General features: G+C 35.9%; 9 protein-coding genes and 1 long non-coding RNA gene across 14 annotated transcripts; 6 read left to right on the top strand and 4 right to left on the bottom strand.

Moving 5' to 3' along the window:
* Positions 1 to 710: 710 nt before the first annotated feature.
* Positions 711 to 3,067, bottom strand: LOC110788637 (uncharacterized). Its single transcript, XM_021993274.2, has 2 exons — positions 2,831 to 3,067; positions 711 to 1,050 (listed from the first exon to the last, which is right to left on the bottom strand). Exons 1-2 carry the CDS (start codon positions 2,942 to 2,944, stop codon positions 937 to 939), a joined length of 228 nt encoding a protein of 75 aa, XP_021848966.1. The 5' UTR covers positions 2,945 to 3,067; the 3' UTR covers positions 711 to 936.
* A 3,921-nt stretch (positions 3,068 to 6,988) lies between these two features.
* Positions 6,989 to 10,542, top strand: LOC130467143 (uncharacterized). The gene is made up of 4 exons (XR_008927302.1): positions 6,989 to 7,141; positions 9,770 to 9,847; positions 9,941 to 10,098; positions 10,390 to 10,542. It is a non-coding gene; the product is annotated as an uncharacterized lncRNA (long non-coding RNA).
* Positions 10,543 to 11,173: 631 nt separating this feature from the next.
* LOC130467142 (histone deacetylase complex subunit SAP18-like) lies at positions 11,174 to 12,877 on the top strand. The gene is made up of 4 exons (XM_056835588.1): positions 11,174 to 11,430; positions 11,814 to 11,926; positions 12,039 to 12,134; positions 12,644 to 12,877. Exons 2-4 carry the CDS (start codon positions 11,894 to 11,896, stop codon positions 12,743 to 12,745), a joined length of 231 nt encoding a protein of 76 aa, XP_056691566.1. The 5' UTR covers positions 11,174 to 11,430; positions 11,814 to 11,893; the 3' UTR covers positions 12,746 to 12,877.
* Positions 12,878 to 15,087: 2,210 nt separating this feature from the next.
* Positions 15,088 to 18,385, top strand: LOC110780002 (uncharacterized). Its single transcript, XM_021984440.2, has 3 exons — positions 15,088 to 15,518; positions 17,474 to 17,528; positions 17,670 to 18,385. Exons 1-3 carry the CDS (start codon positions 15,279 to 15,281, stop codon positions 17,993 to 17,995), a joined length of 621 nt encoding a protein of 206 aa, XP_021840132.1. The 5' UTR covers positions 15,088 to 15,278; the 3' UTR covers positions 17,996 to 18,385.
* A 2,428-nt stretch (positions 18,386 to 20,813) lies between these two features.
* On the top strand, positions 20,814 to 25,046 carry LOC110789403 (uncharacterized). 2 transcript variants are annotated; one of them, XM_056837584.1, is made up of 5 exons: positions 20,814 to 22,599; positions 23,636 to 23,722; positions 24,177 to 24,215; positions 24,358 to 24,396; positions 24,489 to 25,046. In XM_056837584.1, exons 1-5 carry the CDS (start codon positions 22,574 to 22,576, stop codon positions 24,871 to 24,873), a joined length of 576 nt encoding a protein of 191 aa, XP_056693562.1. In that variant the 5' UTR covers positions 20,814 to 22,573; the 3' UTR covers positions 24,874 to 25,046. The 2 variants fall into 2 exon arrangements, with proteins under 2 accessions (XP_056693562.1, XP_056693561.1); XM_056837583.1 differs by having other exon boundaries at positions 20,820 to 22,163.
* An 8-nt stretch (positions 25,047 to 25,054) lies between these two features.
* Positions 25,055 to 35,265, bottom strand: LOC110789384 (serine/threonine-protein kinase BSK3). Of its 3 annotated transcripts, XM_021994049.2 has the most exons (13): positions 34,976 to 35,265; positions 34,704 to 34,824; positions 34,520 to 34,587; positions 34,025 to 34,158; positions 33,702 to 33,919; positions 32,583 to 32,718; positions 31,520 to 31,653; positions 31,324 to 31,429; positions 28,741 to 28,826; positions 28,293 to 28,481; positions 27,884 to 28,036; positions 26,542 to 26,655; positions 25,055 to 25,751 (listed from the first exon to the last, which is right to left on the bottom strand). In XM_021994049.2, exons 4-13 carry the CDS (start codon positions 34,104 to 34,106, stop codon positions 25,503 to 25,505), a joined length of 1,467 nt encoding a protein of 488 aa, XP_021849741.2. In that variant the 5' UTR covers positions 34,107 to 34,158; positions 34,520 to 34,587; positions 34,704 to 34,824; positions 34,976 to 35,265; the 3' UTR covers positions 25,055 to 25,502. The 3 variants fall into 3 exon arrangements, with proteins under 3 accessions (XP_021849741.2, XP_021849736.2, XP_021849745.2); XM_021994044.2 differs by having other exon boundaries at positions 34,704 to 35,265; XM_021994053.2 differs by lacking the exon at positions 34,704 to 34,824.
* A 1,530-nt stretch (positions 35,266 to 36,795) lies between these two features.
* On the top strand, positions 36,796 to 41,289 carry LOC110789418 (uncharacterized). The gene is made up of 4 exons (XM_056837582.1): positions 36,796 to 37,030; positions 37,743 to 40,703; positions 40,809 to 40,870; positions 40,970 to 41,289. Exons 2-4 carry the CDS (start codon positions 40,646 to 40,648, stop codon positions 41,096 to 41,098), a joined length of 249 nt encoding a protein of 82 aa, XP_056693560.1. The 5' UTR covers positions 36,796 to 37,030; positions 37,743 to 40,645; the 3' UTR covers positions 41,099 to 41,289.
* Positions 41,290 to 42,046: 757 nt separating this feature from the next.
* LOC110788632 (uncharacterized) lies at positions 42,047 to 43,145 on the bottom strand. Its single transcript, XM_021993265.2, has one exon. It carries the CDS (start codon positions 43,143 to 43,145, stop codon positions 42,399 to 42,401), a length of 747 nt encoding a protein of 248 aa, XP_021848957.1. The 3' UTR covers positions 42,047 to 42,398.
* A 7,326-nt stretch (positions 43,146 to 50,471) lies between these two features.
* Positions 50,472 to 54,869, top strand: LOC110789366 (AT-hook motif nuclear-localized protein 9). Of its 2 annotated transcripts, none has more exons than XM_021994028.2 (6): positions 50,472 to 50,878; positions 51,995 to 52,677; positions 53,069 to 53,136; positions 53,307 to 53,438; positions 54,225 to 54,386; positions 54,475 to 54,869. In XM_021994028.2, the coding sequence occupies exons 2-6, from the start codon at positions 52,278 to 52,280 to the stop codon at positions 54,700 to 54,702; spliced, it is 990 nt and encodes a 329-aa protein (XP_021849720.2). In that variant the 5' UTR covers positions 50,472 to 50,878; positions 51,995 to 52,277; the 3' UTR covers positions 54,703 to 54,869. The 2 variants fall into 2 exon arrangements, with proteins under 2 accessions (XP_021849720.2, XP_056693559.1); XM_056837581.1 differs by having other exon boundaries at positions 51,974 to 52,677.
* Positions 54,870 to 54,922: 53 nt separating this feature from the next.
* On the bottom strand, positions 54,923 to 55,753 carry LOC110789375 (putative ripening-related protein 1). Its single transcript, XM_021994035.2, has one exon. The coding sequence runs from the start codon at positions 55,610 to 55,612 to the stop codon at positions 54,998 to 55,000; it is 615 nt and encodes a 204-aa protein (XP_021849727.1). The 5' UTR covers positions 55,613 to 55,753; the 3' UTR covers positions 54,923 to 54,997.
* Between the last annotated feature and the right edge of the window lie 3,280 nt (positions 55,754 to 59,033).

Here is a 59,033-nt window from a genome sequence, read left to right as displayed (position 1 = left end):
TACAAAAAAAAAAAAAAGATAAGTAAAATGAGACGGAGGAGGAGAGTTGTGAAATGCAGGCTGCAATCAGCCCTCATTGGCGAGCTTAAGGCCATTCTCATGGGGCTACAATTATTTGAGGACAAGGGTTGGTCAAATACGATTGTGTGCTTGGACTCCCAACAAGCTAGCAGTGACCGCTTGTTGCAGCCTTATAGGTGTGCAAGACGATAACTATTTGATTGTCAAACAATGCAGGGACCTCGTGAAGAGAGTTGGTGAGGCTTAAGTTGGAGTTTGAGGGCGTGGTGGAAACAAAGTAGCGGATATATGTCCTAGATATTGTAGGACTTCTGATTTTGTAACAAACACACAGTATATTTTTATATTTTTCAGTACAGTCTGTAGTTCTTGGACGTTTCAGTGATTTCTTGTTCAAAGCTGACTTGATGATCGTCTTCCCCTTAAATTGGTTGAGACTAGTCACACACCAAAGAACACCGGCCTCTCAAGCAATTGTCTTGAGCAATTTTGATTATATCGAAAAAGAAAAAGAAAAAGAAAAAACAGAAAGAAACAAAGAGACAATGATGATAATTAACACGGAGTAGTAGACATCTCTTCAAGTCTGATGTAACTTGACAAATAAGATCAGCAAAACTGATGCTCCAAAAGAACTCTGCATCAGGTTCTAAACTTGTAGGGAAATACCATGAGTCTAGGCACCAACGTTGTCTAAATTTGGTATTGAAAATGAGCCTTTAACAACATAAAACAAAGTGAATACATTATACATGAAAGACTAACTGATGTAATTACCGAGCCTCTATCAGTTGATTACACGAGTTTCCTAGTTCCAACGAGTCTGAACCCTATATCGTAATTAATTAACCATACGCTAAAACAGAAAACATAAACGGTATCCTAACACAATAACATTTGTACACACTAAAGACTTCACTTGTTACTGCTTGAGTCCGTTTTACCAGCATCACTTTCCTTTGGTCTCTTTCTTGTTCCAAATATGAACTCCTTTGCTGAACGTTCTGCTGATTGTATTCTTTTCTTGATCTGCCACAAGTATAATCACTCAACATTGTAAGAAAAAAAAACATTCAAAATATAAAACGAAACAATGAGCCTAATGAACACAAGACTAGACAGCGGAAGGTCTTATACACTCAAAAGAAGTGACTAGAAGCACAACAGTAGCATGTAATGGGGAGCACATATCAGAGCTATGTTTTGCAGCACTCAAAATCTATGAAATAATACAAGTGTGGAAAAGCTTTGCGGCAAAAAATTGTGTCATAAAGTTAATATTGGACAAAATCAGTTCTTTCCAAATATTACTCACAAACCTTACTTCCAGATGTTTAATCATGTTCTGTTTCTTCTCAGGGTAACTTCTTTCAGAGTTGCAGAACAGCGTTATAAGAAAATTAATGTCGTATAGAAGACTCTACTATATTGGAAACAACCTCTCTGCAATTGCAGGGGTAAGGTTGCGTACAACCGACCCCCACTTACCCTGCTTCTTGCGGGAGCCTTTTTTGAGGCAATGGGGTAATGATAATGATAATGATAATGATGAAGAAGACTCTACTATATAGAGCCCTAGAAACCTTTTATTGCATAAATACAGAAGTTTCCTGAAAAACTATGGGATCTTCAGCTTTGTCTTCCGGTGCAGAAAACTTGCTTTACTACATAGTGTTGTTTAACCTAAATAACTCAAGTTTTAGTATCTCAGTCAAGACTAAATAAGCAATAAAATTAACTTAGAGAAAGTGACTAGAATGAAAATCTAAAATAAACCAAAGCATCAGCAAAATGCTCATTTTGATATTTGGGTACTAGTGTTACATCTTGTTTGACCTATTCCCAAGTTAAAATATATCCCACTCAAACCAACAAAAATTGACTTCAGGAAAGAGGCTAGAAGAAAAAAACACAAACGCGACCAAAGCATCAGCAAAAGGCTCATTTTCATCATTGGATCATAGTGCAGGTTTTGATTGCTTCTTTCTCCTCCATCAGTTAGAGGGTTTGAGTTGCCAAAGCTGGAGACTATCAGGACCTTGTCTTCAAAAGATAAAGTGACATAAATCATTGAAGAACAGAACAAATTGACAAGATTAAGGGAAACAATATGGTATTCCAATATTCCAACTATCCAACAAAGTTGCCTATAATATACCCCGTAATGAATATTATTGTTCCTTTCTGAAACAGAACATTCAGTTTCATCATGGTATCACCAACTATAACATGTCTATAGGATGCATGATGTCATATAGATCAGTAAGACCACCTTATATTTCAAATTAGACCAGATAACTCCATAACTTAGCTCAGTTCGGCCACCGAATCCACAACTTTAACCAATCCTTACCCTCAAAGTCACATAATTGGATCAACACAGGCGAGTATTACAAAACAGGAAACCCATTGACAGTAAACAACCCAATTCAATAATCAATATGTTATTACAAATTTACAATTCCAATCACAAAGATCAAAATGGAGCTAAATTGATTGTCATTTGTCAAGCAAAACTAGAACCAAATACAGATACGGTGTAGTATTAAAACCCATTTTCAACAAACCCCAAAAGATCAAGGTTTTTGACCAATTGTTCCCTTAAACCCCAAAAACAAAACTCCAGCAAATTCACCGAAAATCATGGAAGTGATCAAGAAACGAGAACATACAGCAACTAATTATTATCAATAAAGATCAGAAATTTGCATCTGGGTATCAAGTATTTCGCAATTTCATGTCCCCGGTTTTTAATTTTCCAGCAAAAACAGAAAAGATAGAAGAAAATGGGAAAGAAGAAGAAGCTTACAGGGTCAAGAACATTGGGTTGAGGACCATAATCAGCGGTTAATAGAAAGTAAGCAGCAACAGCAGTTCCAATCATGGTTGTGCGTCTGATTAGCTTGTCTGTGTTTGGATTCATCTTCTCTTCTCTCTCCTACGATTTCTTCTACTCCGTATTTGCTGAGTTCCTTTCGAAGCCAGACTAGAAGATTGTGGAAGACCAACTCTAAACAATAGCAAGGGACCAATTAAGTTTTGTTATTTTTCAAATAACACTTAATTAAGGATAACTAGAGCTTAGCCGGGCGTGAATGAACATTTAATTATTCAAAAGGTCTTGCGCGCACAAGGTGTATAATAATTTTATTGTACACCAAGATAACTTTTACCCATTTTTTTTTGTAACTTTAACTTAATTTTGATTAACTTTAATATTAGTAAAAAAAAATTGATAGATAAACATTTTAAAGGGTTAAATAATTATTTTTATACATTATTAGTGATTTTGAAGAAATAAGTTTTATTAAAATAAAAAAATTTATCACTAACAAAATAGATAACTTTTATATATATAAGCTTAACTTTTAAACGTTTTGAGTTAACTTTTACTTCGGTGTACAATATTTATTGTACACCACTTGTAAATAAGAATTTGTGCTAACTATTTAATAGGTCTTGATTTAAATTAAAGTAGTCTGATCATGTATACAATAAAACAAATAGGAAAAAATAAGCATGATACTCCTAATTACTATGGAACTACAACATTGTAGTATTGTACTTCCTCCGTCTTTTAATACTCGCAACGTTTGGACTTTTGCCACTATTTATATAATCTACTTTGACTATTCTTAGTGCTTTTTATATAAGATAAAACATAGTCATGTGGGATCTTGTTAGATTCGTCTCAATGTGTATTTTCAAAATATCAACTTTTTATAATTTTTGCATAAAGAGAATTTAAGATATAAATGATCAAAGTTGTGCATTGGCATGCGTGAAACTAACAAACGTTGCGAATATTAAAAGACGGGGTAAGTACTAACCAAACCAAGTCCAATACTCACCTACAAAAAATACACTCATATGTAAAATAAAAAAAAAATAAAAAAAAGCTAAATACTAAATACTACTCCCTCCGTCCCTTAATACTCGCACCGTTTTCCTTTCGGGCCGTCCCTTAATACTTGCACCGCTTCTATAAATGGAAATTTATACCAATATTATATTATTTCTCACACTTACTTACTAACCCCACCTACACTCCTATTCTCTACAAAAAAATCATTTAAAAATTCACACCCCCACTCACCACTCTCGACCTCTTACCATTTCCCACTAACTATATTAAAAGAATACCCCACTATCAACTAACACCCATTAAATTAATAAGTCAATTTAAATGTCTTAAATTCCGCATCGGTCAAACCGGTGCGAGGTATTAAAGGACGGAGGGAGTATACACTAGTCGCACAATAATCATCACAATCTATACAACGTTAACTACAAACCCAATCAAATTAATTCCTACGTCATAAACAAAATTGTTACTATTGTTAGTGTAAAATGAATATTGAATTTGGGTTCTCAGAGATTGATACCTTTATTGATGTGGTCTAGAAAATCCCGTAGAAAGAATTATATTTTGTATGTAAGATGAAGGGTTATATCGGGCCGGAACCCTGTAAGGATTAACTCGACTCGAGTTAACGGGCTAGATAATTTTAGAGTGGGGGAATAGTAAGGGAACTCTCCCTTAAATGGAAGGCGCAATCCTTTCCACTAGTTTAATGCATTGTTTGGTCCGTATAAAGAACATGTTAATAGATGTATTACTAGTCTTGGTCGATTGATGAAGCAGAACTGGAAATCAATATATGAGTTATGGAGAAAACACTGAGAAAGAAAGTTGTCTAAATTTCCGACCACCAAAATAATTCACCAGAATGAAGTGTTTCTAAGCTCGTTTGTCCTTTTTTTTGTTATCATTCAAGTTTTGTTTGATTATATACGACGTTTGAAATATATTATGGTTTTATTCTACTCCCTTCCATTTTAAACAAATCCTTTTGATTTTTTCCCATCTAAAACAAATGAGTTTGATTTTATTCCATTTAAAACAAATATATCTACTTGATTTTCAAATAGTTTGGTGTTTTTTAGATATGGGAATTTTATTAGAAATTTTGGAATTGACAAAATTAAGTGGTTTGGAAGATAAAGAATTTACAATTTGAAATTCGGCCAAATTCTTAATTGTCGTAAAAGGTCCCATATTTATGTAATTTGAAATGACTCATGAAATGATGTCAATTCAAATTCTAAATGCTACAACTGTGTACCTTTCTTTCCTCCTAAACTCATTTTCTCTATCCTAAACAAATGTGTCCTTTCTTTTAAACTCACTATTTCTCCTCCTGTCCCAAACCCACCATGGCTCCATTTCTCTACAGTCAGAAGCTTGTCGTTTCTTCTCCTCTTCCTCCATAGCTGAAGCCAAAATTGTAGGTCGTAATAATTGTTTGAGAAACTTTCAATTGATAAGATTTATAAATTTGAGAAAATTGGAAGAAAATTTGAGATTGAAGGTTCAACAATGGAAGACAAGTGGAAGGAACGAGTAATCATTTGTAATTTGATTTTTTGGTTTTGGAGATTTTTAGGCGTTGAATTGATTGATTGAAGGCTTGAAATAGCAAAAGAAAATTAATTAATTTCAGAAAATTAGAGTGGATAAGTTATTTTAATTTGAATAGGTAGACATAATTTTGGAGTAAGCTATGAATTTCTCATCGAATTCGGGTTAGCCCAACCATTGCATATGTGCATGAAATTACTTTAGTTTGTTGATAATTGATTGTTGATTGTATGGTTCATAAATTACAAAACTTACATTTGGTGGGTTTTTTCCCCTTCTATTAGACATTAATTAGATAATTCAACTTTAGAGAACTTCAAATCCATAATTAAATGTCCAGTTCACCTTGAAACATATGTAGAATTTGAAATTTTGAAAATGAATTTTTTTTCTTGTTTTCCAAATAGATAATTTGAAAGTTGGAATTTGAATTTCCAAATTTGAAATATCGTAAATGATTTTCAAATAAATCCAAGTGAAATTTCTAAAATATCCTTCGTCCAACAAGCCTCTGAACTTTCAATCAATCTTGACTCGTTGTTAGTGATCCGTGAGCTCGTATTTAAGAATTAAACCAATTGATAATCATATCTTCCAATGATTGAACTGCTAATTGTGGAGACACTTTTTGGTGTCTACAAACATTTTAATAGAATTTAAAAGGACTTAGTTATTGGAATGTTGATCTCATAATTAAAGGGTATAACATGTGTGACAGCATGGTTAAACTTTCTTTACTGCAACGTTAAGCCTTTATCACTTTGAGACATTTATTTGAGCCATTTTGACATCTTCTTCATCTATCACGTCTCTTCGAAAACGTCATACACGTAAGTACACCCAAGTTGTTAAATTATACGTAATTGTCTTATCTATATTTTCAGAGTGATAGATTTTACAGTTAATTCAGTTAATCTAGTGCAAGTCGATGCTACTCACATCCATATAATGACTAATATTATTTCCTTGCCTAGTTTATTCAAAAAGCAATGCTTTCAATATACTCCGTATCTCATATTTCAGAATCGAGCAACCTTTTTGAATCTTCTTCATGACATCTCTTCAAATATGTCATGCACGTAGTACATCCAAATTGTCCAATTATACATTACAAAGTATTATCTTATTGGTATTGACAGATTGATAGATTTCACAATTATTTCGATTAATATAGTGGTCGATAGTCGATACTATTAACTTTCATATAATAACTACTTCAACCTATGAATTGGAAGGTGATTTTTGCTATGGCTATGTGGCACCTTTCATTAGTAGAAAAAACCCCTGTTGCAACCCCCTTGTTGCAGCGTACATGTATTAATACGTTTCAACAACCAGTCGGTCAACGCGGGTCAAACCATTTAAATGGTTGTTGCAGCGTACAATTTAATTGTTCCCTGCAAAAGTGTTTGTTACAGCGTACATTTTAAAAGCCCCCTGCAATAACCCGGATTAAAAAAAAAAAAAAAAAAAGCTGCAATGTTGGTTGAATACTACGGAGTAATTCAAAACAATTAAGCATCTCAAAATTTCAGCTCTCGCGCTCAACTCCCTTTTTCTTCCCTTAGCTTTCCCTGCGTCGCCCCCTCAAAAAAAAAACCATTCCTGCGTCATCAATCGAGCTTCCTCATAGAGTCGTCGTTGGTTCTGGCCTCCTCGCCAGTCGCCGGTGGGTCTCTTTTCTCGCCTCCTCTCCAGGTGCCGTTTTGTTTAATTCGTTTTTTTGAGTTTTGTGCTTCGTTTTAGGTTTTGTTCAATTTGTTTGTTCAATTCGTTTTAGGGTTTGTTGTATTCGTTTGTTCAATTCGTTTTTAGGATTCAATTCGTTTGTTCAATTCGTTTTTAGGGTTTGTTCAATTCGTTTGTTCAATTCGGTTTTAGGGTTTGTTCATAGATAAAGATGGGGTGGTGTTGGAATTAGAAAATGGTGGTGGTGGTGGTGGCGGTCGTGGTGGGGTGGAGCAGGGGAGGTGGGTTGACTGTTGTTAATTGCATTGTACTATTGAAATGTGATTTTTGAAGGGCTACTTTGAGAGAAGTTGTGGTCTTTGAGGAAATATGTCCTTCATGATTCCTTTTTCTCCTAAAAAAATGTTTTTATGTATGCATCATCAAATGTTTTCATCCAGGTTTGATAATACGTGCATGAATTTCATTGATATTGTCTAAAAATAATATAGGGAAGATATTAAAGAGCTTCTTCAAACTAAAGTATGTCATCCTATTATGGTGATTTTCTTCTGTCCTTGTTGATTCGGTGTTATTCGTTTGATTTTCTGCTTTTGTGATTTTGAGGTTTAGGTTTTATGTTGTAGATTGTCAAACTTGTGTTATGACTAGGCTTTCATTGATTTTCGATTTTTTCTTTACTATTTTGATTTGCAACTTACGGCTCATGATTCTGCTTTGTTAGTGTTTGTTGAATTTTCTCCTTAATTTTGCAAATTTGTAAGTATTTTAACACATACGTTGAATTAAGCAGATTTTCATAATTGGATAACCTGATAGAGATTGACATAATCAGATTATATTATTGTTGGTGTTCTTTGTTTGGCAATTTGGGTACTGTTTTTAATTTTTTATACATTTTAGCTATTACAATGCCAATTTTACTAGGAGTTGACTTCCTTGAATTGGCTGCAATTTGCAATTTGTAGTTGGGTTAAAATGGGCGTTTGTGTAGTTTGGAACTGGTGCTGGGACTTGTCCTTTTTTATGTACAGCACCATATAAGCTATTTCTATCAGTTTTCCGTGCTTCTCTATTTGTTGTCCGGAAATTGCTACTTTGATCTGGGTTAAACTATGTTACTTTGTGAAATGACCATTTGGGTTCAGTAAAAATACGCAAAGACCAATCCGATTGTCAAGTTCAGTCATTGAGGATTGTGTACCATGTACAGTACCAAATTCATCTTTCTATGTTCTGACATTTTTTAAGCATATACACTAAATCGGCCACTTTGTTTATGTGATGCTATTTGTACCATTAAGTTATAATTAATGCATAATGCTTAGTGGGCCATTCACAAATAGGATTTATAGTTGAAAAACTCTCATTAGCCTTAGTCTTCACACTAACTACTTTACTAGGTTATCACTTGAAAGTGTGAACCAATTTACTATGGTCATTTTTTAATAACAGATAAGTTGACATCCTTTGATCATTGTTTTACATTTGTTCTGTTCAGACTTCAGAGTGTTCCTTAATTAGTTTTCTTGAGATAAAAAGTGAATGAGGAGGTTGCTTGAGTTTGACCTTGGTCATTTAGACTGTAATTTTGTTTAGAAAATTTCAGGTGAGTGCTGCTTTATTAAGAGTGTAATTTTGTTTAGAAAATTTAGCTAGTGGTCTTTTCTTTCAACTTACTTAGCCGTATTGTCAAGAATTTAGCTTGCATTTATGAGTCAAATGAAGATTTGGAAGCTCATCATTGATTCTGCTTGGTCTTTTTTTTGGTATCAATGCTGATTTTGTTTTGCTGGAAACTAATTTCACATTTTTGGGAACTCTACAATTGAAATTGGGAAAAAACTGAACTGAAACTTACAGTGAGATTCAGCAGGCTCTTGAATTGTTTCAGTTTTGAGTTGAAAATGGATCTAACTCAGAGTTCAGCCTCCAAAAGATGATGGCCATATTTGATTCTTCATTCTTGATCTCTTTTTTTCTTTTCTGGTTGAATTCTTGATCTTTTTATTGTACCAGTGTTGTTGATATTGGTGCTTGATATTACTTCGTAGATAGCCTTAGTTATAGGCTTAAGAAATATAAATATGAAGCATTAGGTCACGTGTAATTTAGTTGAGAGTCCTAGTGGTGGATATTTTCCAGAGGATATCTCCACAAGAAAAGTTGTTTGTTTGATTCTCTTATTGAGCTTTATTTAGACTTTCTAGCTCGCTTCTTTAATTGTACTTTTCTGATTTAGTGTCTTAGGAGGGTTCACTATCCCTTTTCTGTATTCAGTCTGTGAAAATTTGATTTGGATTTTAACAGATATTTGTCTGTCTAAACCTGGTTCGTTGGCTGATCACTGACCTGCTCCCTGTTCCCAAAATGCAACACTCTGTCTCACTGTTGGTCTGGATGCCTGGTATTGATTTCTTGGCTCCTTTCTTGCCTTGGCCTGCAAGAAAAAACATATTTTTGAGGAAATAGATAAAATACAGATCTAGCTGCTACTCTTGCAATTGACTGAATTTTGTTAGTTTTTGTTTCTTCGTTGATAAATGTGGTTGGTGAATTTAATTTAGTGATGGGTTTTACTTGAAATTGCAAATAAAAATCAAGGTAAAAGTCTTAGGAACTATTGTGTTTATGCAGGTCGTCATAGCAGATGAGTCGCATTATTTGAAGAATGCTCAAGCAAAGAGGACATTTGCCTCTCTTCCGGTTATAGAGGTCCTCTCTATCTCTCTGAGCTGCATCTTTTCTCCCTGGGTGTGTTCTCTTTCTACAGTTTTTGACCTATAAAACTTCTCCGTGCAATTTCAGAAAGCGCAGTATGCAATTGAGATTCGTATTAACATGAATCTGGCGCAAAGCGTATGAAGATAATTGGAGTGATGGGCCTGAAGACTTGACAGGTCATTCTCGGTTTGGAGTCAGCTTGATCACCTCTTGCTGCTTGCAGTATAGTACAACTTTGATTGGTATGCTTTCTACTATAATCGGCTTTAAAGTACGAGTAGACTGCTTTTGAAGTTTGCTAAAGATTAACTGTAGAACTTTGTTATTAAATCATTGTATTGGCTACAAAATCTCCAAAAAGAAATACACTCTGAAGAAGCAGGTTTGTATATCCCATAGCAGTTGAATGTGATTCTATGGAATAAATATAAGAGAACCTGATTAATTGTGAGTGTCTGCCTTGTCATTCTCAGTGTGTTCATTAGAAAAATATTAAGCAACTTTGAGCATTGCATTTCTCCTCCTTTTCACAGATAAAGAAGTTGAAGTGCTCATACGTCTTGTAGTAGGAGAGTTGAGAGATCTCCAGAACTTTGGTTGACTTACTGGTGTTGAGGTATACTCATGGTCTCTTGTTTTTTTTTCCTGAAAGCTCTTGTTTTTTTGGTGTCTCTCTTGCTGTAGCTCCTCTGTTGTCGATTCTGCCATGTTTTTCGATTCTTCTATCCTCTTTACTTCTTCTAGCTCCAGTTCTCCAATTTTTCTCTCCACTAGTGCAGTTTTTATGTTGATCTCTCTCTCACTGGCCTTTAATGCTTCTACCCATGCATGAGCTGCTGACACTTTCTTGTCAGCAATCTCTCGAGCTCCGGCCGCACATCCAGTTAAATAATCATACTCCAATTTTGATTTCGCCTTTTCCTCAGATGCCCTGGCAACTTCCAACTTGTCTTTCTCTCTAAGAAGTTTTGAGTTCAGCTTCTTTACAAATTTCCAGTTTCTGCTTCCATTTTCTCAATTTTGCTCCTCTCCTTTGACATGTTACTCAGCTCAATTCTTATTATATCCATACTACCCATAACTTGAAACCCTTATGCTTTGATAGCCTCTAATTCTTTCCTTGCTGCCTCTAAATCTTCCGTGACGGACTGCAAAGCAGAGTTATTCAAGCTTTCACTTCTATGAAAATTACTGTCCATTTCCTTAATCAAATTCAACTCATTTTGCAATACATCAACCTCTGAATTGGTAAGTTGTAATATATTTTTAAAATTCAAGATATTTCATTTTCTACAACAACTGCACCTCCCTCAACTTCATCATCATCTTCTTCATCATCAATAACCAAACTCTGTCTTCTTGAATTCCCCCAGCTCCTTCCAAACATCACAACATCAGTACCATGCAGCTACAAACAAAATGAATTGGTAACAAAATTTTTATTTCAGGATTAGATGTAGGAAGAGTTGCAGGATTAGGTGGATTAACTACCTGAGGCCTGACCTTAAGCATAAAGATTTTACAGAACAAGAAGAGCATCTCATTATTCAGTACCATGCAGCTATAGGCAGCAGGTGCTTTTTCACATCTTTTCTGTTTCTTTTTTAGCATCCATCAGACAAGAAGCATTCTGTTACTGATTCTTTTTTAGCTCAAGATGTTTTTGAGAAAGCACATTTGCTGAATAACTTATGGTTAGCCTGTGAGCATTTTAGCTCTTTAGATTGCCATGATTCTCATAAGGTTCCTATCCGTTTGCGCGCTAGCAGATCAAACTACAGTCTTTTCACTTATTTAGTGACCATTTCTTTAATGCTTTAAAATATGTTGGTGCTGTCATTATGAGATGATAATGGCTTTGTAATGATTCTGTATCTAGTATGCATTTCCTGGTTTGTCAAACAGGTTTATTTTGCAGATTGGCTGAATTTAAATTTAATTTCCTCATCTTCTTTAGATTGGAGGTCACCATACCCAAGAAGATTTTTCAGTGAGAGGCAAGGAGAACCCAAGGACAAGGTTCAAATTTATACCTGGATGGATGCTACACTTAGAGAGATGACTGATCTCGTATGTTTGCAAACCTGAACTCCGCATTATTATTCATCATTTTTATCTCCTGTCTTCCCTCACTCGTATCCACAGGTTTCATGTGTGTGATATTGGTTGTTATTACCTTCAGGTGAAAGAAGTATCTCCAGCTGCCAGAAGACGAGATGCAAAATTGTCATTTGCAGTTGTATATCCTGATAAAAATGGGCGTATGCAAGTAAAGAAGGTATATTCTAAATACCCTAAGCCAGATCATCATAATAGTCTGTCTTTGCTTCCAGACTTCCCATTTCTCAATTTAGATCAGTCAGCACAAAGTGGGACTGTCGTTATTTTTTCATAATCACAAACAAAGCAGCATGAATCTCAATGCTGACTGTTAGATTCTCATACTCAGCAAAGATCCCCTACCATAAACATATCATTATCACACCAAAAACAAAAAATAGTTAAATGAGGGAGAAAACAATCAGCACTTACTGTGCATGCTATTCTAGGATAATTTTTTCATTCATTATACCTGAAGATTGAGGTCTTCATACAGAGATTTCAGAACACCAACATTTGCTGGATCTGTTTTCCCGTAGTACCAACATTTGCTAAAATGACATTTTCCTTACTTTTGATTCGTATTCTAGACTGTTAGGACATTGTCATTAGTTGTTTGAATGTAAAAATGTGACATTTAATTTGCATTTAATCTAATGCTTAATTTTTATTTTTATTTTTGTAAAGGTATATACTCCGAGGAATGCGCCTTATGCTAGTGAGGAAATTGATGTGGTTCGTGAGCAATGGGCTAAGTTTTTTACCAGCAAGTATTTGTTATTGGCATGAGCGCTTGATCGAGTTGGTTTAGATGTTATAGAACAATCTTTTATATTAAAATGTATGCGTTCGTTGAAATTGGAACATACATATATTTAATTGTATGTGGTACGTACACTTTGGTTTTGGGATATATACAAAACTCCAGTTGTTGTTTTTATATTTGTTATACAGGTTGCGTTATTCTATTATTGTTTTGACAGGTTTCTATATTTGGTGCAAGGCACTCTAGGTATCCCTAAACAAAATTAGAATTTTCCCGCCAAAAGTGCTTTGTTACAGCGTACATATATATTGTACGCTGCAACAAGGGAAAAAATTTTCGCTAAATTCCAGACTTGTTGCAGCGTACAAATAAATGTACGCTGCAAAAAGTTGAGTCTTTTACAGCGTACATATATATGTACGCTGCAACAAGTCCAAATTTTTGCCAATTTTTTGGCACTTGTTGCAGCGTACATACATATGTACGCTGCAAAAAACCACTTTTAGCAGCGAACATTGTACGCTGCAACAAGTTCAGACTTGTTGCAGGCCCCCCAGTCGCAGCATACGATGTACGCTGCAACAGGGGTCTAAAAGCCTGCTGCAATAAGGGTTTTTTCTACTAGTGTTTGGCTTTCAAGGAATCGAGCAGTTTTGAAAAAAAAAATGATTAAACCTTTTTCTATTTACTCATCTTTTTATGTGGATTACATAACTACTAACACTGTATTGCAGGGTAAAGGCAAGGAACCTTTGATTATCAATGAGACTTCATGGAGCCCTTCAGCAGCTGGTTATTTGAAACTGAATGTTGATGGAAGCTGGAAGACTCTCAATGAAGCAGGAGGTGGGGTTTTTTTTTCGGGGGGCAACAGGGAATTGGTATATGGCCTTTGCAAGCAATTTTAGTGCCATTACCCCTTTGGTTGCGGAGCTATATGCTATTCGAGAAGGGTTGATGATGGTTGTGGATTATGATATTAAGCAGTTGGAACTTGAGACTTATGCAAAGTCTCTGGTTACAATGCTTAATTCAGTGGATCACAGTTATCATCATGAACTTTCTCCAGTGATCAAGGATGTTATTTGTCTAGTGAACATGGTTCCTTCTCTGGTGGTTAATCATACCTCAAGGAGCAATAATAAGGTGGCTCACAATCTTGCGAGTTATTCTACAAGCATAGCGGTGGGTTATAAATTGTTTCTTAATCCTCCACCATTGTTGAGAAAGTGTATCAGGCAGATCTTCAATGTGCTTAGAATCCAGAAAGAGAGGTTGTTAATTTTTCCAATTCCTAGAGGCAGCAGGTGATAGATCTTGAAGCAGTCCCTCCTCCCGAAGGTTCTGCAGATGAAGTAATCACAACTAGTATAATGTTTGGCACCATCCCACCACGGTTACTACTTCAATTACTAATTTGGTCAGGAGGCATCAAAGGGGTGAAGGTGGTGAGGCTGGTGATGATGGCGTTGCAGAAGTGTAGATGTCTTTTGTTTTTCTTTTGGCCTAACCTGAATGACCAATCCAATGCGGCAGATTAGAGTTAGATACCTTTTGGGAGATGTTTACAACTGGTTTAGTGGTTTTAATTGTAATGTCAGGTGGTTGTATAACCTCTTTTGGGCAGTTAGTTTTTGGTTTGGCCCTTTTTGTAAAAAACTCTAATTACCTTAGCTTAATATAATTCCTCTTTTATGCGTTAAAAAAAAAAACTACTTCCTATTTCCTTTTCTACTCTTTTCAAAATCAATGCTTTTAATATATCTGATATTGAATCGAGCGACCTTTCAACATCTTTTTCATAACATCTCATCAAACACTCCATGTATGTATTGCATCCAAATTGTTCAATTTTACATTATCATCCTATTGATATTAACAAAGTGGTAGATTATGTAGTTAATTCGGTTAATCTAGTACAAGCTGATGTTGTTAACATCCTTATTATAACTATTCAACATTTCCTTTCCTGTTTTATTCCAAAGCAATGCTTTCACTACATCTGATGGGTTGAGCGACCTTTTTGACATCTTCATCACGCCACTCTGAACAAGTCATTAACACGTCACCAAATATAGTCACAAGTCGATGTTATTAACAACCCTATAATAACTATTTCATACTCCAATGTTGTCAGTACGGAGTTCTGATTATATCACATCAACAAATATCTAATTTCAACACCTAACTTAACCTTATAAGACCGAAGTTATTAGACAACGACGAACTCATAGCTCTCTAGATTAGAACTATTACAATTCTTAGAACCAAATCGAATACTAACCTAATTTTTACCTAATAAAAAACAGAATAAGTAAAATAAAAATTATAAGGTTCAAAGTTTGGCCAAACACGCTCTAAATTGTATTTTGGATCTGGGGGGAGAGAGAGATAAAGGACTGAGAATTCAAAGAGACCAAATAGAAAAACCAAAGAAAACGCAAAAGACTTCAAAAGACCCATTTTGAAGAAAAACCCCAAGAACATAGAGAGAGAAAATCTACCGAAATCGAAGGAGAAGGGAAGAAAAGCGAAGCGAGGAGAGAGAAAATAAAAATGGCGTCTTCAACTGTACAACCCACAGTACCTCTCTCAACTGCTACTCCATTAACAACAACAACAAATCAAAATCAAATTCCAGAAGTACCAAATCTCCCGCCACAACCTTATTCTTCTTCAATTTCAAATAACAACAATCCGAAGAAGAGACCTCTTGACCATGTTTACCTTCTTCAGAGCTCTCCTTACTTTAAGATTCGTTCCTTTCTCAAAGACCTTCGTCCCCTTTTTATTCAGGTTTGCTCCTTTTCTCTGCTATTTAATTTTTGGTTTTTTTTTTTCTGGGTTTCGTTTAATTTCCCTGTTTTGATGTTGTTGATCCTTTTCTGTGTGTCTATACTTGATTTTATCTTGTTGCTTGAATTTTAAAACTTGATTACTTTACCTTCCTGCTGTTAAGTTTTGTTGATCTTTTGCTTCTTCTGGGTAATTAATTGTGTTTTTATAAATGTATGAATATTTAGGGTTTAGAAACCGTTTGCGCAATTGGGTGTTAGTGGATTCCAGCTTTACGTGAAACAGTGTTGATTTTGAGGGATTTTTTAGGGGTGACATTTTGATTTTTTTTTTTTTAATTTAATTTTATTGGGTTCTTTGTAATTGAATGGTTGATTGAGTCAAAGACTTGTTTATCTTCCCATTGGGCAACTGTGCATGGCGTTTTTTCTTATTAATTTGAGTGGTAATTGGCGATTCTAAGATGATCTGATCTCGGGTTTCTCATTGTTGAACTTTATGTTAGTTACAATTTTTGGAATCTGGGTAAGACCGTGGAGATGCGTGTGGAATCGTGGAATCAATAGTCTAAGTCTAATTACAAAATGTCTATTTGATTCTATAAGTACTTCATATGGGTACTTTGTAATGAAATGAACGGTCCGTGGACTATATCTTGTATTGTTTATTGGAAATCTGATTCTGAACTGAAACTGTATGTACAACATGCAATAATGAATCATCCTTCGGAGGATATGGTGTTTAGTTGCTTTAACAATCTAATTGGAAATATGGAATTTTGAGGTTTGATTGAATAATCTGAGTAACATAGCCCGCCTTTAGTACTACACTACTACCGTCTTGCTCATGCCCGAATGATCCTTAATTTAGCCAACCAGCGACCTATGCCGTAGGATCTGAGCCTCTTCCCTTTACCAGATAGTCTGTGCTTCTAGTTTGCACAAGTATTTCATATTTTAATGTCTGGGAGATACTAACCTCCACTCAGAAAGTCTTAATTAAATACGTCATATAAGGAACATTTGTAGGAACGCATCACCTGCATATAGTTTGCTTTCCCGAGTTGTTCACCAATTAATTATTTGGACTTGAAGTTACCACAAAGCAAGGAAAGGAGCAGCAGAATTGAAATCATAACTGGGTTTTGATCTGTATATATAAATAGAAGTGGACGGTCATGGCCTCATGGGTGCAGTTGTAACCTTTTACTGAACCTTTAGTTGATATCTATCACTACTCTTTTATCCAGTTTGTTGCTCACGCTCATTTTCGCATTTCCTTATCTGAAATTTACCCATTGCTACTCTTTTATCCAGATTTATTGCCCATGCTCATTTTCGCATTTCCTTATCTGAAATTTAGCGTTACAGCTTGTGAGTAATTATATTTCCAAATTTATGCCCTATATCATGGAAAACCTGGCTTCAGTCAGAAAGAATGCTGATCAACCACTATATAGCTGTTTTCTCTCCTTTTTCTTTTCTTTGGTGGAATGAATATTTCGAGAATTCTTTGGTTTATGTATATGGATGTGTGCTGTCTTCCTTAACAGAGTTCTTTTCTCTCTGTTTGGTGGCTTAGTAGAATAAGTCCTGCAGCATATGTTGTACTCTATTAGGTTTGTTGCATCCGTATTCTTAATGCTTCTCTTGGTGAGAACATGCACCTGTTTAACCTTGTTCTTCCATGTACTACCAAAGAGATATGAAGTAATGAATATTTGAATTGGTTGTAACTTGTAAGTTTTTCTTTTTCCGTTTGGTATTCTAAGTTGAACTCTTTGACACAAGAACTAGACATCTGAAAAGTGGTAAGATCCTTGAGATGAGGTTTAACCAGTTTGCCTCAAATATTTAATTAGCGCCTGTTTCTTATTGTTATAGACTCAAAAGTCAAAAATGCTCCTAACTATGATCATAACAAGGCGTTGATGCTTGTTCTTCTCTATGTTACAGGTTCTCCGTACCCCTGAATTTCAGAATTGTGAAGCTGCTCGCAAGATCCAAGAAAGTATGATTTATTTCTCTTCATCTTTAGCTCAGATGTATAAAATGTAGCCTAATTGAAGTAACTATTTTCGTGCTGTGTGCTTAATGTGCAATCTTGTATGCTCTTTGTATCTCTTGCTATTCATCGATTCAAACCTTGCAGAAACGAAGCTTATGATGGAATTGTGTGGGCAAAAGACAGCAGAGAATAATGTACCACTAGTAAAGTGCAACAGCGTAGCAGGAAATCCAGATTTAACTACTAGCGAGAAACAGGGCGGGTATGGGCAGAAACCTGCAGATCAGGCATCTCAAGAAAAGCGTTTCCCAATTGGAAATAATCTTGAAAAGCCGACACATGGGAGTCATCGAATCCCAGGAACATACATTGTTGGTGGTTCAGCATTTGGGTGGAATTTCGTCACATTCCATGGAACCAAACCAGAGTATTATGGCAGAACCAAGGACTCATTCCGGGCAGGTAAATGAGTTTCTTGCTCAACTGTTTGCAAAATGTATGGTCTTTTATATGATGATCTAGTACACTATTGATCTAGCCAGCATCGGTACTCGACTTTGCTTCTATTTTCCTTTTCAACAGCTAATTTTAGTTCTTCCATCATATTTTTTGGCCCGGGGGCGGATTTTTGAAGGCTAGCTCCCCCTTTTTTTTTATCTCCCACTAGCTCCCATTGGCTATTGCTACTACCTTCATCTCTTGTATATTGGGCTGTCAATTTGTGGAGTTAATGTGTGACTTTCTACCGCAAATCATTTTGCAATTTACTCGTCGTAGGACTTAAATTTGGCTACTTCTGTATCAGAATAATCCGGTTTTTGTTAATTAGTTTGGTGAGATTGATTGCAATTTAGCTTAAACTACACATTTTCTCCCAACGTTATTAATCCCAAGTTACAAAAGATGGAGCATTTACATTTAACTCATACTCTCATCGGAGTAGCACGTTATCCCTAAAGGTTATTTTACAAATTTGTAGTTATTTTGTAGCGTTATGGTAGCCCATAGATCCAAGAATCCAGCATTGGTGTCTCTTTTACTATCTCTTTCAAAGCAGTGTAGACTAATTTCTCCAATTTTTAACTGCTATGGTTAATATAGTTGTTCGGTAAGATTTTTTGTTTTGTTAATAATAAACTGCAATAAGCAAAATTCTTTCACTTATTCTTAAATGGACTTGGTGCACACTAAATTTATTGTGGATCATGTCTAAAAGAAAAAGTTAACAACTTGATTATAATTTATTTTGACGTGTTTATTCGAATTATTATGAAAAAATATTAAATTGGTGTCGTCAGACAAGGGGTGCAAATGAGCCGATAGTTCGCGAACTACTCGCGAACGAGTTCGGTCAAAGCTCGGTTAAAACTCGTTTGATAAATAATAAACAAACTTGAACAAAATACTTGAGCTCGTTAAGTAAACGAGTCCAGCTCAAACAACTTCATGTTCAGCTCGATAATTTTCGTGAACAACTCGTTTAAATTCTTTTGTATGTGTGATGATGTTCAAGTATAACTCGTTAAAAACTCGTCCAGTCTCAAAAAACATATGAAGTATGACATTTCATAACTATGAAAGGCAAACAAACTTGTTCATGAACAAAGTTCGAACAAACCCATATTCTTTACAAGCAAAGCTCGAACAAATATTTTTCAAATCTCGTTCAAGTTTGAGTTAGCTCGGACCCTAGTAATCCTTATCAAGCTCAACTCGAATAGATTAAAACTCGGCTCGATTCGAATCATTTGCAGCCTTACATCGTTAGTGCATGTAAGCATCTAAATTTACTTTTTTACATAATTTTTCTTCTTATGATTGTTTTAATAGTTTGGTAACAGGCGATAGTTCGGTAATGTGATTGTTTTAATAACTAGGTTAGCTCCCGTGCATTGCACGGTTAAGATAATTTTCTTGTGTACATTTGTTTTTGAATTATAAAAATTTATATACTCTTTATAGTTTATATTGAAATCTGAGTCGAATAGCTACAATAATACTACGAAGTATTTTGATTTCTTCTTTAAGTGAGAATCAATACTTCATATAATTGAATAAAGTACTTCGTATTTCCTTTCACTAATAAAATAGGACATAATTACTCCCTCTGTCCCTTAATACTCGCACCATTTTGACTTTTTGCACTATTCACATAATTCACTTTGACCCAATTTTATTTCTAGTATATGAAAACAAATGTTAGTATATAATATATTGTTGCATTCATCTTAATATATATTTTCAAAATATTAATATTTTATAAGTTTTTATAATATGTAGTTAAAGATATTAGTGGTCAAAGTTTTGCATTGGCAAGCGTGTCTAGTTGAAACGGTGCGAGTATTAAGGGACGGAGGGAGTATTTCATTAGGATGGCGTATTCTTAAAAGTAGTCGATCCAATACAGTACTTGGTTTGTTGGTAGCTCCATTGACATCAACGGCATGGTGAAAGAAAGAAAAAGAACATTTACTTGGAAAGAATTGCATTGAGAATAAATCAAATGACTAAGAAAAATAATGGAATCTTAATGGGTTTAGTGGAAGGAATACACTTAAGAATACACTATAAATTAGTACAGGAGAGAGGAAGTGGGAAAATTAAAAATTGTGAAGCTTAATTTGACATTTTGTTAAACGTGAACAATAGTCATTAATAGGGAGTAGCTGTTGGAAATTGGTTTAATCGCAACCGTTGTTTTTTGGAAAGTGTATAAACAGAACACATAACAACTATGGTTAAAGTGTAAACAAAAAAAAAACAAAAAAATAGAGGATGAGTTTAGGAGGGAAAATTTTGCATAAAGTAATAATGATGTCAGCGGTTATTACTTTAGTAATAGTTATAGATAGATATAGATATAAATAGATATAGATAGATAGATAGATTCGATTAAAGGTGGTAATCCGATAGATGGAATTCAATATGCACAACGATGATTTGAGGTTGAGCCTACCACTACACTTTCTATCCTTTTGTCATCTGGATCTACGTATTATATGATTCTCTATTCTCTAATCTTGGGTTTGCTTTTAAATTCAACTTATACTGTACTAGATTTTGGCTCGTGTGATTCACAGATTCTATTAAATACTCTCTCCGGACCTAAATGTTATTCCCGTTTGTCATCTTACGCGGTTATTAAGGAAAAGGAAACATTATAAGATCAACTATTATTAATGTAGTTTTATGGGGAATTGTTGCTTTTTGATTCCATTTTCACAAGAAAACGAAATAGTTGAACCAATAGAATTTAAGGAATAAAAATGTTTCTAATTTATTTTTGAATTAAAAAAATCGAGTGTTACGTAGATAATTAATTAGGTGCCATATAGATATTTTAATTAATTAATTATTCATATATACAACTCCATCCAAAATCAAAACTCTAATAATTTAAAAAATAAATCTAAAATAAACCTATTTTGATAGTTCTTCTACTTAATATGATTGTTAAAAATAAATTCATACAAATCATACCTGAAAAAAGTTCAATTAAAACAAATATATACAAAATCAAAACAAAAATGACATAAATAAAATTATAAAAAGTATAATAAAACCGAAAAGAATAAAATAACTTAATTAAAAATAAAAATAAAAATAAAAATAAAAATACGATGAAGGGATGAAGTGAAGAAGACGCGGTTGCGGTGTGCCTCAACATTGGTCAAGAAAACAAATGCGCACAAAACAAATTTGTTTTCAAATTATAAGAAAGAGATAAATAAGAGCATTTGACGAGGAAAGCTTTCCTGTGTTCAATGAATGTGCTACTTGCAAGCTTTTTATGTACAGGGGAGCCACAAAGACAAAGGGCAATGATATTGATGTCGACTAAATCCGATCACCGTCCAAGATTTTAACCAACTAAACTTACGTTATAATCCATTGCTTGCAAATTGAAGTTCAACAAAAAATGCCAATTGCCAATTGCCAATTGCCAATATCAATCAATGAAAATAGCAAAAATCCCAAAATTGATCGACCAACAGCACCAAATTAACAGCAACATTCCAAATAACCTAATTGTCAGTAACACCTAGCAAGACCAAGACGCTCCAGAACTCGCTGCTGAGGTTGGGTAATATTGGAAGCTTTAACATCATAGAGCAACCACCTTCAAATCCAAGCTCTCACACTCTTCAAACGGCTTCAATTTTGGAAGTCCGGAACAGCTAAAAGCCCCGACCAACAACCCGTTTAACGTTGGAGACCAGCAGAACAGAGAGTGAGATGCCATTGACACCTTCCATTGATTTTAGTGTCAGCTCATCATCTTCGAATTGACGGCGGTGATGTTGATGATGAATTGATGATTATGGGAAGTATGTGGAGGTTTGCATAATCGCACACTTGATTGAATTGAGTTAGGGTCAAATCTCAAGTTTGGGATTGAAATTGGAGGTTGGCGGTGGTGGGAATTCAAGTTAACGGTTAAGTTTTTTTTTTTTTTTCTTCTTCTGGGTGATGGTTATTCTCAGTGACGGAAGAAGGAGGCGGTGGAAGGTCTAGGGTTTTCATGAGTTGATAACGACAAAGAGAATAATTTCAGCGATGAGGGTATCATAATTTCATGAGTTGGTGGGGAACTCACTTTGTGACTCAAGTTCGAGCCCCATCATCTGCGAAATGCTTGTGAGTGGCTCTTCTAGGTGCTAGGTGCTGGTTCAGTTAGGGTCTATTCTTCTTACCTATTAAAAAAAAAAAAAATGTTTGTATATTATTTTAATAAAAATATTGAATTTATATAAATTGATAAATCAGTATTTTATTTTTCTTAAAACTTTATCTATTTTTATCTTAAAATATTATAAAGTGAATTTTATCTTTTTATCATATTTATCTATTTACTATATTAAAATATTCAATTTTTATGACTGGATTTTTCTACGTGGACACTCTCAAAAATCCCCTTTATATATATACAAGATTTTTATCTTTTTCTCCAAGCAAGGTCGTGTTTATTTGTTCATTCATATACGATTATACTCCGTATTATAATTTACACTAAATTTTTTTCTCTACAAACATCAAACAAGATAACAATGGCTACCCCACCTAAACAAAATTGGTACGTTTTCAATCTCCATGATACACCCAAAGTTATTTTAAAGCATGTACGTGTCCTTAGATCAAGCTATCCATGCATAAGGGCAAAGAAATAATCATGGTTATACCATGTTCATGCTCATAATGAATCATGGTACAAATTAAGGATTGTACTTGCAACATTGTGCCGGTACTTTTGTTACATGTTTGTAGAATTTGTTACTTTAATTAATTACATGTTACGTCGTACTAATTATTTAGGGTTGTTTCTTTTACTAAATTGTTAGGGTATACGCTATTAATTTTTGGGTAAGTTTAATTTTATTTTGGATAATTGAGTCTGGAGTAGTACACAATAGTTAAGATCGAACAACCTCAACTTTTACTAGTTAAAAAGTTAAAAAGTTTGCATTTTTTTTGTATAAATTACGATAATCAAATATCACAGGATCAATTCATACCTAGCAGTGCCAGTAGCACCTGCTCAGCGTCAGCCCCGGCCCTGAGGGGTGAAACGAGGGGCGGCCGCCCTGGGCCCCCTGTTGGGGAGGCCCCAAAATTACCAGTTTGTGTTAATATAATTACAATAAAAATTACAATAGTAATTAAAAGTAGCAGTGGCTCAGTTGGTTAAGTGGGTGAAGATTGTAGTGTGGATGAAGTGGGGGGAATCCAGGTTCGAATCTTGCCGATTGAAATTTTAACCTATTTTTAACATGTTTTTCAATTAATTTACATGCCTTATTTCTATAATTCTATGTTTTATTGAATTTTTGTAACAGTATTTTATATTCCGGATACAAACAACCTAGAAAAAATAATTATGGAGTATTGTTTTAGTTTGGTTGTCTGTGTTTCTCTTTGTTAACCACTTCCTCTTTCTTTTAATGATTTTTTTGCGTATTATTTAGAAAGGAAAAATAATATTATTCAAGGCCCAACCACCCAAATGTTATACAATCTATTTTTTAAAGTATAAAAAATCTTTATACATTAAAAGTTTACTGTACATAAGGGGCTCTTTACTTATGTTTCGCCCTGGGCCCCCAAATTGTCAGGACCGGGCCTGCTCAGCGTTGCGCTAAGCCTGGCGGCTTCCTTTATACAGCTCTACCTTTGGCTGTCGCAGTATTTGGCTACTTTTGGTATGCAATTTTTTACTCCCTATTTATTGTTTCATCCTCGTCAATCAGTACATACTCCCTCCACTCCGAAAATAATGGTCACCTTTAAAAGCAACTACGAGCTATTACTACTAAAAATAACTGACTATTTTTTTTTCTGAATCTATAATAAATACTCCATATATTGTGGCTATTATTTCCGGACAAGGTGAGTAATTATTATTTCTTTTAACTCGAATGTACTTCTAATTGAACACGCTTGTGATAATCCGCTCTATGATACCAAAATAAGCTGGTGGTGTTGGTGGGAACTCACCTTGTGACTTGGAGGTTACATGGTCGAGCCCCATCAGCTTGGGAGTGACTCAAGCGAACACCTGCGTAACTAGACTAGTTAACATGTGCTAGGTGCTGGTTCAGTAGAGTGCTCTATGATCATACTGATTAGTATTCTGTAATTTGCATAATTGCACAGGTTGGACAAGAAGATAACAGAAAGGGAAAAGTTGGAAAGGTTTGAACGGTCATTTTTTCACTTGAATTTGCGACCCTCCTTCCCCATATCCCATTTTTTAAAATTTGCAATTAAAATAAGTCCAATGGACTAGCTACAAATGGTTTGTATAGCTTGATGGTTTGTATTTTTGGTTACACAGGGAGGAGATGAGGACAGAGATAAGACAGGAGTTTGAAGGGTCAGTAAACCCTTTTGGAATAATGATCACATTTACACAACCTAGTTACTTGAATGATCACATTAAAACTAACTCTGCTATTTTTGTGTTAGGGAACTTGAAACAGAAGTACTAAAAGAAAAGATAAAAGAAGTTGGCATGAAGGTCCAAAGAGAAATGATCAAAGAAGCTAGCTCGAATTTCGAAAACGAAATGATCACAAGCCAATTGATGCTGGAGCATCACCAGAAAAAAGTAATTGAAGCAGAGGTCTGGAGACAGATGATGCTGCATAAAAAACAAATTGAAGCAGAGGTCAAAAGAGAAATAACAATGTTGAAGCAAAAGCAACAAACAGAAGTTGTAGCAGAGGTTCGAAAGCAGATGATGCTGCAGCAAAACCAACAGAAGACATTGATCATACATGGAGCTGATAAAGCACCCACAGGAGTAACATGGTGGAAGGCTTTTACCAGATCACTTCTCCTCGACTATTAAGTAACTTGTTGGTAGTAGCAGTTAATCAGTTATAGTTAGTTAGATCATTGGTAATTTAAGTATACGACTGATTAACTGAATCTTTGAACAATTTGCTCAACAAAGTTCTAGGACATCTTGTTCCCTGTTAGTTTCAGAATAATTAGGCAAATACAGTGTTTCAGTTGAGAATCAATGAATATGATGACAATAATTGAAACTTTCTTTAGATATATATGTTAAAGGAAGGGATTGCTTACACAATTGTTAATAAGACGTGACAGAGGAAACGGAAGCCATAATTTTCTTCCGTAATATGACTTTAAAACTTAGTTCTTAGTTCAAAACACCACCCAAACCACATTTAGACTGTACACAAATTACAAGTTTATAGGATTTTGATGCCTTGCACTTGCAAATTCTCCAAGGAGAAAATGGCAAACAAGATAATCAACCTGTTAATAATATTCGGCAGCTGAAATTTTTCGGCTGAGATGCTGCCAAGTTGATGAAGGCAAAATACTTGGGACAAAATAAGCACTGCAGAGCCTTCTCCTTTCAAAATTCACATGTTAAAGATCAATTCCGGGTAGGGCGTCATTCAATCAGTATCAACTATCAAGTGATAGCTGCTGCACAAAAGTTTCTGATTATTTTGCATTGGTAGCATCCCTTTTGGCTTCCACGATAGTGCCCTCTTTAAGAGCCTCTTGTGCCTCGTTTTCCATTCCAAGGGCATAAAGGGCAGAAGCTTGAAGATATGAAGCAATGTGCCATACAGGTGAAATCACTTGAGCTTGCATTGCATCTTCCAAAGCTTCCTGTGGCATGTCACTCATTAGATGTGACAGACTACGCCGTGCTAGGACTGTTGGAGAAACCATTCCACCATCTACGAACTGCACATTATGAAAAGGGGCTCAATTGTTAATTGCAACAGAAAACAAAACAAAAACAAAAATAAAAATTAGCAGCAGGAGTATGTGGTCTTTAGTCATACTATGGTCAGATAAATTTAGCTTCATCACACATTAAGAAAACAATTGGAGGTTGTGCCAAAAGTGATTAAATTTGGTAAAATGTAAGCGGATAAAAAGAGAACCCCGAGGGGTGATAGGGCAGTTACCTTTAGCCCCAAAATCAAAAGGCGTTGGACTTGTCAAACAAATCATAAGCTTCAAAACCAAATAACAAAAAGAGTGTAGCTTTTGTAACAGAAAACGATTAACAGGATCCTATTTCAGAGGGGTGATCATTTTTTTCCAAAGCAGGTACGTTAGATACAAATTCGGGACATCCCAAAAAAGCAGTAGAAGACAGATATAGGACGAAGGAGTATAACTAAAACTTCCCAGTTCTTGGATGATACTGTACCCATCCAACTCTTAATCAGTGAGACTTGACTCTTCCATAGAAATATTCCTCAATCAATAAAACTGTTCAAAAAACAAATCTTCTTGGGTATAAATCCCAAGCTACCAAGTTTGACAGAGGAAAAAAATGAACTTCTCAAACTTCTATTTTAACACCGACAATAAGTGTAGCAACAGAACACATATGAGACAAACAATTGATAACATAGTCACGGTTTCATACCAAAATTCTTAGCTGATCCACCAAAAAAAATTGACATTAACCATGCAAAACATGTACTAGAACTCATCAAACATGCTCGAAGGAAAAACCCACCTGTGTGTATCGTTCTATTGCAGACTTAAAATCCTTCTGCTTAAAGTTACTATCACCTTTCTTCTTTGATTCCAGAGATTGCTGCATTTGGTCAGTCCACATCTGAAAGGAGAGCTGAAGCATATGGAAGTCTATGATAAGCAACTCATCAAGTAGATTTAATTTTCAAATACAGTCCTTTTCTCTGTCCAGAAAAGGATAGTAAAATAAAACAAACTCTAGCCAAATCATAACACCAAACAGAGTCTTCCTCAATACATGCACTAAAAAGTGTTTTGAAGTATACAGAAAGTAGAATTCTAGAAGTTTTATACTCAAGAAATTTGAACTAATTAGTTTGCCAGGATATGGAAGGCATACTTTGAATGAACATGAGATCAACCTCTCAACGTGGCTTTAATCACAGTTATACCCATCACTTGAATAAAAATAATTCGCAATCAAAGCAAAAAACATGAGCAAAGCATCCCCGATTTATTTCAATTAACAAATTAAACATGTGGAAGTGTGGATCGGAAGTTCGGAACATAATCTTTCTCTGCCTTATTGTACTAATGCATGCATATAATACGAGCCCTAAGTGATCAGACAAGCCAAATAACTAAATGAGTTCATAGCCATTGACCTGGTTCGGAATTTAATCAGATGGCGTAAAAAAAGGAGAAAAGCAAGAAATTTTCAGAAAGCTGTCATCTGTCTACTGTAGCTGCAAGACCTGCAACAGCCTATGCAGTTAGAAAAGCAAGGAACGAAGCTATTAGGAACCACCATGTTCCTACAAACAAACAGTAAAGATGATTCTAGCCACTGTGAAAGAGAGAATAAAGTGTATTGTGCTTAAGAAGTTGTTAGTGACAGACTTTGGTGGAGTGAGCTAATTCATGTATAGTCTCATGACTGTTGGCATGCTTGTTTTGGCCCGTCTTCTCTTTAGCAGTCCTTCCTAGAAGGTTTGCTAAAGAGATGGAGAAAGCTTTTAGGTTGTAAAGTTGTGCTGCTCTTATTATGTAATCTTACTCTGATTTATCAAAAAAGAAAAAAAAAAGCAGTTATGCATTGTTTTGGCTAGTAGAAGATGCATACATCATGAGTCATGGCTCCCAAAACTAACCATTATAACTTCTAATACTACAACAAAATTTGATTCACAGCTGATATTTCCAGATTTTTCGATCTGCCTTCAATAGACTATGTATAGCAATACATTGAATTTACCCAAAGAACATATCAGTTCCAAGCAAGGCATTTTGCCCACAACTACGCAAAGTCTGAGAGTACAGAGTAATCAAATCAAATACCTACAAAAATAAATCGCAATATTTAACAGAAAACTTTTACGAACCTCGTTCGCCACTCCTTCGTCATCTTTATACCCGATTGATTCCAAGATTTCATGAATGGCAGTCAAGTCTCTTCTAACACATGCCTCACCCAGAGCAGATAAAGGCACGGACGAGGCACTGTTAGGGATACCCATTAACACATGAGAAGGTACCTGCATAAAAATAGATGGAAATTTAATACTATAACATGGAACTAGCAAAAGGAAGTGGATACATGTAATTGTAAATACCAGTAGAATATATAGAGGGGTAGCTTAATTTTGTGTCCCCGCATTAAAATCTTTCCCATCAATAAAAATGAACAAATCAAGGCATTTGGCATTTCAAAGGACAGAAACAAAAAAAACATAACACTTGCCAAATCAAGTTATTCCCAACTAAGGCCATGAGCATTGAATGAGAACTGACCTCAGTTTCCTTCTGAAGAGGGGTCAGAGATGCAATCAGCGATCTAGTGTTTGGTCGCTCTTGTGGCTCATAATGTAAACATCGGGAAGCAAGCCGCACCAACTCAGTACCATCATCGTTGGAGAATTGTCCTTCCAAGCAGGAATCAGTCAGCATCTGAAGATTCCGATCCCTTATCAAGTCTAGGGCCTATAAATATGCATAATGTGTAAGTTTCAATCAACCATAATTTTTGAAGATATTTCGTAACATCCTTTTTCACTTATCAGTAATACACAATGTTTTAGCCAAAAGCAAAATGTTTTTTCTAACTCATACTTATGCAGACATGACTATTACATTCCTGCCACCAGATTTCAAAGAAAGGAGATAGACAAAATATCATTCCACTTAATCATATATATCAAATAACTTGACAGGAATGAAGAGGAAAGAGCTGAATACTTACATGACTTGGTGGAATATGCTTTCCGCTAATAAGATCAAGCAACAGAGTACCAAAACTATATATGACACTCTCTGGTGTTATTCTCCCTACAGCAATAAGATAATACACAAAAATAATTCGATTAGTACCCTCCAAGTAGATTGCCTTCTCTTATCACATTTCTACTGTTAATCACAATAACTCCAATATCCATGTGCAGGACAAAAGATGGACTGGGAATACAAGGAAAATATTTCTACCCTCTCCGCCTAAAAACTCTATTACAAATAACAAGGACTAAGTATACAATTAGCAGGGTTAAAGAAGCATGAAAGATAGCAAAATTACTCCCAGGGTTTTATATATCAGATGCAGTTGCAAATACAATAATGGTCAAGGTACCACTTTTACGAGCAATGAGGATGGTCTGAAGATGTCATGATCAAATACCACGGCCACAATGCTGGCCAAGATTTAGTATTTATAACAAAAACTACAAGAGAAGTGGTTTCCCAAGACGTAACCGCTCCACATTAGGAATGGGATTATGGGACATATTGAGAAAGGCTGGGTTGTAGGGTGGAAATAAAGTAGGCAATGACGGACTTCCCCTCCCCAAAACAAGAAGAAAAGGGAAAGGAGGGAAGTCTTAACATGATGTACCGGTTTAAAGTTCAGACCACAGTCGTTTACGTTGTAAATTTGTAGCAACTCCAGTCACAAACACAGAACAACATTCCTATGGGTAATTCAGTTCAATAAAGAAGAATCTGTCATTAATACAATTTGTATAGGACCTAGTGATTTTAGTTTTAAAAAGCGCGCTTTTTTGCGCTTAAAGCCCTGGAAGCTCGGAAGCTCACAGCAAAACGCTTCTGCCAGCCGAAGCCTAGCGACATACAGGAAGCGCGCGCTTCCTAGCGCTTTTGCGCTTCTTGTAGTCTGGGCACTACCCTTCTTTTTTTAAAAAAAATAAAGCCACGTGACTCTAATCTTCTTTTTTAAAGTATCACGCGGTTTCTTTTTTTTAAAAGCGAATAACTGGGAAGTTTTTGAAAACCCTAGTGCAATTTTCTCCTGTAGCCGGATTTCTCTAGCCTACTTGCCGGATTACTCCCTTCGGATTCTTAATTTTTCTTTTATCGTTTTGATTTCTCTATTTTTTTTCATCTTTTCTTTCCATATTTTCTCCATATTTTCTGAACTTTTGAAATTTTATTATTTCTTTCCGGGTGCGCTTCGCCTACGAAAAGCGTGCGCTTTCGCTTTGCGCTTAAGCTCCAGGGCCCTTTTGTGCTTCAGTGCGCTTCGCACTTTTTAAAACTAAGGTAGTGATACATTATATTAAAATGAAGAAACTACAAAGTTATTATCTCACAAGAAAAAGCTCAATCAGATTAAAGAAAACACTCCTTTCTGTACAAAAAGCGGGGCAGGAGGAACCAATAAAAAAGGCATACTTTTATCCTCCATCCTGATATATGATAGAGTTCATATGACCAGGATTATTTCCTTTTATCTAACCCTCAGATCATAAATAATGATGAGTATCGACTTTTTTGCGTCTAGACTTTGTAGATGTAAATCATCAAGAAAAGGTTATGTTCACACTTCCTTAAATCTACTATTATAGGACTAGGTGAAGATGTTTATTAGTTAGAGAGTGCCATGTTGAATAACAAACTAACAAAGAGATGTTGTAGAACCACAAATCTATACAGGGTACTTGATATGCAGTCAGGGAAGGAAGGGGCCAAAGGGGGTGGGAGATTTAAATAAGCAAAGTTCAATGTGTTAGCCATTCTTCTTATATAAAAACATCTGCAGTTCAATTATTTTCCCCTTCTAATTACGTTATTCACTTGGGAGTACTTCGTATAATTTATGATGGAAGTAGAAGAAAAAAACATATCATAGATAATTAGGATGACAGTGTCTAGTTATTTTCACCAAAATCTAAACTAGTCCAATTGGAAAGAAAACCAGATAATTTCCCCCGCCGCTGTAATGGCGAATGAGTCTTTAGCAAATACATTTTGTCGTATTTATCTCAATAAAATTCTCCTTCAACCTACATCTAACATTATCCTAAGCGATTCATTGCATCAGATTCAAGTGCACCTGCACCTGCACCTTTCACTCTATGCAGTCTGCATCGAAGACTCATTTCCAGGAGTACACAATTGGATCCAAAAATGAACCATAATTGCAGAAGGTATATTCTGTCCTAGTTTATGAAATGTGTTTTGAAATTTAAAGTAATTAAAGTTGACCCCACTTTCTATCCCCGGTTTTAATTAATATCCCAAACAACAATATAGCGCCAGAATCAATATACTCAATGTACCTATTAAAAGCAAGCTCCTAAATCACCTTTATTTCAACCTTCACTCCCACTCTTTCATTGCATCTCTTCTCAAGTTTAACAAGTTATTAAGAAGGTTACCAAAAAAGTTAAAGCATGAAGCCATGAACTCATACAGATATTGAAAGACTGCTCCTCAGTCCACAATATGAACTCCCACTTGGAAAAGGGACGTGACTTGAGTTTCCTATTATGTTAGAAGCTAAGCTAATGGGGGGAGGGAAAAGATCAAGATTTACCAGTTCTCAAATACTCTGGAGGAGTAAATGCCAGATTCGTACTATAACTTTTCCCATCTCTACTATTTTTCATCAAGCCAAAGCAAGAAAGTCTGGGATTACAATCCTGCAAGTTTTCCACAGTTTAGAGGAATATCAAAAGAATATCCAGAGTATTCATAAAAAAATGCCGAAATATCAAACAATGATTTTTTACCCCATCAAACAGAATTCTGTAAGCATTAAGGTCATGATAGAGAGACCGGCCTCTACTCGTACAATATTCCAAAGCTTGAGCAAGATGTAGGACAACTCTCAGCCGCATTGCCCACTTCATTGGCTGTGCATCCCCTGGCAAATTGAGAAACAATGAACATTTCATCAGATAAAAGAAGAATCTTCAACCTTAAAATTCACGTTGAAAAGAGTCTTGAAGGTGGCATTACATAAAATGGGTCTTGATTTAGTCTGGAATGTGGAGACGCGTAATGATACTCTAAAATCTAAATTATGTCAATAATGTAAATGAGAAATAGTTTTAACATAGCACAGCCTTGATTTGAGAAAGACATACATTCTTGTAGGGTAAGTTTCATCTAATCTCCTACATCCATAACGCTAAATACATATGAAACATCTAACCACTTTATAGAGTTCTTATGAAATAGCAAGCATATAATTAGTAAGCATTTATGAAGTTGACATAGCTAAACCATCCATTAGGGGAAGTGGGGAAATGTTAATAGTACAAGCCATATGAGCTTAAACCAGTAAGTTGCATGGCACTGTTATCAAGAATATAGAAGCTTCACCATTCAAAAAAAAAAAAGCATTCACAAAATTCACTAAGGCTTTATTTGGTTGGGAGGAATTGGAAGGAAAAGAAAAGAAAGGGAAGGAAAAATAACGTTTCTTATATTTGGTTCAAAAAATTATATGGGAAGTGAAAGGAAATGAAGGGAATTGGAAGGAAAGCTCACTGTATAAAAGTTTCACTTTCCTTTCCTCCCAAAATTGGAGGAATTTGGAAGGAAAGATAAAATTAAATCTGTCAAACAAAATATTAAAGCTTAAACGCACGTTTTTTCTTTCCTTTCCTTCTTTTCCTTTACTAATGTTGTACCAAACATGGGATTCCTATCATTTTCTTTCATCGTACCAAACATGGGAAAATATATTTTATTTCCTTTCCTTTCTCTTCCCTTCCTTTCTCTTCTCTTCCCTTCCTTTACTAATATTGAACCAAATAGGGCCTAAAGCAACACAGGCTAAATACTTACAATGGAAAAGATGTTTTGCAAGGGTACTGTTGGGCATGTACTCTGACACAAGCAGCCTTTCGTCATTTTCACAGCAACAACCAAGCAGATTTGCCAACTTCTGGTTGCGAAGCTGACCAACAGACCGAGCTTCATCCTAAATTAGATAACGAAGGACCAGGAGCATTGATTCAGCAGGGCAATAAATGCTTATAAAAGTTCTCTAGTTCGGAAACTTAAGATACTATTATATGAAACATAATAATAATAATCCGAAATGTGCAGAAATACAATCACAATACAATAACTCAGAATGAGATTCTTAAGTGTACTAGGAAAATCACACCAGAGAGATGAGCAATTGAGAACAGTAGCCGAATATAAGAAGCCAACACAAAGTAAACTAAGCTAACACAGAGGAGATTATATACACACTGAAACTTCCACCATGTTTATGTAAAATATCATCTAAATTGCTTATTGCAGATAAGGCACGGACAAGAATCTTGGACATATGATTCAAGCTGACGGCAAAAAAATGTGATACTAACAGTGAACCCGAACTCATCATTTTGCATCATGTATCCATATTCTATGCTCCACACTCCGACTTGGATATGGACGGTTGACGCCTCATTTTGGAATTTCATAATGGAAAATTTTCATACAATAGCAAGTGTGGCAGTGTCCAACACTTATATTTGAGTCCAAGTAACATTGCGTATATAACCATAGTTGATTAGGCGTTTAGGCCTCAAATGTGACTTTTGCAATAGATTGACTCAGGACACAACACTCTTTTCAAAAGAACCAAAAAAAAAGAACATTGTATGTACATAAGCAACCAATTCTAAGATGACAGAGTGCGTCAGTATAGTCACAAGCAATTCAATAAATCTTCTCTGTCAAGAAATGAAGGAACTCTAGTATCTGGAAGAAGATAAGAGATTAAGCAGGATATAAGACATGTTGGTCATCCATGACAATCATGGGAAGGCCAAACAAACAATAAAGCCTACTTAACAGAATATTCATAAATTAGGTTTTCAAATATGATAGCCTACTAAAGCATGACAAACCTAGAAATACTTTAGCATGGTAGGACATTTGAAGTGAAGGGCGATAAAAGAGCATCCTTACCAAAAATTGACGAGCATCAGGCCACGCACTTCTATTAAAACGCTTAACAACAATTCTTGTCTGGTTCTCTAGTTTCCCTTTATAAACCACATTTGGAGCCTTTTCACCATGCTCAGACACAATGTTCTCGACTGCAAAACCTGATGTGGCATTTTTAAGTTGATCATATGTGAACTCGCGAAATGCAAGTAACCCAAGTCCATTATCATCCTCATTACCTGCCATAAAACATGATCACCAATCATCATGAAAATTCTCCCCAAAAACACACTAACAAAAATCAAAATGAGTATGATTAAAACTTAAGAAACTGGTTCACCCACCAACATCAGGAGCCTCAAGTACTGCTGCCTTATTAGGCGAACCCAAGCAACACGTTCCGAGTTTGGATCCTTGGGATCCCATTTCACTACACAATAAGTTGAAGCACAAACAGCAAATTCACTTCTCTAAATTCCTGCATTAAAAAGATAATTCTAACATGAAGGGGATATTCAAAAAAAAATCAAAACAATATCACAGTTAAATTCTCACCTAAAAGGCTTCTCATAAAGATAACTCATAATATTAAAAAGTAAACTAAAGCATAGTAAAATTCTTCTTTTTTTATTCTCTTTTTCTAGTTTTGTCCCATCAAAAAGGCTTTCCAACCATCACCAAACCGATACAAGCAACAAAATCATATGATCTAAACAAGTAAAATTAAATAGATTAAACAAAGTAAGCAATAAATCTATCAACTTCACCCATTTTCTAGTAAAATCCAAATTACAAACAAACAAATTGCATTTATAAAATAAAATCGAGAAATTGCTCACCTTTTCACACACAATCAACTTCCCACTCTGAATTCAGCCCACTGATTTGCTTCCACAACTCCAGAACCCTAAAAATCATGAAAAATAATCAACAAATGATCAAACCCAGATCCAAATTTCTCAAATCCACAAAAATCTAATCACATTTAAACCCAAAATCCAGTTCCCAAAAAAAATTTAGTACCTTAGAATCGAACAAACCCCACTTAATAAATCAACTTAAATAAACCAAACTGGATCAGATCAAGCAACTGGGTCATCAAATTAATGAGTGGGGCATTGAAGATATGCCCAAAACACACAATCTACAGAAAATCAAAGGGTTTTCAGAAGATGAAATCCGGGAATTTTGACAAGAAAATTGGAAGTATTGTCTACATACATGTAATTTGAAGAGAGAAAAAAAATGGGGGGTCAATCAATCAATCAATAAAACAGAGTAATTTATCAACTTACTCTATAAACTACTCCGTACTAAAGTCTCACTCCATTATTAAGAGGATAAATTGGGTGTTTTAAACAATTGAAATTGAAGCAACAAACAGTGATAGGAATACTGAGAAAGTGGCTGTAATAATTTTCGGCGTTGATTTTACAGAACGGCGCCAGACAATAATTGAGACTGGAAATTGGTCAATTTTGGAGAAAAAATTATGAAAAAAAATAAAGGAAAAAGATATGAAATTTTTAATGGAGTTGCACGTGGGTTGTACTCGAATTTGAGATTCGGATCTTTAAACCATTTCAGCTTTATTTTAGGGTCCTTTTTGCATTTTGTAATTATAGTACCTTTTCTCTAGGCAACTGGCAAAAGGCTAATTGGGAGTTTAGGAGTTGTCAAAAGATTTTATAGATGTAAGTATGTAACCTACTACTATACTCTATAGCCTATTTGTAGGCTACTCTCTTTATTTTCTAGGGTAATGGACTAATGGAAGTGATGATTCAAAACTTTGGCTTTCATTTCTATTTTAAAGATCACTCAATTTGAGTTTAAACGTTTGATTTGAACTACGATACATACTCCGTAATATTCAATTGGATCATGATTTGTAATACCCCGAATTTTTAAAACTCGATTAATTATGCTTAATTATTTTTATTTAGCTTAAAATCGTTTTAAATCCTAAATTGAACTTTGTTTTAATTAACGAAGCTTTATTTCACTTGAATTTTTAATAATTGCTACACGATTTATTTATTATTTTCAGATTATATAATTTAATTTTTATATTTACGTGCTTAAACGATCTTTTTAAATCTTAATTATTTTCGGATTTTTCATAATTTAATAACGTTCTTATTTTATTCGAAAACGAAATTTATTTTTCGTTAACGACACTTTTATAAAAGATTATTTTGAGACTTAGTTTTAATTAAACATTTCCATTCTAATTAATTTTCTAAAAACAGAAATTGATTTTCTGAATTTTGCCTAACTTTGGGAAATGACTAAAATGCCCTTAGAAGAGCCAAAATCTCATTTCACCTCTTCTCTTTGCTCTCCACGTACCAGCAAGAAGGAAACCAATCCTTCCTTCTCCCTTTTCCCTCATTTCGGTCCCAATTCATAGCAAAGACAAATTTTGCTTCCTTCTTTTCTTCAGTTACAAATTCTAACATTCCAGATTTTAATTTTAAACATCAAAACCAAAAATAAGTGAGCAAAAGAAATTGAAAACCACCCCCCCTTGTTCTCTTCTCTGTCGAACCACCACCACCATCGCCTTACCAGCGCGATTCCGCGCCTTTGCGCCGTCCAGAACCCGAGCGCAGCCCCAACCCCCTCTCCTCTCCCTCCCCTGTTTCCTTCGTGCCCCCTTCCCCTGTTTTTCGTGCTTCCCTTTCGAATGAAACAGGTTCCAAATTGGAACCTTGTTTCCTTTATTTCCCACGCCCAAGCCCAAAACAAATTGGCCCAAATTCTTTTCAAAGTAAATTTTACTATTTATTTAAGCTCTAATTAATTGTTGCTATTTTCTCGTATCTTAATTATAAGGATTTTAAATGATAATTAGAATGTTTATATTTTGGGCTGAAAAGTTGGATTTAATAAATATTTTCGTTGATTCATGAAATTAAATAACATTTCTTGTAAATCGATATATATGTTTTGATTGAAATTTCGTTTAATAAATATTTTCAAGAAATTATAAACATTCATATTTTTATTAAATTCATCATTTCAAAATTCACTATTTATAAAATTATTAATTATAAAGTTGTCAATCTAAATGTTTTATGAAAATAAATAGTTACTTAAACATTTCAATAAAATAAATTATTAATAATGATTTAAAAATATAATATGACAGATTTTTGGAAATAAATAATATTTCATTAATTCCGAAATTATAAGATACATATTCATTATTTTAAAATCGTATCAGTTTTAAAGAAATTTATCGTTTTAGTAACTAATTCAAATAACTTGATACTTTGAAAGAAATCGAACTCGGAGCTCAGGACGAATGAACCAAGGAAAAAGGAATAGCAAATCGTGGAATTGAGGTAACGGCTATTGCTAGTACCCGCAATCCCCTTATAAATGTATTATGAAATTATGACGTTATGATTGAATTTATGAATTAAATGTTTTGACATGTTTTATGGATTGTGGGAATGAATTATGATTTGATTGAATTATTCGTTATAATATGATTTGATTGAGTTTTCTCATAAAATGATGTTTATGCAATGCTATGAAAGAAATGATGTTTTATTTGATCCCAGGATCAAAATGATGTTTTATGATATGAAAGAGTTATGTGATTTCAACTGAAATACAAGCCAAGGCTTGGTAAAACTATACAAAACATGATAAATGAAAGTGAAAGACCTGGTTTGTCTGGCGGTATATAAACTACCATCTTCCTATCTACCGGTCATGCATGCACCACGGACACCTGTCCACCCATGGATTACGAGCCCAGGCTCCCATGGTTTATGAGCCCAGGCTCAGGGCCCAGGCCCATGTTACGATGATGAGCCCAGGCTCTTATGGGCCCAGGCCCAGTGGAGAATTCCTTCACGGTTCGTACTTGCCGACAACTAGCATGTTAAATTGCAAAGTTTATGAATAAATTGAATATGATGTTTTATTAAATGTTTTACTTATTCTATTCTCCCTGTGTTACTAAATAAAATGAATTGAAATGAATTTACGTTGCTAGAATAGTTCGTTACTGAGTCTTCGGCTCACCGTTTTTGTTTTCTGTTTTAGGTACCGCGGGAAACGATGGAAACGAGTAGTTGCGAGGAATTTCACTTTAATAATATTCACTTAGTTTATGCTTAAAGTTATAATAGTTTAATTAAGAAATTTTAGTAAGCGCGCTATGTACTTTTATTTTGGAAATATAAAGGATTACTATATTAATTTGGAGTTTTAAATGGCTTAGAATATGATGGTTGCCTTGTAATTCCCAAGAGGGAGTTACGGCAGGTAATGTCCCGACCAAATTAGGTTAATTCCGCTGCTAAGTATGCTTAATAATTGAATTAGAGGTCGGGGTGTTACATGATTACTTGAATATAGTCAGTGGCGGAGCCAGGAATTCAACGTTGGGGGGCGAGAAAAAAAATGGAACTAAAAAATAAGGGGGGGCGAGAAAAAAAAAAAAACTAACAAAAAAAGGTATGGTATTAGGATTAGAACCCTAAACCAAGCAATACATATGGAATTAAACAAGAAATAACCATTGAGGCAAGTACCATTTAGTGATATATTTTAGTATTTATTACTATATATAACTGTTTTTTAAATTTGTTGGGGGGGCGGCCGCCCCCACCCGCCCCCCCTATCTCCGCTACTGAATATAGTGTGGTATTCGGCTTGATTTAAGTTAACCTTATTTATTCATATAAATTTAATTAATGTTCAAGAGAAGTATTAGTGGTACTAACTTTAATGGGGTAAGAAGTCCTAAACGAATAGAAAGAGGGAGGTGGGTTGATTATGTAGTCCATTAGTGGTATATTGGCCTCACAAGAGAGAACATAGTCACTCACCAAATATTGAAGCAATATCTTGACAAAGATGATATAATTAGTTACTAGATTTAAATGCAGGAGATGCATGTTTAACATTTTTCGTAAAACATGTAATGTGAATCATATTATACTAACACAAAATTAAGAGCCTTTTGGTGAACGTCACACTTCTCGATCAAAGTGACTATACGATAGAGACCTGTTAAAAAGATAAACGTCCTTAACTAATTGATTGAGTATTGTGTCCTAGAATTTGAACATTTTTTTAACTATTAGATGATTGGAATAAGTTTATAAAAAGGAGGATCGAACTACGGAAACAAGGAGGTAATTAGAGATCTTAGGTCTTGTTTATTTAAACTTATTTAAACTTATTTTAAGTTATTGCAACAAAATTTAGTTCGGATAAGTTCAACAAATATCATTTTTTTTTTCCAGCCAATGTTATACACATATAAGTTATTTTCAACAAAAAATAAGTTAAGTTAAGTTCATATAAGGTTTTAATAAGTTCAGATAAGTTAATTTCAGTTAACGAAATAGAGCCTTTTAATAAACTATACATATTAAAATCTACTTCCTTTGTTCTTATTTAGTTGCCAGAATTTGATTTTAACTATTTATACACCATCGTTTGACGGAATTTGTTGTGTATGTGTAAGGTAAAATATAGTCATGTGAGATTTTTGTTAAACTCGACTTGATAAATATTTTCAAAATATTTACTTTTAGATTTTTTCACATAGCAAAAAATATTAATAATTTAAAGTGTGCATTGACAAATGTGATTAAATAAATGTGTCAAACAATAAGAACGTAAGAAATATACTTGGATATACTCACTCCGTCCCTTAATACTCGCCCCAGTTTGACCGGCATAAAGTTTTAGGCAATTTAATTGACTTATTAATTTATTAGGTGGTGGATTTTTTTTAATATAGTTAGTGGGATGTGTGTCAAATAAAGGGGTGGGTTGAATTTTTTAATATTTTTTTTAAGGAAGTTGGAATATATGTGGGTCCATGGTAAGTGAAAGAAATGATATAATATTAGTAAAAGTATGCCATTTTTAGAAACGGGGCGAGTATTAAGGGGCGACTTTATAAGAAAAGCGGGAGCGAGTATTAAGGGATGGTAGAGTTGTCAAAACAGGTCATCGGAGGTCGGTCTGGGTCAGGTCATCTCGGGTCTCGGGTCATGATCAGGTCGGGTGTATCGGGTCACTTTATCACTCGGGTTAAGGTCGACTTGGTTTTCTGTCGGGTCATGCCGGGTTTTTTCCCATGTCGGGTACACGTCGGTTCGGGTCGGATCACGTTCAGGTCGGGTTCAATTTCGGGTTTGAATCGAGTTTGTACTGGTTAATCTCGGGTTTGTGGTCAAATTCGGATCGGATAATTTTCGTATCGGTTAAAATTTAGGTCGGGTTACTCTCGGACACGGGTTAAAATCGATTCAATAACTGATTTGGTCATCTCAAAATATTCAAGCGTATAATATTTACTTCACGAAATCGAGTCACTAACAGGTTATGTGGTAAAAATTGGTTTAAGTTTGTTGTCAAGTCGGGTATCGAATTGGGTACGGCTCATTGTTTGGTCGGGTCAGTTCGGTTATCCGTCAACTTTTGGTTTGGTTTCGGGTTCAGGTCCTACAACATCAGGTTAAAATCGGTTATCGATTTTTTCGGGTCGGGTACAGGTCGAGTTTCGGGTTACCTGTTTTACCAAAATTCCGGGTCATGGTCGATTTCGTGTTTGATCAATTCAGGTCGGATTTTCAAGTCGGGTCAATTTTTAACCGCTCTTGAAATGGAGGGAGCAACTTTTAATATCTTTAAAACTTGCAATTGGCAAATGGCAAATGGCAAATGGCAAATGGCAAATGGCAATGAATGAGCCTGAAGCAATATGGAAAGGGAAAAAAGGGTAACTTTAACTGGGCCGTTTTAAGGAAATTTGCTGGGCCGGGCTACTACTGACGTGTTATGTGAATGGTCAAATTCCAAGAAGAGAGGTTAAGGGCACAAATCTGCGCAAAATTTGGGGGTTTAGGGTTCTTCCTTCAAACAACTGTAAACAGAACAACAACAACAGAAATTGAAATTTCGTAGTCGAAAAATCTGAGCAAAAGATGTCGAAGAAGAACAATCTTTCTACTCGCAAGAGACAGCACGATTTCGATATAAGAAGTATTTCTTCTTCTTTCTCATTGTTTCTAATTATATTTCATTTTCGATTAAAGTAGGGTTTTTGCCAATTGAAAATTGCCCTAATTGTTGTTGTATTATTATCAGGAGAAAAGGAGGAGAAGGAGAAAAAGGCGAAGAAGCTTCAGGCAAATAAGAGCAAAATGAAGGTAATTAGTACTTGTATTGATTTGGAATTAGAATTTGAGAAGTAAGTTTTATGTTATTGTTGTGATTTATGGATTCTGCTTGGAATTTGTTATGTGAAGGTTGATGGGGGAGATAAGAAGAAAAAGAAAACAAGTAAATTCTCAGTGAAGAAGAAATTGAAATTGAAGACGAAATTGTCGGCATCTGCTAAAGCTAAAGCTCAACAAGCTATGGAACTTGATGATTAAGGTTTAATTTTTGTTTATTAACAACGTAAGATGTTTTTATTTTAATTGCATTGAGAGGTTTTGTACGGTTGTAGTATGAAATTTCATATAGTTCAATTTTGTTACATCAAAGCTTAAATTTGATGCAAATTAGTTCAATGTGGTTACTTGAAGCTTAAATTTGATGCAAATTAGTTCAATGTGGTTGTTCCCTTTTCTGTTTAATTGTATGATATTTCAATGATATGCTTGTTTGATACTTTGAATGTTGCTGTCAGATTCATGAAAGCGTCTTGGATTGAACTAAAAGCTTTTGCGAATGAAACTGTGGTTGGACTTTTAGGTATAAATAAAGAATTAGACTTAGTGTTCCCTAGACAATACTCACTAAATTTAGAAAAGTGTATGGACTTCTTTATTTTAGGAAAGGCGGTGATAAAACAGGGGATCGGTAGCTGGTTTAATCATAATAATCTGTGGGTTTGGTGTTTGAAGATGAAACAATCTTGCTCCTATCTAATTGGTGTTTGAAGATGAAACAATCTTGCTCTTATCTAATTGGTGTTTGAATATGGGGCTTGTGAGAAGTTTTTGTGTTGTATATTACCTTAGACGATTTTGTACTGAAGAAGCTGTGATGCTTATTATATTTGCGATTTACCAGCTGTCTGTGTCTACTGTCTTCCCCTTGCAATATTTCAGATTGTTGAATAACTCCATCAGCCAAGCTGCATTATGTTGCGATTTCTATGTGTTCATGTAGTTTTCTTCCGTTATCCTCGCATTTAACGGAAACATTGAGCTGAAAGTTGCTATAGCTGCATGGTTAAATATTTGAGTTCTGCCAGAAAACACAAGTTTACAATTTTTCCGGTCTTTGGAAAGGTAGACAATAATCTAGGGATATATTTACTAATCAAATTTAGCAAATCTACACAGAGTATTGACTAAAAAGAGAGACAACTGAACTTTTTAGGCAAAGAACGAACGGAGTTCCTCAAGATGAGAATTAAGAGTTCATTACAGTGGTAATACCTACCATTTCTATAACAGAGATCTTCAGAAAATAAGGAGCAAAACAATTTCGAACCGAGAACTTTAAGAAGGAAAAAAACAGGGGAGGAACTTGTCCTGATAGGCATCCATGTGGTTAAATTAAAGGGCAATTATAAAATGGACTAACAATAAAAGATTTGTGCTTGCAACATGTCTTTGCATGCCTGCAGGAGGCCCATATATATAGCAGTCACAAAAACTTGAAAAAGTTTAAGAATGTCAATTATTAAATCTTAATGCATCTAAATATAAAAACAGAATGAGACTATGGTTGATTTGGAGGATGACTGGGAGGAGTAGGCATCCCTGGACGAGGATGTCCATAGTTTGGCACTTGGCCACCAGGAGCAGGTGGCCCACGCATCATTGGAGGAGGTGGCATAGGCACCCGAGGACGCTGGGAATACTGTGGAGGCATCAGATAATGGCCTGGTGGAGGCATCTGAGGAGGCGGGCGCATCTGAGGTGGGAATCCTGGCATCTGCTGACTTGGTGGTCGGATCACAGGTGCAGAAGCTGAGAGCTGTGGGGTTGGAACTGGTGGACGATATATCTGAGGCTGCATCATACCCGGTGCTGGACCACCAACACCACCACGAATTGGACAAGCCAAACCAGGTTGAGCCTGAACTAGAGGTGCAGTTGGAATGCCTCGTCCTGTGGCTCGGCCAAGACCTGGACCAGCCATTGCAGCAGCACTCATGGACTTGGAACGTGACTCTTGAGGCGGGGGAGGACCTACAACAGTCATGGAAATGACCTCTTCACCTCTAAGGATTAGAAGCCCAAGTGTGCGATGATCCTCTGTCTCTTCATTGGGGTTAGTTTTCTTGGATTTGGTTCCCTTAGAAGAAGAAAGCTTTTTTCGAAACTCCTCACAATCGCCAAGGACAAGGTTCATGTGACGGTCATAGCCCATAAAGTTTCCAACAAGTTGACGCTCGTCTTGGATAGTGATCCGTATGCGGTAGTTGACAAAGTGGAGCATCTTTGAACTCTTAGACATCGACATGTTAAATCGCTCTTCTCTATATTTTTCAACCAATATGACCTGCACATATGCCTCAAAAGTCTTAAGAGTGCCACAACAACACTTCCCTCAAACAGTTGCTGTAATTCAGTCTACAAACCAACAATTCCCTTCACATTATTCTTATTGCTTACTCCATATTAGATCACACCAGAAAAATCAGATTAGAAAAGCAAAAAGAACTCACACAAAATATTCAGACCAGAAACTAGAAAAATCAGAATGGATCAGGTGCTTAGAACAAGGCCTAAGTGCCCAAGAAAATACTATGTAGTTCCTAAGTACAAACAATAACGGGCTTTCGAAAGCACTGCATAGCCTACAATCAGGGTTGCATCCCTCATAGCCTCCAACTCCACCTGTCCATAATGGCACAAGAAAGTAGTCCCTCTTACAAAAGTTCTTAAAAAGTGCCACAATAACACTTCCCACAAAGCAGTCGCAGTAATTCAGTCTACAGAACAATACAAGTGGATTCATAACTTCTCATTTTAGAAACACATTCTTCAGAGAGAAAGAGGAGTGCTTTTAGTTTCTCCCAACAAAAGAGAGATTTTATGAGAGAGAAAGTTCAAAACAAATTTTCTCCTCCTTCTTTCTCTGAAATGTGATTTTAATTGAATTACGTTTACAAAAAACTAGTTTATTAAGCGAAATACTATTTCAATTTCGCTATTTTTTGAATTTTTTTATTCATTCAAAGAGGTTTATGCTGTTGATGAAGGTGCATCGGGTGATTAAGGTAAATTTTCTCGTTCTTAATTCTATGTTCTTTTTAAACTTTAATGTTCTTTTCTTATAACTTTCTATTTCTGTGGCATCAAAACAGTGTGTTCTTTTTTAGAATCAGCAATTGTTCTTTTTACATATTTATAGTGTTGTTTTCAGATATCTTTTGATAAATAAAATAACGGAATTAGAACATAAATTGGTTGAAAAAGAACATTTCCAGAACTTAAAAGAACAAGAAAAAATATAGATCTGGTTTTAAAGTTCATCAAAGGTTCGTCGTTTTATTTTTTAATTAGAACATAAATTGGTTGGAAAAGAACATTTCCAGAACTTAAAAGAACAAGAAAAATTATAAATCTGGTTTTAAAGTTCATCAAAGGTTCGTCGTTTTATTTTTTAATTAGAACATACTGTAAATTGGTTGGAAAATAACATTTCCAGAACTTAAAAGAACAAGAAAAAATATAACTGCTTTTTATATTTGTACCTTTTGTCTGATTTGTCAATATTAGTGTTCTTTTTGTTAATGTTCTTTTTGCTAATGTTCTTTTGTTAATGTTCTTTTTTTTTGCGGTTTTTATTTTTTTTGCGTTTTATTGTTATTTATGTGCGTTTTGGGACAGGTGCACCAAGAGCACCATGCACACCCCTGCACAATCTGAGCGTTGCTCGAGTGCACCTAATATGTTCTAATAGACTAATAATAAAGTATATTCATTTAATTATCTAAATACAGAGTATTGTATGTAATTTTCGTCCTATTATATATTGCACGGTACACTTAATATGTTCTAACAATAAAGTATACTCATTTAATTATATAATACAGAGTACTGTATGCACTTTTCGTCCTATTACATATTACGGAGTACATATTTTGTATGCTTGATATTACTAATTGACCAAAATATTCGTCATACTAATATGTTGATTTACCAAAATCTTGATCAAATATATTTTCCATTATTACTATGGAGTATAATGATTTGCCTAAAATATAGTACCAAAATTGACTTTTTAGAAAATTATTATTATTGGAAAATACATTATTTCCATAATGTAAAAAAAAAAAAGTATTTTGTATACATAACTACTCCATCCGTCTCTTTTTATTTTTTACGTTTGGTATTTTGCACGCGTTTTAACGAATAATTAACGTGCATTGAGATTCTTCTAAGTTTTTCATGTAAACGAGGAAAATTACGTTTATTTATAATGTTTTCACTCTTATCAAAATTCTGATATTGAGAATATTAGAAAAAGTTAATGTCTTTATGGAAAAGTGTGAGGTATTAAATGACCCAATTGATTTAATTGGTTAATATAATAATTGAGCACTAATTTTGATAGAACATTAAATTATTTATGTGATAATATAAAAGGAAATGTAAAGAACATTTTGAAATACCCAAAAAGAAAACGTAAAAAACAAAAAGAGACGGAGGGAGTAGTAAATAAAAAAAGTAATGTTGAGATTCTGATATCTGTTTTAATGTAATGTAATAGATTGTTTGACATCTGTTAAGATATGTTAAGATATTAGATATTATTCTGTGAATATTCTGTAGAGTCCTAACTATGGTAAGTTACCTAATGTGTACCTAGGGTTTAGGTAATGAGTTGTACTATATATATACGTGTGTTATTAATGAGAATGATACGAGATTACACAATATTTGACATGGTATCATGAGCCTAGGTTAAAAACCCTAGATTTTTTTTTTCCGCAAGAAATTTGAGAGAGTGTAGCCGAGTATTGAGAACAACGACTTTCTTCGCTTGTTGAGTATTGAGATCAGGAGTTAACAATTCCTTAAGTATCACCATGAGTTCCGATGAGGAGGCACCACCAAAGGTCATCGCCGCCGCCGTCGACCTAGACTACTATCTCGGGTCAGGCGACGGCCCCGGTATTGTTATCACCCCTGTGAAACTAAGAGGAGCATCGAACTACGATGAATGGGCCAAAGCCGTTCGTCGCTCGATGATTTCAAAATTCAAATTTGGATTTCTTGACGGTTCTGTGAAGGAACCCATTATGGACGAGACGAAGATGAAACATTGGATTGCGGTCAATTCGATGGTGGTGTCTTGGATCACAAACACCATTGACGAGAGTTTGCGTTCGAATCTGGAGGACTTTGATATTGCTCACGAGTTGTGGAGTCATTTGAGGACGCGGTACTGCGTCGTGTCGGGCACCAGGGTCTGCCATATTAAGATGGCTCTGAGTGGTTGCAAGCAGGGCACGTCTGAGGGCGTCATGGAGTACTATGGCCGCTTGTCGAAGGTATGGAAGGAGTACGTACAGTATGCACGAGTTCCCAGGTGTGTATGTGCGGGTTGTACGTGTAATATAGCGAAGCAGGTGGGGGACATTCACGATGAAGATCGTCTGCACTATTTCCTAATTGGCCTGGATGATCACTATGAAGCCATTCGTGCACAACTGTTAGCACGATCGCCGTTGCCAGGACTCGACGAGGCGTACCAGACGGTTATGAATACCGAGACCATGCGCGCCAAGGCTGCGAGAGGTCCGGAGAGTGTCATGGCGTTCAAGGTCGAGACTAAGGCTCGGTCGAGGTCGGGAGATGTCAGTGGCAGATTTTGTGGTCATTGCAATCGTGAGGGTCATGAGGAAGAAACTTGTTATCAGCTGATTGGATTTCCTGAATGGTGGGATGAGAAGAAACGAGGTGGACGAGGGCCTGGTCGAGGAGGCAGGACGTCGATTAGAGGAGGCAGAGTAGCTCGTGGGGCAGCGTCGTCGACCAGTGGTGTCGCTCGTGCCAATGCCGTGAGCAATGCCACAGGAGGGGCGACAACCACTGTGACGAGTGGAGACGGATCGCAGGGTGCAGTGACGACAACCAATCATGAGCTTGTTGGGGTGACGAAGGAGCAAGTCCAGCAAATAGTTGACATCTTGTCACGACCTTCAAACAAGTTGCAAGGTAATCTTGATTTACGATGGATTGTTGACAGTGGGGCATCACGTCATGTGACGGGTGATATTTCAATCCTGAGAAATATCAAGACATCAAGAAATCAACAGGTTGTGTTGCCGGACGGTCAACCTGCAAATTCAAACCAATATGGTTCGGTGGTCTTGGAGAATGGTTTCGTGCTTGATAATGTTCTATTTGTGCCTAAATTGAACTGCAATTTAATTTCTGTAACTCAATTAAGTGACGAATTACATTGTGCTGCTCAATTTACTAACAAAATGTGTGTTCTTCAGGACCGCTCGACGAGGATGGTGATTGGCGTAGGTGATCGACAGGAAGGACTATATTTTTTCCGTGGGGCTCCAAAGGTTCGTGTGCTAGCAGTGGAGTGTGTGGTCGACTTGTGGCATCAACGGATGGGGCATCCGTCGGAAAAAGTGTTGCAGTTACTTCCTCAAGTGAGTCATAAGATTAGGAATAATAAAACAATTTGTGATGTATGTCCGCGGGCGAGACAATGTAGGGAGAGTTTTCCAGTTAGTGTTAGTCGTGCTAGTCGCACATTTGAATTGGTTCATCTTGATTTATGGGGACCCTACAATACTCCCTCGTCTTGTGGGGCAAAGTATTTTTTTACCATTGTTGACGATTATTCTAGAGGTGTGTGGATTTATTTACTGAGTAATAAAATGGAAGTTGCATCGACATTTCTTAATTTTGTTGCCATGATTAAGTGTCAGTTTAATAGATCCCTTCGAGTAGTACGCAGTGATAATGGTACTGAATTCAATTGCTTACAAAATTATTTTCGTCAACATGGGATTCTGTTTGAGTCGTCGTGTGTTGGGACGCCTCAACAAAATGGGAGAGTCGAGAGAAAACACCAACATATTTTGAATGTTGGGAGGGCGTTACGTTTTCAAGGAAATCTTCCAATAAAATTTTGGGGGGAATGTATTTTGGCCGCCTGTTACTTGATAAACCGTACACCTACCCCGATCCTTGACAATAAAACACCTTATGAGATGTTGTTTGGTAAACCACCATCGTATGTGCCTATCCGCGTGTTTGGGTGTCTGTGTTATGCATATAATCTCCGGTGTAAAGGGGATAAGTTTGAGTCTCGGAGTCGCCGATGTGTGTTTTTGGGTTATCCGTTTGGCAGGAAGGGATGGCAACTTTATGATCTAGAGACACATGAGTTCTTCGTCTCACGGGATGTCAAGTTTCATGAAGGGACGTTTCCTTTTGTAGATGAATCGGATGTGTAGCCACTGGTGCATGATGGTCATGGGGGGCTTGACCATTGGAGTTTGGATGAGAGTGGGACTACGGGTCCTGAGACCGTGTCGTCGCGTGCAGGTGATACTGCTGGGGTGTCGCCGCCTACAGGTGATACTGAGGGAGTATTGTCGCATCCGGGAGCTGATGAGGGGGTGTCATTGACCAGTGGCGACGACAGGGGAGTGTCGTCGCCTGGGAGGGAGGAACAACAACATGAAACTCCTAGTCGAGTGGATTCAGACGTCGTCTCCTCACATACAGGTGTAGAGGAGACGACGGGTAGTGACGAGAGTGAGACAAGGCAGTGTGTGGAGGATACGGAGTTAGGAAGGGGGAAGCGTGCGAAGTTTCCGTCGACAAAGCTGAAAGACTGTGTGATACTGGATTCCAGAAGAATCACTTTGACAAAGTGTGTCGAATGAGAAAGTCGTTGTATGGGTTGAAACAAGCACCTAGATGTTGGTTCCAGAAGTTGTCGACGGCATTGACGCACTATGGATTTCGACAGTCGCTGTCCGATTATTCTCTCTTTACTCTGTCTAAAGGTACGTTGCAGCTGAGTGTGCTCATTTATGTGGACGACATGATTATCGCAGGCAATAACAAGTTTGCGCTTGAGAGTTTTAAGGCATACTTGAAGGAGTGTTTTAAAATGAAAGACCTCGGGGCTCTAAAGTACTTCCTTGGGTTAGAGGTGGCACGAAGTAGTCAAGGGTTCTATGTATGTCAGAGAAAATATGCCCTCGACATCATCTCCGAGGCCGGATTGTTGGGAGCAAAGCCTGTGGACTTTCCCATGGAACAGAATCATAGGTTGGCATTGGCAGACGGGCCAGACCTGTCGGACGGTGAGCAGTATAGGCGTCTGATCGGACGTCTGGTTTATTTGGCTGTCACGCGACCAGACGTTGCCTACTCTGTACATGTCCTATCTCAATTTATGCAAGCACCAAAGGAGGCACATTGGGAAGCAGCTTTGCGAGTAGTGAGATATTTGAAGAAGTGTCCGGGTCAAGGTATACTACTTCGGTCGGACAGTGCGTTGCAGTTGGAGGGGTGGTGCGACTCGGATTGGGCAGGGTGTCCAATGACGCGTCGGTCGGTGACTGGATGGTTTGTGTCACTTGGTATGTCGCCAGTTTCTTGGAAGACCAAGAAACAGCATACTGTTTCTCGGTCGTCTGCTGAGGCAGAATATCGATCGATGACAGCTCTGACGTGTGAGTTGAAGTGGTTGAAACAACTACTACGCGACTTGGGGGTGACACACGACCAAGGCATGAGGATGTATTGCGACAGTCAGTCTGCGTTACATATTGCACAGAATCCGGTGTTCCATGAAAGGACAAAACACATCGAGTCAGATTGTCATTTCATTCGAGATGCAATCAAGGAAGGGATCATCAGTCCGTCGTACGTGTCGACGAAGGTTCAGTTAGCAGATATCTTCACCAAAGCGTTGGGGAAGGCGCAATTTGAGTTTTTTTTGAACAAGATGGGCATTCGAGATCTACATGCTCCACCTTGAGGGGGGATGTTAAGATATGTTAAGATATTAGATATTATTCTGTGGATATTCTGTAGAGTCCTAACTATGGTAAGTTACCTAATGTGTACCTAGGGTTTAGGTAATGAGTTGTACTATATATATACGTGTGTTATTAATGAGAATGATACGAGATTACACGATATTTGACAACATCCCCCTCAAAAAAAATAAAAAATAGATTGTTTGACATTATTTCACCCTCAAAGAATAAATAGCTAAGCAGAATCCAACTCAATTAACCATCTATTTTCCTAAAGGGGCTCTGAACACCATCGATTTTCAAACTGCAGCTGAAGCATTGGCTCATAATTTTTTCAAACATGGGTTGAGTTGTCTCATAGTATTACTTACACTATACGTAAAATTTAACTTCTTTGGTCGAACTTTGCCTTATTGGGACGTGTAATACATTTTCAACAGAAATATGGCCCAACAATTGGAATAATATACCGTGTCATTCCTGCACGTATAAAGGGGCCGGCCCATTAAAATTATCTGCCTAAAATCAACTCACGACCCAACAAACACAATAACGTGTCGTATCGTGTCGTTCTCGTTCATGCCCGTGGAGGGACCCGACCCTGTGCCACTTTAATCTGATTCGACAGCCTAGTTCTGTAGTAGAGAAATAGAGACCATAATGGATCAACAAGTACAGGTGGATATTTGTTGAGATGGGGATTGTCGATTGATTGTGGTGGGAGCAAACAAAAGAAGTGGATGATGATGGGATAACAAAAACAAGAGGTGTAACTTGTAAGTTGTAAGGTGTTGTGTTGTTTATCCACGAGAAAAAGCAGAACCCCTTTTCTTTTCTTAGTTTCCTTTCCTTTCCTTTCCTTTGTGGGTTACCAAATACAAACACTGTTCTTTCTCTCTCTCTCACATTCATCATTCATTATTCATTATTCATTATTCATAGTCTCCGCCGTAGTGGAAATGAAGTGTCACAATCAGCCTCACAGAGTCACATAATCTCGCTAAATCCATCATCTTAACTTTCAACTCTTAAGATAGACGATAAAACTCCCCCCCCTTTTAACCAAAACCACCTACATTCTACCCACAATTTGATCATACTTCACAACTCTGAAAAACCCCAGAAATTTGGTTCTGTTTTCATGAATTTCTGCCCATTTAAACAACAAGATTTGTTGCCTTTGAAGCTTCATTCCTATTTTTGCGGGGTTTGCTAACTGGTTTGTTCTGAAAACCTCTGTAATTCTGTTTCCTTAATTAATCTATCTGTCTATTATTATAAGGCACTCTTTTACTGACTTTGATAGCATTGCATGTCTGTTTTAACCCCTTCCTACCATAGCTGTGTTACTGTGAAATATTTTTCATGTGTATTGGTTATCTTAATTTCTTGTACTCCAACATTTTGTAGAACAATATACTGATGTCAAGAATATCAAAGATAATATCAAGACTTTGACTTGATATTATTCTGATTCTTGGTATTATATTATCTTGTGATCAATTTATATCTTAGGATATTATCTTAGTTTGACTTTATGTAGTTATCCTTGTATTCATGTAAACTATCCTTTACGAAGGATATACTATTCTGTTTTCCTAGTTTAAGGAGATTCTGCACATATTTAGCAACACCTTTGTAAGTATATAAGCTCCTATATTATCAATGGAAACATCAAGTCTTCCAAACCTTTACACATTTTAGGAAATTACACTCAGTGACACGAACTTCGACCCATCTTCAATGGTTGAAACCGTAAATGAAAAACACCTCAAACTCGACAACTTTAGACTATTAATAGCCACGATCGCAGTAGAGGATATTAGATGCACCGGGTGCATACGCTTGTATTACAAACTAGATATCCTATACGCCTCTATTTGTATTACAAACTGGATATCCTATACTTCGTATATATACTTCTATCTTATATCATAGAGTTCAGATATAACCCAACTCTACCATGATTCTATCATCCAGGATAACTTCGTTTATCCTCAATACATTTTCTCCTTAAATCTGAAGAGAAAATATGGTAGGGACCATCAATGACCATTAAAATAACCTTAGGTGCACCTAATAATTTTCAAGATTGCAGGATTGGTGTTTGAAAAACAATCTAGGACCAAATTATGTCCAGTCTATATATACAAAATCAACTTCCTCCCATCTTCTAATTGTCTAATGTTGTGAAGTTTGAGATATTTTTCTTAAGAGTATCAGGTTGGTGGCAATGATTGCAGTTGTGCCAAAATTTGTGTCATTCATTATATCTTTATTTTAGATTTTTAAAATTTCATGACCCAACTCACAGGTCTGATTTGCTCTTCTGCAGCTCTAATATTGCTTAAGTTTTCAAACATTTCCGGTGATCTCTGAAAAGGTCCACATTTGAATTCACTTTGAAGCCGGATAAAGACTAAAGGAACTTAAGCCCATTGTGGTTTATTCATGAGGCTAAACTAAAAACTCAACCAGTTTTGCTCATTGTATTCAAAGGCTTGTAAGATCAAAGAGGAGAGGAAATTACTTGAGTTGACTGGAAGTTAAGGGTGTTCTGAATTCAGTCTGTGGAAGTACTGTCCTTATAAATTGCTGTGATTTAGTGAACTAAATGCATGGAGAGGGAACCTATGCCAATGTCAGGACCTGGTAGCTTTTATATGCAGAGAGGATTAGCCGAGTTACATGGTGTTCATTCATTGCCTAATTCCGGGATGACTTTCCAATCAAATGTCGGGGGCAGCTCTTCAGGAACGGGTATGAGGGTTGAACCCACTTCGAGTTTTCTATCTGATAGCATTAGCCGTGGTGTAGGTGCATCACCCTCAATGCAGGCGTCTGCTACACCAATGCGAAGGAAAAGAGGTAGGCCTAGGAAATACGGACTTGATGGGAAAATGTCATCCAACTTCTCCTCTGTATCAGCAACCCTTCAGGTTATGAACACCTCAGCTGAGAAGCGGGGTAGAGGTCGACCTCCTGGTAGTGGAAGAAAGCAACCATTGACTCCCTTTGGTAAGATTTTTGACAATGACATTGACATGTACGTTTTGCTGTTGCACAACTTTAAGAAATTGGTCTTAGATTGCATAATTTATGACTAAAAAGTAAATGATTATAGGGTTTTACACATATGGCAGTTTGAGGGTGGGTTTATATGCCATAACTAGTGTGGTTCATGATTATAAGTACCAACTCTTGTTGGATTGCGTTATTGCTAATTCACTTTCAAATCATGAATCAGTTGTCATGTCTCAAATGAGCCATTAAAGTTGTCCTGTCCTAGTTTGTAATTTGGCAAGAATTTTGCTGGCCATGTGACAAGCATAACAACATAGATGAGTTTCAGTGTCGTTTTCAGGGGATTGTGGTATTGATGTTTGGCAATGTTTAAATTTCTTATCAGGTAAATTTGTGACTGGTTCAGCAGGTGTGGGATTTACTCCTCATGTCATCACAGTTGCAACAGGGGAAGTATGTTATCTGCTTCTATTATAAGCACTAAAGAACTCTTGCATATTTACAAATTTTGTACTTGTTATAAGTTTTTAGAATGATCTGGAATAATTGTAGTTTCTACAAAATGTACATAATCTGATTGCTACCTGAAATAGTGAAATCTTTCCTCTTTCAACATTTCCCAGGATATTGCATCAAAACTCTTGGGATTTGCGCAACAAGGGCCTAGAGCTGTATGCATATTGTCAGCAAATGGTGCAGTCTCCACAGTGACCCTACGCCAGCCTTCAACTTCCGGTGGCACCATCACATATGAGGTCTTACTCACATACTCCGTTTAGCTGCTATATACTCCGTATTGGTTTTCTTATTGCTTTTATTGCTTCAGACTTGTGTTGCTTCTTGCTACTCCTCAAATCTAGAACATATTACATGCAAGCACCGTGCACCCTCTCACATTTTCTCCTTACATGTGAGGAGAAAATGTGATAGGGACCACCAATGAGCATAAAAGTACCCTTGGGTGCACGGTGCACCCGGTTGCACCTAATAATTTACACCTCAAAATCATCATCTCATTCTCTACTTATTGAATTGACAATGGCAATATATTAATATTGATCTCTTGGTGATGATTTTATTAAATAGTTGGAGTAGTTGATTGGTTTTCTTGTTGAATTGGTTCTGTGATTACAAAAATAGGCTTTTGACATTTTCACCTACAAAACAGAATTATTTTTATGGAAGGTAGTTCTGATAATTTCAAACTTCAAATAAGAACAATCAAGTTTGGACTTCGGATTGAGGGAACCCAGGTGCAAAAGCGCAGTCTTGACCATTTTTATTTGCATTATGAGACATTTAATGGATCTTCTCACTAAAAAAAACCCTGCAATTGTTAGATATATTACTGCCCTTCCGATAATCTAGCTCAGGATATCATGAGAGTATGAGACTTGCTTACACATTCAACTGACAACCCTTATTTTTTTTACTATGGTAATTTATATCAGACTGCTTAATTTGACTTCACCCGAATCCTTTAAGCTATTCTTCAAACCTTGTAGTGTTTCTTCTTAGTACTGAAAATTGGCTTTGTGTAGGGGCGCTTTGACATATTATGCATGTCAGGATCTTTCTTGGTTATTGGTAATGATGGTTCTCATGATCGAAGTGGCGGTCTGAGCATTTCACTTGCAAGTCCTGATGGTCGTGTTGTTGGTGGAGCCGTTGGTGGAATGCTTATTGCAGCCTGCCCTGTTCAGGTCAGTCTATGATCTCTCCTGTCCTTGACAACCCAGTTTTTACTTATAATAGACAACTGGAAGTAATTTAAAAAATTGGCAAATTTAGGTGATAGTTGGGAGCTTCATATGGATTACTCCGAAAGTCAAAGAAGGAAACGAAGGCGGTGGAGATTCCGAGCATTATTCAGTTGACAATACGATGATGGCTCCTCCAAGTGGTGGGCAGAGCCAGAATTTATCGCCTCCAACCTCTACGCTGGGTGGATGGTCGTCTAGTCCACAGACGCTAGACTTGAGAAACTCTCATATAGACATTGATCTGATGCGTGGATGAAGGGATAGTAATTACCTCTGTAAATATCTTCTCTCATTTAAAGCTACACTAATTAAATGTCTAATCTAACTTTGTATTGTACATTAGCAGCTCATTTTAGGCTTCATACTCCTCTATTAATTTTGACATGGAAATCATATATATATGTTTGTCATACTCACCACAAACTATAGAATATATGGTAGGCTTGCTTTATGATCATGATCATGTTTTCCAACTGCTAAGTAGCAAGTACTTTATTAATTTAGGCATCAGGTAATTAATACAGGATCAAAACACACACATATAGAGAGTACTAAATAGACTCAACAAGCAGATCAGTACTCGGAGACCAGGTGATTGGCATCTCGCCGTAGTGATCTGAGTCCGGGGATACTCCAAGGGATCTCCAAACAGCCTTAGACGCGTCAACAACATTAAATCTACAAGGAATTTGGTAGCCATGTTCTTCATCACACCCCTTTCTGGAGTCACACTCATCAACAACCTTCGCCCTTGTTGTACGCCCATTGCCGTTGATAATGATCTCTTTCAGGCAGCGAGAACCCTTGTTGTACCATCCCGTTGACAGCGCCACCACAGGGGTATTATCTGAGTGGTAGCGATTGTCACACGCCGAGGCCCCACCCTCGTCCCCGCCTTTAGCAAAGCTGTTTAAGGTCAGTGTTGCTTTGGTGTGGCTAGTAACCGGGGGTGAGCACTTGTAGGTTGTGTAGCTTTTCCCAGCTTTGCAGCAGTCAGCACCTTTTGGGTCACATTGGCCCGGTGGGGGTTTGATTCCGGGTAGGGGTTTGCCTGGTTTGCAAGCCTGGGCATTGGTGGTGTGCAGGAAGTTGGTGGAAATGGCGAGGAGCACAACTACGAAAGCATAGTAGTACAAGCTTGTTGGGCTAGTAATAAGTTTTCTCATGATTGTTAGTGGTGTTTGTGATTCTTAATTGTGTCCTTGCCTTAAGGATATATATAGAGATTTTAGTCGACTGATTAGTAATAGATCGACTTGGGCGATGCTCTGAGTTGTTACTCCTAATATAAATTGTATTTTCTTGACGATAATTTAAATGGACTTTGAATTTTCATTTGTGAAACTTAATTTATTAGCCGCAACATTATATAATATTGAGTACTTGGACTTTTCTTACCTATGTTGAAGTATATTATCAAAACCAATTGCCTAGTTGTTGTATATGTAAATATTCAAGTGGGAGGTGACATGTTCAAAGTGCTCAATTAATAATCAATACCAGTAAATGGTTGCTTACTTGCTTGCATGAATACAGAATTTGACATACTTCCTTCAAAAAAAGTATTTGACATACAGAATATATTACTTCGTATGTTGTGTGACTTATGTCATATACAAATATGCCATGTTATTGTTGTAAGTATAATGTGGTGGCGTTGTGCCTCTTATTAAGAGAGGCACAACATCACGAGAAAACCAAGCTTGCTTAGGCCACAAGGTCATAAGACATAAGTATGAGCCTCATTGACTTGGTCAAATAACAAAATTGGAATTAAAACATAGGGGTGATGGGCCTGATGGCTAATAAAAACTCCACCAATTTGGTATATATTAGTTGTTGGACCGTATACTAGCGCAGACATCTCCCTAGGTATACAAATTTATTTTGCAGAAATGTTACGTAAAAGACTGATATTGACAAATTTACGTTAAATGTTAGAAAAACAATACTAAAGTTCGATTTGCATGTAAGTAATAATATGAAATCATACATCCTTTTACAATATTTGTGTCATTGTAGCATTCCACAAGCAACATTGATAAGGGAGACGAGAAGAGGGCGGGGGAAAGCTAAGTTAGAAAGATTGACAACTGACAAGAGAAATTCGGTGGAATGAGTTATTGAGTTCCCACCAAAAGGAAGAAAGAAAAGGCAAAAGAAAGAAAAAGGAGACACATGGTAGCAAGATGACCGAGGGACGAGGGTATAATTATCCCCATACTATTGATAAGAATAAGACAAAAAAATGAAGACACAAATGGGGGCAAAATAGTAAGTGCACTATTAGGTGAATAATAATAGAAGTTCAAGACTTTATAAGCGTTATGATATATAATGATACATAAAGCCAACGACCGTAGAGACAAGAATTATTGAGAATTGTGATTATGGTCTAGGTCATTTAACATTACATGTTGAAGCAATGAAATGCCTCTATGCATGCACTACAGTGGGCAAAAGATTGCTCAAAAGATTTCATAGTCGTATATATACACTGGTTCAACTACCTTAGTTTCTTACTTTCTTATTTACAGCTCAAAAGATTTCATAGGTAAGGAATTTCTTAATTGCGTGATCGTCTATAAGGTGCATCAGCCAAAGTGCAGTTTGCTTACGACCTGACAGAAAGAGAGGAGAATGAAGGAATTCAGTTCGTCTCTCTTATCGTCATTATGCCAAGTGGCTAGTTTAACTGAGTTTTATTTACTTTCTTTTCTTGTATCTTTATCCAGTGTACAAGGAAAAAAGCTGCATATTTGTAAAACGAAGCTAATTTAGAAAACGTGCAACAATAATCTAGATTAACATTTTTAATATTCGCAAGCTAATAGGACAAGTTGCATGTCACGCCACATGATATTTCAAGATACTTCTTTTTTCTAGCTAATTTGTACTCTAATACTTAGCAACTATTCCCTCCGTCCCTTTTTATTCTTTACATTTGATATCATGCACACGATTTAATGGACTACTTAATGTGGTTTGTGATTCTTTCCATTTTTATTTTAATCAATGCAAATTACACTTATTTATAATATTTTCACTTTTATAAAAAATATGACATTGAAAAAGTTTAAAAAATTTAACGCCCTAATAAAAAAGTAGGAGAAACTAAAATTTTACACTAGCTCCAATAAAATAGTAGCGACCACAATGTACGTATTGAATAAAAATTGACTAATATAAACCATTATCGGTTTTCTTATTTTAAGGCCACCAACCATTAGCTAATTTCAAAACGAAATTCACCACAAGCTTTTTACCGTACGTCGAGGGCAGTTTGACAAAATTCTCACTGAAGACCAGTAGAAAGTATAAACAACAAAATGCAAATTAAATGTTTGAAATAATAGAGCAAGACTATACCTTCCATCTTGCAGCTTTGAATGAAGATATTACTATCCTTATCAACCAAGTCTTCAAGTTATAGAAAAGCCAATAAAAATAGAGGGATTTTAATAAATAGACCATTGTCATTTCAGTTTTGTTCTATAGAAACAAACAGATGATGAAGCTACCCAAAACATTTTCAAAACTTTGTTCAAACTTAAATTCCAAGAATGTTTTCTCAATATACCTCAAAAGAATAAAAGAAATCAATATGACATATCCTATATTATTAGTTACTTTGCTTGATTTCTTCACTTGATTTTAGGTGAATAACAATGATTGAGATGTTGTCAAGATGGTTTAGTTTATTGACAATCTCATGAATTACTACGGGGAGAAACAATTCTGACAACATCTCTATCATTGTTGTTGACCTAAAATCAAGGAAAAGAAATCAAGCAAAAGAAACCAAAATAACAGGATATGCAATATTGATTTGTTTTATTTCTTTCACATATATTGGGAAAACATCCGTAAAATGTAAGCTCCAACGAAATTTTATAAATATTTTAGGTAACCCTCGTTGATAGTGGAGACTATGTGCTTGTGCAAATTGAGCTTATCTTAAGTACGGAGTAACTGACAATATAAATACACTATTATCTTAATTACGGAAGTTATATTAAACCAATTAAAATAGAGGGATTTTATTAAATACTAACAAATGATGAAGCTACCTAAAATATTTTCCAGAAAAAACTTTGTTCAAGCTTAAATTCCAAGAATGTTTCCTCAATATACCTCAAAAGAATAAAAGAAATCAATATGACATATCCTGTTTTATTAGTTACTTTGCTTGATTTCTTCACTTGATTTTAGGTGAATAACAATGATTGAGATGTTGTCAAGATGGTTTCTCGCGTTAGCAATTTGTATGAGATTGTCAACAACTATATGTAGTTTATTGACAATCTCATGAATTACTACGGGGAGAAACAATTCTGACAACATCTCTATCATTGTTGTTGACCTGAAATCAAGCAAAAGAAACCAAAACAACAGGATATGCAATATTGATTTGTTTTATTTCTTTGACATATATTGGGAAAACATCCGTAAAATGTAAGCTCCAACGAAATTTTATAAATATTTTAGGTAACCCTCGCTGATAGTGGAGACTATGTGCTTGTGCAAATTGAGCTTATCTTAAGTACAGAGTAACTGACAATATAAATACACTATTATCTTAAGTAC

The sequence above is a fragment of the Spinacia oleracea genome, chromosome 2 (assembly GCF_020520425.1).
Source record: "Spinacia oleracea cultivar Varoflay chromosome 2, BTI_SOV_V1, whole genome shotgun sequence".
Taxonomy (NCBI): domain Eukaryota; kingdom Viridiplantae; phylum Streptophyta; class Magnoliopsida; order Caryophyllales; family Amaranthaceae; genus Spinacia; species Spinacia oleracea.
This window is presented reverse-complemented; position numbering and strand designations above follow the sequence as displayed.

Bases quoted from the DNA above. Each gene is read 5' to 3' on its own strand.
- LOC110789403 (XM_056837583.1), top strand. From the start codon at position 22,102: ATGAGTTGGTGGGGAACTCACTTTGTGACTCAAGTTCGAGCCCCATCA. The intron at 23,723-24,176 runs GTATGCAATTTT...ATAATTGCACAG, and splicing joins GCAGTATTTGGCTACTTTTG to GTTGGACAAGAAGATAACAG. The intron at 24,216-24,357 runs GTTTGAACGGTC...TTGGTTACACAG, and splicing joins GAAAGGGAAAAGTTGGAAAG to GGAGGAGATGAGGACAGAGA.
- LOC110789375 (XM_021994035.2), bottom strand. From the start codon at position 55,612: ATGAGAAAACTTATTACTAGCCCAACAAGCTTGTACTACTATGCTTTC.
- LOC110789384 (XM_021994044.2), bottom strand. From the start codon at position 34,106: ATGGGATCCCAAGGATCCAAACTCGGAACGTGTTGCTTGGGTTCGCCT. The intron at 28,037-28,292 runs GTCAGTTCTCAT...ATTTTTATGCAG, and splicing joins CTCTTCAGAAGGAAACTGAG to GTACCTTCTCATGTGTTAAT. The intron at 26,656-27,883 runs GTTCGTAAAAGT...CATATGCTTCAG, and splicing joins ACGAAGGAGTGGCGAACGAG to CTCTCCTTTCAGATGTGGAC.
- LOC110780002 (XM_021984440.2), top strand. From the start codon at position 15,279: ATGGCGTCTTCAACTGTACAACCCACAGTACCTCTCTCAACTGCTACT. The intron at 15,519-17,473 runs GTTTGCTCCTTT...TCTATGTTACAG, and splicing joins TTCGTCCCCTTTTTATTCAG to GTTCTCCGTACCCCTGAATT. The intron at 17,529-17,669 runs GTATGATTTATT...CAAACCTTGCAG, and splicing joins TGCTCGCAAGATCCAAGAAA to AAACGAAGCTTATGATGGAA.
- LOC110789418 (XM_056837582.1), top strand. From the start codon at position 40,646: ATGTCGAAGAAGAACAATCTTTCTACTCGCAAGAGACAGCACGATTTC. The intron at 40,704-40,808 runs GTATTTCTTCTT...TATTATTATCAG, and splicing joins GCACGATTTCGATATAAGAA to GAGAAAAGGAGGAGAAGGAG. The intron at 40,871-40,969 runs GTAATTAGTACT...TGTTATGTGAAG, and splicing joins CAAATAAGAGCAAAATGAAG to GTTGATGGGGGAGATAAGAA.
- LOC110788632 (XM_021993265.2), bottom strand. From the start codon at position 43,145: ATGTCGATGTCTAAGAGTTCAAAGATGCTCCACTTTGTCAACTACCGC.
- LOC130467142 (XM_056835588.1), top strand. From the start codon at position 11,894: ATGGATGCTACACTTAGAGAGATGACTGATCTC. The intron at 11,927-12,038 runs GTATGTTTGCAA...TATTACCTTCAG, and splicing joins TTAGAGAGATGACTGATCTC to GTGAAAGAAGTATCTCCAGC. The intron at 12,135-12,643 runs GTATATTCTAAA...ATTTTTGTAAAG, and splicing joins GGCGTATGCAAGTAAAGAAG to GTATATACTCCGAGGAATGC.
- LOC110788637 (XM_021993274.2), bottom strand. From the start codon at position 2,944: ATGAATCCAAACACAGACAAGCTAATCAGACGCACAACCATGATTGGA. The intron at 1,051-2,830 runs GTAAGCTTCTTC...TACTTGTGGCAG, and splicing joins AACCCAATGTTCTTGACCCT to ATCAAGAAAAGAATACAATC.
- LOC110789366 (XM_021994028.2), top strand. From the start codon at position 52,278: ATGGAGAGGGAACCTATGCCAATGTCAGGACCTGGTAGCTTTTATATG. The intron at 52,678-53,068 runs GTAAGATTTTTG...ATTTCTTATCAG, and splicing joins GCAACCATTGACTCCCTTTG to GTAAATTTGTGACTGGTTCA. The intron at 54,387-54,474 runs GTCAGTCTATGA...TGGCAAATTTAG, and splicing joins TTGCAGCCTGCCCTGTTCAG to GTGATAGTTGGGAGCTTCAT.